Source organism: Argentina anserina, chromosome 6 (genome assembly GCF_933775445.1).
Source record: "Argentina anserina chromosome 6, drPotAnse1.1, whole genome shotgun sequence".
Lineage (NCBI taxonomy): Eukaryota > Viridiplantae > Streptophyta > Magnoliopsida > Rosales > Rosaceae > Argentina > Argentina anserina.
Window position 1 is genome coordinate 34804408 of NC_065877.1, and position 61977 is coordinate 34866384.

General features: G+C 37.6%; 5 protein-coding genes and 1 long non-coding RNA gene across 8 annotated transcripts; 4 read left to right on the plus strand and 2 right to left on the minus strand.

Moving 5' to 3' along the window:
• Nucleotides 1–16604: 16604 nt before the first annotated feature.
• LOC126798578 (mini zinc finger protein 2-like) lies at nucleotides 16605–17226 on the minus strand. The gene has a single exon (XM_050525586.1). It carries the CDS (start codon nucleotides 17055–17057, stop codon nucleotides 16797–16799), a length of 261 nt encoding a protein of 86 aa, XP_050381543.1. The 5' UTR covers nucleotides 17058–17226; the 3' UTR covers nucleotides 16605–16796.
• Nucleotides 17227–20313: 3087 nt separating this feature from the next.
• On the plus strand, nucleotides 20314–22795 carry LOC126798580 (uncharacterized). 2 transcript variants are annotated; one of them, XR_007672540.1, is made up of 5 exons: nucleotides 20314–20592; nucleotides 21129–21252; nucleotides 21879–21962; nucleotides 22043–22273; nucleotides 22387–22795. It is a non-coding gene; the product is annotated as an uncharacterized LOC126798580 (long non-coding RNA). The 2 variants fall into 2 exon arrangements; XR_007672539.1 differs by having other exon boundaries at nucleotides 22043–22795.
• A 10619-nt stretch (nucleotides 22796–33414) lies between these two features.
• Nucleotides 33415–35199, minus strand: LOC126798560 (myb-related protein 306-like). Its single transcript, XM_050525567.1, has 3 exons — nucleotides 34955–35199; nucleotides 34627–34756; nucleotides 33415–34476 (listed from the first exon to the last, which is right to left on the minus strand). Exons 1-3 carry the CDS (start codon nucleotides 35085–35087, stop codon nucleotides 33645–33647), a joined length of 1095 nt encoding a protein of 364 aa, XP_050381524.1. The 5' UTR covers nucleotides 35088–35199; the 3' UTR covers nucleotides 33415–33644.
• Nucleotides 35200–43790: 8591 nt separating this feature from the next.
• Nucleotides 43791–47885, plus strand: LOC126798562 (uncharacterized). Of its 2 annotated transcripts, none has more exons than XM_050525569.1 (5): nucleotides 43791–44319; nucleotides 44404–45767; nucleotides 46537–46953; nucleotides 47049–47284; nucleotides 47404–47885. In XM_050525569.1, exons 1-2 carry the CDS (start codon nucleotides 44198–44200, stop codon nucleotides 45344–45346), a joined length of 1065 nt encoding a protein of 354 aa, XP_050381526.1. In that variant the 5' UTR covers nucleotides 43791–44197; the 3' UTR covers nucleotides 45347–45767; nucleotides 46537–46953; nucleotides 47049–47284; nucleotides 47404–47885. The 2 variants fall into 2 exon arrangements, with proteins under 2 accessions (XP_050381526.1, XP_050381527.1); XM_050525570.1 differs by having other exon boundaries at nucleotides 43797–44319; nucleotides 46548–46953.
• LOC126797402 (uncharacterized) lies at nucleotides 45560–47661 on the plus strand. The gene is made up of 4 exons (XM_050524038.1): nucleotides 45560–45767; nucleotides 46537–46953; nucleotides 47049–47284; nucleotides 47404–47661. The coding sequence occupies exons 1-4, from the start codon at nucleotides 45560–45562 to the stop codon at nucleotides 47659–47661; spliced, it is 1119 nt and encodes a 372-aa protein (XP_050379995.1).
• An 8679-nt stretch (nucleotides 47886–56564) lies between the features above and the next one.
• Nucleotides 56565–59748, plus strand: LOC126798579 (uncharacterized). Its single transcript, XM_050525588.1, is given in 10 exon segments — nucleotides 56565–57055; nucleotides 57281–57470; nucleotides 57588–57721; nucleotides 57913–58025; nucleotides 58100–58223; nucleotides 58321–58488; nucleotides 58816–58971; nucleotides 59099–59178; nucleotides 59319–59368; nucleotides 59475–59748. Coding segments are annotated over 10 exon segments (1557 nt in total). The 5' UTR covers nucleotides 56565–56653; the 3' UTR covers nucleotides 59615–59748.
• The last annotated feature ends 2229 nt before the right edge of the window (nucleotides 59749–61977 follow it).

A 61977-nucleotide genomic window follows, 5' to 3' on the forward strand; every position in this document is an offset into this window, starting at 1 on the left:
TTGCAAAACCATCCAAGGTGTGACTATGACACTATGCTATCGGTTTTGCCCAGATTAGTATGAAACTACATCATGCTAGCTCCCATGTGTTGGAATTGAAAGTTGAAGTACGTACTTAGAGTCTTAGATGCTTAAGCACATTTCCAATGTGAATAATATGGGAAGGATGTGAAGAGAGACAACAGCAGAGGGAACTGGGGAACACATAGAACCTCAGACCGATTCACATGGTGGATTTTCATGGTGTTAGTCTCAACTTGTAAACATGGAAATTAGGCATGCCAATTCAAAGAGCCATAATCTTGGCTTCTTGGTGTAGTCATAGTCCATTTTCCCTTGGATTCTGTTAGAGTACCTTTCAGTGTTATTATGTTTTTTTTGTGTCACTATATAGCCTTTTGTCCATATACTCTCTAAAATGGTGGACACTGTTTTAAATCGAAACTAATCTAGAAAAGGATTATGACTCGTAATTTGCATGGACTTAATTAACTCAAATTAATAGTCTGCCAACATATACATTGTTATGAGCCCGTCCGAATGTTGATCCGGATGCCTGGTCAAACAATGTTCACACGCCATAATCTTTTACTTCGTCCGGACCTGCAAGACAAAACCGGGTTAGATGTCAAGACCGGTGTGGTGCCGGTCTATGACTCTCTGATGTTTAAGTTAGTAAGTATTAAATTCTTAAGCAGGAAATTGAGGACTTGATTGTGATTCATTACCTATTTTGGAAGGTTATGTCCCTTTTTATAGGCTTTGGGAAGTGCGTCTTTCTCCCAAATGTCGATGTGGGAAATTGAGCTATTGTGAACAGTGGTTCCCTTACAGTGGGAGGTCCACTTTATGGCGTTGGGCTAGCGTTGGCGTCAGACCTGAGGGTCACCGGCCAGTTTTTGGAGGCGGCAGTGGTGGGACCAAGTTCCGCTCTTTGTTTTCCCTGGAGGATGACCGGAGGGTCAAGGAAACTCGCCCGGAAAGTCTCTCGACGAGGAGGAGTTAACATACATTTTGCTTTTACAATCAGATTAAGAGATCGAATCAAACTTAAGCACACACACTGTACAAGTTTGTAGTATGATATACATAAGCCTACGTAATAATTAAGAGGAGAATTTATTTGAGATCGACCGGATAGAAAGACGCGAGTTTGCATGAGATCGATCCTTAACGTGAGGAATATTCTAAAAGTTGTGGTGTTGCACAGTTGTTACCAATTAAGCTTATACATAATGTTCTATTGCCATTGGATGATGGTGATTGGCGGCTAAGATATCCTCAACTAAACACAAATAATTAAACTTTTTCAGGGTTATAATATATGAACGATTAGAGACCGAATTGAGATCAAAGATCATGAAAACTTATTCTTAATAAAAGGGTTATAAGTGAGGCTATAAGTAAGCAACGTTAATTAATCAAGCTTTGATCACATCTATTCCAACAAAATCAAAGCGGCACTCTTCACTCCTTTTTTTTTTGGTCAATGGCACTCTTCACTCCAGTTGCTTGATATCAACACAATCAGCTTACCTAGCAAATATATTCGCTAGCTCCATTATGATGTGATTTTTAGTTTTGTTTTCCATTAACTTTTCTACGTTTTAGCTAATTAATCCTTATCACACTTGGTTTATAATTATATAATGAAGTTTACGTCGACATAAAGCTAGGTGGAAGAAGAAGAAGAAGCATTGTAAAACAGATGTAATCTGAAAAAGATTTCAATCACTTATTGCAGGTCAATGAAGGACCACGCAATAATTTTTTTTGCAGTATAAAGATTTATGCATTAGTGACTTGGTGGTCCTCGTATGAAGCTATCTCTATCTTTCATATTCCTTATTTATCGCTTTATTAGTGCTAATGTCTAATGCACTGATAACTAATTGCAAACCCTAGTTGGGTTTGTTTTAGCTCTTTCTATTGTGAACACTGAAACCTTATCTCGATCAGAAACTGAAAAGAGCCACTGCTGGCTTTTGCTTAGGGTTGTATTATATTGTTTTGCAGAACTCGGAAATGAAAACAGAGATCAGTCTCATCTCAATTGACCGATATATACTTCCAAAGTGGGACAGACAAACATAATATGAGATCAAAACCATGGCATAAATTGTCATCACGATAGAACTGCGTGAATCTAGCTACTTGATCGATCTAAACTTGCTGGTATTACAAATACAAATGTACAAATGATGGTAACAACTGTCTACGATTGTTGGATAATCAACAAGTGAAATGTGATCATTGTTAGCGTGAGTAATGGAGGGACAGATGAAGAGACAGCTTTGTGAGCTGTGTGAACTATGTTACTCATGGTGGTAGAACAGCTAGGATGCATCATTAGACATAGTGTTACAACAATGCAATTATGCAAGCTCATTTCCTATAAATAGCTTTGTATCAAATACTCAAAGATCAATACAATCAATACAAGTTTATACCGTTTAATTTGGTATCAGAGCTCTACCGAGTCTCTGCCTTTTTTCTGGGTTTTTTGGGTTACCACCGTCTGTCTTGCCGCCGACGACGAGGATCTTCGGCGCTGCCGTCTCCTCTGCGCTCCGGTCGACGCCTACCGCTGACGACGTCGCGCTCTCTGCCCCGGTGCTCGCATCTCCGCTCCGACCCGGTGTCCTCTGCCCGTTGTCCTCTGCCCACCGCTCCGGTGCCCGCATTCACCCCGACCCGCTGGTCTCTCTCCGGTTCCCGCGTTCACCCCGACCCGCTGGTCTTTCTCTACGGTGCCCGCATCTTCGGTGGTCTTCCTCAGTGGTTCCTCCTCTCCGTTCGGTGGTTCATCCTTCAAAAAGCAGATATATAACTTCATTTTCAAGAAAAAAAATCGGCAAATCGTTCGACCCGAGGCCCACGTTCGACCTCGGGCCGACCCGAGTTTGACCCGACCCGGACCGAATTTGACCCGACCCGGTCCAAGTCCGACCCGAATTCTGTGGTCTTGGTTGTCAGTGTAGGTGCACCCAAGACAGGTTCAAAACCTTTTGTGTTTCCGTTGCATCAATCCTGATTTTTTCGTTTTTCAATGGGTTTTGGAGACGACACAGAAAGTTCTCAGATCAATAATGTTCCACAATTTGAAGTATCTGTCAAAAATTCTGAAAGTGGTTTTTTTTTAGGGGGGGGGAACTCAACGGAACTAATTTCCGTAAATGGAATAGAATTATGGCCGCTTATCTTCGAGGCATGCACAAGATGGGGCATGTAACCAGAGTAAGTACGGCTCCTAGTAAAGATGATATTGTTGCCTACACCAAGTGGGATGACGATGATGGTCTTGTAATGTCAGTCTTGTGAAAAGCTATGAATGACGAAATCGTTGATCTGGTCGAGGCATGTACCACTGCGCAGGCAATATGGCAAACACTGGAAGGCTTATATACTAATGATTCTGATTTCATACAGGTTAATGTTCACAACTTTGGCAATGCAACAGGATGGGCAACCAGTGGCGCAATATTTCACCAAATTGAAAAATATTTGGGCTGAGATTGATATGAAACGTCCTTGTATGATCAAGCATCAGGAGGATATTGTTTGGTACCAAAAAGAGAAGGAGCTTGAGCGAGTTCACCATTTCCTAAGAGGTCTTGATGCCAAGCATAACAATGCGAAATGAGAATTGCTCAGAAAGATCGAACCCCCTCGCCTAATTACCACATTCACATATATCCGTAAGGATGAGTCTCAGCAGGAGAGTCTTCATCAGGCACAAGTTGTAGTTTCCAGCCTTACTGTTCATGCTCGATCTCCAGCATCATCCATTCCGCTAGGCACTTTGGCTCCACTTCATCAGCAATGCCCACCACCAGGCTTCGGGAATCAACCACGCCCTCCTTGCTCTTATTGTCATGATACAAACCATGCTCGTGCAACCTGTTGAAAGCTATATCCACACCTTAGGCCTAGAAGGCCTAATTATCGTCCCAAGGCCTAATTATCGTCCTAAGGCGAAATCAGCTATTCAATTTATCCAGGAACCAGATATCTATGGTGTAGTTGGACATGATCATCATACAACAGGAGGAGAAACACCTACCGCATCCATAGTTGGTCGTGGTAAAATTGGTATGGTTTTACATATTTCTAACTTTGTTGGTGTTGGTACATGAATTATTGATTATGGTGCGTCTGATCATATAACTTATGACAAATCTTATTTTACCATATTGTCTCCTCCACTAGTACCCTATGTTACTAATGTTAATGGTGAGGCATTTCCCGTATTAGGGACAGGGTCAGTTCGTATTACTCCCACTATAGAGCTTCACAATGTGCTATATGTACATGCTTTATCTCATCATTTGATATATGTCCCACAATTGAACGCTGACGCCAAGTGTTCTCTGACATTTTTTCCTATGTATGTGATATTTCAGAATCTTCTCACTGGGGAGTTCATTGGTCGGGGGTATCTGAGGGGCAGGTTGTTTCATCTGGATCAGACATATGTGGGGGAGAAACCAGGGGCACAGTCTCAGCCCACTTTAATCTCTACTTCTGACAAGCTAAGTGAAGTTTGGTTATGGCATCATCGCTTAGGGCATCCATCTTTTAGTATTATGAAAACATTTGTGCCTACTTTGTTTTGTAGTGTGGATGAGTCTTCTTTACGTTATGAGACAGGTGTTTTGAGTAAGAGTCATCGGTCTACTTATTCCCCTAGTACTTCTAATAAAAGTACTATTCCTTTTGAATTAATTCATTCTGATGTTTGGAGACTCTCCAAAGAGTCTACTGTGTCCGGAATGCGGTATTATGTGTCCTTTATTGATGATTGCACACGCCTTTCATGGATTGTTCTTCTTAAAACTAAAGATGAGGTTTTTTTTCAGCTTTTCAAGCCTTCTATACCACTGTCTAAACCCAATATCATGCCACAATTAGAGTTATTCGTTCTGATAATGGGGGGGGGAATATGTGAATAATGTCTTTCAAGCGTTCTTTATCACACACGAAATTGTTCATCAAACAACATGTCCTTATACACTTAAGCAAAATGACGTTTCTAAAAGGAAAAATCGTCATTTACTTGATATGGCTCGTTGTCTTCTTTTTAGTGCCCATATGCCTAAATACCTTTAGGGTGATGCTGTCATCACTTCCGCCCACCTCATTAATCGTCTTTCATCTAGTGTCCTTCAGGGAAAAGTTTCATATGAGGTTCTTGCATCTCATGTCTTATTACCCTCTTTTCTTACTATTCCTGCCCGTGTTTTCGGTTGTGTTGCTTTTGTCCATCTTCCACAACATCAGAGATCTAAGTTGGATGTCCGGACAGTTAAATGTGTGTTTGTTGGATATGGAGGACATCAGAAAGGGTATCAGTGTTATCATCCACCTACCAGGAAGTATTATGTCACTATGGTTGTTACCTTTTTTTAGGACATGAGTTATTTTACCTCTTCTGATACTGCTCTTCAGGGGGAGAATTCATATTTTGAAGAGTTGTATCATGGAGAGAGGGAGACAAGTGAGCCAGTACATATGGTGACAGGTTCCATTGAGATTCCCAATGTGTCAGCTACACAGGCACCACCGGATGATTCCGATATATGCCTCCGAAAAATCAGGAGCCAGAAGATGACAACACATCTGCCCCTCATGTCTCCCGTACTATTGTTTATCCACCTAACCAATGCTCTCCTGGTACATAAGATCACTCATCTGAGGTTAGTCATTCTATTGAGACTAATACTAGTGAGACTCATAGTTGACAATATGTCTTACCAAATAGGTCTACTCGGGGTCAGCCAACAAAGAAATATGAACATACCCTTCATACTAAAGCAAAGTATCATGTGGTAAATTTTATATCTACCAAAAGATTGTCTAAGTCATATGAGTCATTTGTGAATCAAATATCTACTGTATCAGTACCTAACAAAGTGCATGATGCATTGGGAGATCCGAAATGGAGGAAAGCAATGGAGGAAAAGATAGAAGCATTACAAAAGAACGATACTTGGGAGCTTGTATCTCCACCACATGGCAAGAAGCATGTGGCATGTCGTTAGGTGTTTACAGTGAAACATAATCCAGATAAGTCAGTGAGCCGGTATAAAGCACGCCTAGTAGCAAAGGGGTTTACCCAGACATATGGCATAGAATATGATGAGACATTTGCACCTGTTGCAAAGATAAACATTATTCTGGTATTGCTCTCTTTTGCTGCTAACTTAAACTGGCCACTTAGACAGTTTGATGTTAAGAATGCATTCCTTCATGGAGAACTAACAGAGGAAGTGTACATGGATCTTCCGCCTGGATATGTGTCTGCTTCTCCAAATAACTTTGTATGAAGATTGAGAAAGTCTTTGTATGGTCTCAAACAGTCACCTCGTGCTTGGTTTGGAAGATTCTCACAGTTTATGAGAAATTCAGACCACACGTTATTTCTCAAACATCAACAAGGGAAGGTAACAACCCTAATTATATATGTGGATGATATAATAGTTACTGGGAATGATACTGTTTAGGTGGATAGATTACAGAAACAGCTAGCCACTGAGTTTGAGATGAAAGACCTAGGTACACTTAAGTACTTTTGGGCATTGAGGTAGCCCGTGGAAGTGATGGTATCTATCTGTGTCAGAGGAAGTACATCATTGATCTACTAATAGAGACAGGTATGTTGGATTGCACTCCTATTTATACTCTTATTGAGCAGAACCATCGATTAGCAGAGTATCCAAATCAAGTGCCTACTGAAAAAACTCGTTATCAGAGGCTAGTTGGACGCCTAATTTATTTATCACATACCAGACGAGATGTTGCGTATGTAGTAAGTGTAGTGAGTCAGTTCATGCATAATCCCAGTGTGGACCACATGGATGATGTTGTAAGAATTTTGAGGTACTTGAAGTCAGCTCCATGGAGAGGAGTAATGTTCTCTAATCACAATAATATCCTTGAGGTTTGTGGCTTCACAGATGCAGACTGGGCTAGAAATATTACAAATCGGAGATCCACATCAGGATACTTTACCTTTGTTGGGGGTAATCTTGTTACATGGAAGAGTAAGAAACAAAAAGTGGTAGCTCGATCTAGTGTTGAAGCAGAATACAGAGGTATGGCTCAGGGAGTGCGAATTGTTATGGCTTAGAAATTTGCTACAAGACTTGGGTATTAAGTCTAAGTGTGCTATGAAGCTGTACTGTGACAACAAGGCAGCTATTGATATCTCACATAACCATGTGCAACATGATCGAACAAAACATGTGGAGGTTGATCGTCACTTTTTAAAGGAGAAGCTAGACGCCAAAATCATTAGTTTTCCTTTTGTTCCTACAGAAGAGAAACTTGCCGATATGCTCACAAAATGAGTGTCTAAGAAGGCATTTTATGACTCACTTAGCAAGTTTGGCATGGTTGATATGTATGCGCCAACTTGAGGGAAAGTGGTAGCGTGAGTAATGGAGGGACAGATGGAGAGACAACTTTGTGAGCTGTGTGAACCATGTTACTCATGGTGGTAGAACAACTAGGATGCATCATTAGACATAGTGTTACAGCCATGCAATTATGCAAGCTCATTTCCTATAAATAGCTTTGTATCAAATACTCAAAGATCAATACAATCAATACAAGTTCATACCGTTTAATTATCATATACACAAGTTGCTTGGGTTTTCCTTTTGAGTTTTTTTCACCAACAGTCCCTCAACTCTGGTGTACCTACCAATGTGATACCTCAACTCTTAATCGTACCAATGTGATACCCAGACTCTAGTATTGCTATCATTGAAGTACTTCCGTTAGTTTTTTTCAACTTTTCCGTTATCTTGGTGACGTGGCAAGTACGTGAGGCCCACAAAGAGGGTTAAAAGACAAAATTAACCTCATCTGAGAGGAGCAATGTTTTTTCCGCCCTTTACCTTGAGAAAGACACCCAACAATTCCAATTTTGGCGCCAATTTTCCCTCCCTACTCCTTAATTTGTGTCTCTTATCTAAACTAAAGAACTACCGCCAACCAGTCGACCACAATCTGATAAAACCTAGATCAATCTCATTTTCTATTTTTACCCTAGCACTTGTTAAACTAACAGAATAAATATAGAAATTTATATGGAACATCTCCTTTCCACAATCTCATAAGAATATAAAAACACATAACTTAACGAAATTCAAATACATATTTAAGTACCATTAGTTGCCACCTTTTATGTTGATCTGCCATGATTTTTGCTTGTAAGAACTAATGGTACATGTAGTTAAATTTCGTTAAGTTATGTGTTTCTATATTCTTATGAGATTGTGGAAATGAGATGTTCCATATAAATTTCTATATTTATTCTGTTAGTTTAACAAGTGCTAGGGTAAAAATAGAAAATGAGATCGATCTAGGTTTTATCAGATTGTGGTCGACTGGTTGGCGGTAGTTCTTTAGTTTAGATAAGAGACACAAATTAAGGAGTAGGGAGGGAAAATTGGCGCCAAAATTGGAATTGTTGGGTGTCTTTCTCAAGGTAAAGGGCGGAAAAAACATTGCTCCTCTCAGATGAGGTTAATTTTGTCTTTTAACCCTCTTTGTGGGCCTCACGTACTTGCCACGTCACCAAGATAACGGAAAAGTTGAAAAAAACTAACGGAAGTACTTCAATGATAGCAATACTAGAGTCTGGGTATCACATTGGTACGATTAAGAGTTGAGGTATCACATTGGTAGGTACACCAGAATTGAGGGACTGTTGGTGAAAAAAACTCTTTCCTTTTTGATCAGAAAGCTGCTCTGTTCTATGAAGGTCATGTCTTTTCCTAGCTAATTGGCCAATTTCCTTTGTTTACCGGCCATGCAATCCAACTATCTATATGTATATATAGATGGTTGAATGATACATTGTGTTTCATCAACTCAATTATCTACTACATGCGCTATGTCAGATTCGACTATGAAAGATTAAATTAAAAAAAAACCGTTAAACATTATAAGATTTTATACGCATAGAGGTCGAGAAACCATAAATCGTGTAAATCTTAGCAAAAGGGGCATGATTGCCAGCTAGCCCATCCTTGAGTGAATTCACGGTAAAAAAAAGGTTATAAAAGCCCAAACCCGAAGTTAGTTTGCGAGCTCTAGCTACCTAGCTCGTGTGGTCGTGTATGATGGAATAGACTTTGAATCGCTTGTGTGAAAAAGCACAGAAGAAAAGGGTCCACTGTCTAACCCAAAATAGGAAACTTTATCGTGGCCCATTTGATCAGTTTACCTCACGCGCATGCTTGCACTGGAGAATTCCAACACCTGACAACTTTGTTTTTTAAGTCTCGTAAATCATCTATAGGGTTAACAATTTCATATTGACATAGTTTAAGATCCACTGATGCAGGAAATAATTTTAACGTGAACAACTGTGGTAATTAATAGTTCTATCAGTTTTACATGTGTCCCTGTTAGATAGCGAAGTGGACTCTCCTAATTATAAGCAGTTGAAACAAATATTAAATCAGAGTTTCTTATAACTTAATTGAAGAGAAGATTAGACTAGCTATATAATTTTATAAGGTTTATAGAAATGATTTGGGTTTGTAAATATATAAAACAATGCTCTGGAGATCGATCACAAGCGTGTCCTCTGTGCTCAAATCTGGGTTTGTTTCAACTGCCATATGACATATTTGTTTTTAAGCAGTCTACCTTCTTAACATTTTCTCTTTAACATTTGATTAGTAGGATCTTAGTACAGTCTAGGGTTTGTATTTCTGCACGGTTTTGATCCGAAACTGATAAGGGTTCGGAATCCCCTGTGCCAAATTGAACATAACTTTTCTTGACCCTGTTGGTTGTTGCTTGGTTTTTGAATGGTCTAGTCCACTTAGTTATCCTTGTACCGGAAGAAAGTTCAGATACCCCTGTCAAGGCCGGCCCAAATTCATTCTCAAAAGTGAAAATTTTAAGAATCATACCCGACAAATGGCTCACTCTAAATTAAGTGTAATTTAGTTTCATTAACTTTAAAACGGTACACAACATATAGATTTTGACCCAATATTTGTACCTGTCGTTAGCCCCTCCGTTTGTTTCATAATTTTCCGTCTATTTTGCAAGGGTAATTGTGTTCACCATCCTTTTCACCTCTATTGAGTCCGCTTCCGCAACTCCATGTCTCCATCCACTACAACTAAACCCTCAACCGTCGTATCACCATCCGAGCCCCCGACCTCCCAACCAACGTCACCACACATGACACCTCCATGTGCGCCACCCCCTTCACTAACACCTTTGCTTTCCAACAACCCCTCCCAACACCCTCCTGACTTCATCGTCATCGACATCTTCCAGTTGGGCTTCTGACGTCATCGACTACATCAGAATCTCAAGAATTGACTTTAAAAGGAATAGGTTATTCTCCCACTGTGTTATGCAGTTACGTCAATCGATTTGGGTCGTATTAGAAAGTGAGTTCCGATTTGAAGTTATCCGTGTTCCCAAGTCTTCCCGATCGGGTCAAAATGACGAGGTCTCAATTCCCCATTTTCGCCATAAACAATAGTACATTGGAAGACAAGAGCTTTAGGGTTGTGGTGAACAACTTCTATGAGTTGGAGTCGAGGTATATTGATTAACTCGAGAATGATTTGAGGATCGGGATTGATTTGGTTTCTCTATGCAATAGAGCAAACTGGTTAAGTCTGAAAGAGGCCGAGATGGTTCAATTGACAAGGAGATATCAGAGTGGTGCTTGAATTGGTTGGATTAGATTATTCAAAGAAACCCAACTTGGTTGGGGTTGAGAGGGAATTTGAGATAGATAAATGGTCTCTACCATGTTCTCTAGTATACGAGGGATTTTGATATACTTGCGCAGTGCATACGATGAATTGGTCAAAGAAGGGGAAAGATACTATTACCCTTGCAAATATTGGATAGAGTTATAGACGTCGTGTACCGTTTTAAAATTAACAAAACTAAATTACCTTTAATTTAGAGTGAGGCATTTGTGAGGTATGGTTCTTAAAATTTTCACTTCCCAAAAATAAAGAGCTAGTTCACTTTGAGGGAGAATTATCATCATTTGGTAACAGTCATAATGAAATTGTAGTAATGTACTTATGTACGTGCAAGATAAGAGAGAACATTTCAGCAAGTTCAAATGAAAGAGAGTGTTTTGGTGCTAATGAAAATCCATATGAGTCTATGAGAGTACGTCATGACAAAACCAATCACCAATATCTCATAGAACATATTTCTAATGAAGGTCTCCGGCGAGGCAGCGATGCTGATTGCCTCGGAAATTCGGCTAATTTGCATCGGATGTAAGAATAGTGCAGTCTTATTATCCTCACCACCTATAAACGGCCGATCCAAAGATTTATTTACTATATATTTAGAGCTTGAATGCTTCTTATTGTTTCGAACTTTCATATACACAAATATATCTCCAATGCCTTTCTCAAAAAAAAATATATATATATATATATCCGACTCTCTCGTACAAATAGAAAGAAAAAATTTGCTGAAAAATTTCTGATTTCAGTCAAAAAAATCATAGCTACTAAAAATTTAATATAACCAAGGTTCGAAAAAACGTTAGGCAATATGTGCAGGCAGACAACTACCTCCTAGTGCCAAGACGGCTAGGCGGCCTCCTAAACGGATTCAAATTATTAAATATTTATTTATTTTTATACATGTATTTAAACTATTTATATGATTAAAAATATATAATGATGTTCGATATTAATTTTCAAAATAGTCTAAACTCAAAATAACTTAAGCTCAAAATCCATACAAAAATATTAGAACAAAAAGTTAGTAAATAGTAAAATAAATGCAAGACTAAATCTCAAGTTCTTATTCTCCAAATCATTCTCTAACTCTTTCGGTATCGTACTTAAACTTAATATATATTTATCCATCCTCACCTTCTGTATCATCATCCGAAATAAAATCTTCGTCATGAAGTATTTTTACTTCCACTATGTTTTAATTGTTTTTTTAAATCCACCCATTTTAACAGCCACATACCATCGAAAAATGCCATGGACCGCCTAAGCAGTCGCGAAATCCCTCGAGCGCTACAGATAACCAAATAGGTAAAAAGTGTGGCGGTGACCCGCCTCCTAACACCTAGGCGACCAATTTTTACTTTTTTAGAACATTGAATATAACTAGAAGATGCATTCTGACTTGTAGGATGTAATAACCCTATTTTTCAAAACAATATTTGGTTTGATTTGAATTCTATAAAGTTGTGAAATTCAATTAAAATGAATTTGAGTGTTTGCGACTTTACAAAACGGAAAAGTTCTCGGAACGTTTAATTAGAAAAAACGTTACGTTTCCGAACAAATATATCGACTTTTATTCCGTCGCTCGGTTGTGAAAACTTCCTTCACGAAAATTGTAAAGCTCGTCGATACGAGTTCGTGGATGCTTTACGCGTTCGAATCGGAGGTCGTACGTGAAAGTTATTAGTGTCGGAAGTTAGTTTCCGATTTTGGAAACGAGTATAAAAAGGGCATTTTTGTGATTATGGTTTCCATTTCTGGAAACCACACTCTCTCACCTCTCACCGCCTCCCTCACCTCTCTCTCTCTCTCCGATTCTACTTCTCTCTCCCTCCGAAAATTCCTCTCGTCGATCTACCACCCTCCGGGCCGCCGTGACGTGCACCGCTCAGCTCAACGTCGTCGCAAGGACTCCCACATCCACCCTCCAGCTCGCCAGCTTGTGCCCCGCTGTCGCGAAGTCGCTAGGACTTCGTCAAGTTTCTGCAGATTTCCTCCGCCGCTGCCTAGCCTCTCTGGTGCTCCCCACGGTTCAAACAAGGTAAGGGTTGATTGAATCGAGTTGTTGTGATGTTGTTGTTGTGTTTTTGGATGGATTTGTGGAAGATTGGAGTAGATCTAGGAGGAGGGGTTACCGCCGCCTTAGGCGGCGCGTGTGCGTGCGTGGAGGGAGTAGGAGGCGGCTGAGGCCGTGGAAGAGAAGAGGGAGGAGAAAGGAAGAGAAATGGGGCGGCGGTGGCGTGATACGTGCCGTTGCTAGTTTCGGCGCGTGGACCCCATGCGCGGGCTGCCGGAGGTGGCGCGTGTACCCCACGCACCGCCACGTGCGGCGGCGCGTGAACAGTGTTTTCGAATGGTAAATTTGTAATTTATTTTTACGTACGGTAAATGTAAAAGTGATTTACGTACGGTAAATGTAAATTTTATTTACATACGGTAAATGTAAATATAAATTACTTTTAGTAAATATAAAAAGTAATTTCAAAAGGGTAATTAAGTAATTATTATTTACTGAGACAGTACGTACATTTGAATAGTATTTATACGTACAAAAATATGTAAACAATATGTACTCGTACAGAAATACGTATTGGATGTGTATTTGTACATTAATACATGAATATTAAATATGTGAATAGTATATAGTGAATAGTACTCAGTGAACAGTAAATTCGTAAAACCGATTATTACTATTTCGGCATTTAAAGGTTTACGAAACGTTTCTAAATTCTTTCTTATCTTTTCAAGGTGATCGATAAATCAAGGGAATGAATTATCTTCGGAAATTGTGGAATTACGCTCGAGTCGATAAGGTGAGTAAAATCTCACATAATTACGAATCTACCCATGCGGTGATTTCAAGATTTTTGCAAGAGTTTTAAATATTGAAAAAACGACATGTATATGATATAGTGGAATATATATATATTTGTATAAATGGTAAATAAGTATATATATATATATATATATAGTTTACTATATTATATACTGTTATGAATTCTTTATGAATATGTCATGTCGATGACGAGAATTAAGTATTGATAATGTGATTAAATTGGTACAATATGAGGAGAGATTATTGTACGTGGTTTATTCATGGTGTTTGTTAAACGTTTTGTCTTCGGACGTATTTATGAAATATGACATGTATATGATATAACGGATTAGATATATATTGTATAAATGGTAAATATGTACATATATATATATATATATATATTTTGCTATATGATATACTGTTAAGATTTTATAGTGACAATGTCATTTTGATGACGAAATTTATATATAGAACCTGTGATTTTGATTGTACAATATGAGGTGTGATTATTGTACGTGATTTTAACATGGAGATTGTTAAAATGTTGATTGTCTTCGGACTTGATTTTTGGTACAATATGATGTGAGATTATTGTACGTCTTTGGCAAGTCGGAACTTAGCCTTTGGCCGGGCGAAAGTTACGATACAGTTAAAGCTCTAGTCTGTCTGCCGGAGTACTGCATGTGAGGTAACGGGTGGTTATCGGCTCATGAGTACTCATATTGTTTTGGATGTTGGGTAGCGGGTGGTTACCCAATATCGGCGGTGTACTACGTGAGGGGTAACAGATGTGTACCAGCGTTCATTAGTACCCGTATTATAAATGTATTTGGGTAACCAGAAGGGTTGCCCTATTTCTCATGAGCACTTTCATTTCATATATTTTTGGGACAACCAGATAGGCCGTCCATTAACTCATGAGTACATTTATATTTGTTGATTTGTGATTTTTCATATATGTTGATATGCGAATTCTATTTTCATTTTACTCATACGAGCTATAAGCTTACCGGGTTTGTGTTTACAATCCCGGTGCACCAATTCAATGGTGTAGGGGATAATTCCGCAGGTGTTGACTAGTGGAGATTGAGAGACGACTCCGGAGTCTTGAAGTATTTCATTATCCTGCTTGTGGTGTGGTTTTCATTTCAGAATTGTGTGTGAGAATTTGTGAGGATTTATTGGTGAGTTTTGTGAGAGATTGTGAGGATTATTACATTTCCATTTTATGTAATGCTGAATTATAAATTTGGTTTGTAATAATTGGTTTTCTGAGTTGTATTGAGAACTCAGTGATGATCCGCTGTGCATTTAAAATGATTTCAATTCGTTGAGATTGTTTTGGTGTTTCACGACTTTAAAATTTTGAGTTTTTAAGCTCAAAATTTTAGGGTCGTTACATAGGAGACTAGGAGGGGCATTGATGCTGTGACTCAGTTAAGTGGGATATGTCTTTTTGAAAGGAATTGAGTTGTCTTTTAACTAAAATTAAGAGTGATCAACATTGTGCAAAGTAACTCCAACAGTAACATACAACAGAAAGAAAGGAAGCAAATATTCATCATCTTCTCCACGCATATAATATTAGTTAAAAGGGTTTAAACATGCATGCATGGGCATATTGAATTATGTTCTTCTTATCGTCTCACATCAGAAGAATACCGCCCGTACGTATATCTGGCGGGGCTTAATTATGGTTTTGTTTCCAAAGATTGATCTTTTGTTGAAGACGGCAACGGCAGCAGATGCGCGCTATGAGTTGGCATAACAGTATCGACATAGCACCAAGAGGGGAAAAAGAAACTAGTAATGCATGTACGTGTATCATATATCATATATGTACAAAGCGCAGATTGCACTGAGTTTCGTAGTTTTCTTGATAGAGGGCAGGGTCAGCTGGATCTTAGCCTCTTACATTGCTAGCTAGAAGCAAGAACATGCATATATAGGTAATGATGAACACACTATTCTTTTTTCTCATGGTTATATATGCACATACTACTTTGATATTCAACAGAATGGACATATTCCCGACTCAAACACATCGAATGTATATGTTTACCTGAACGTTTGTTCCCTCCATGCCATTGCCTAACTTGATTATAACAACTCACATGAAGAATATATATCTAAATTAACCCTTGCTGCTATGAACCATCCAAAAGAAAGAAAGATTCCTCTTGTTCTGCACTTGCCATTTTCAGATATACCACACAAACGCACATGGTTTAATAATTGTACGTTTATGTTCTGTAATGTGTTTAAGCTCAGTTTTTAAAGATTAATTCTTGGGATTATTAATAACTTGACCAACCAAAAGAGAGGTAGTTTTAGCTCAACCAATAAATTAGTGAGGGGCCGGGTTTGATTAGACTAAGCGCGCCTTAATCACCTTTTCCGGTAGTTGATAGAGATCGAAAACCCTCCAATATAACAACCAACATGATTAGATAGATGTGGGCCGTAAGTCTTAATTAACTACAAAGTAATCTCAGCATTAATATTGCTGATAAGTATAGGACGAATAATTCCAGAACTGCTGTTTATATCAGTCGGCAATATTCATGAATTGATATGCTTTATGCCAATTATATACAGTAATCAGGCCCGGAAGTAAAGAGACTTCCATCAACTTAGAGTACTAGAACTATGTTTTATTAAATGAACTAGACAATCAAATATATATAGAGATTGATTATGCTGCTATGATAAAGTTTCAGAATCAATTAGTTATATAGCTAGGGTACCTATTGATCCAAGCTAGGGCTCAGAATTTTTAACATGTACATGAAGCTGGCTTGTGCAAGTATATATGTGGTTCTTTGTAGACACACTACATGATAATACCACCAGCTACAAAAATGGTTTTGACAGAGAGACTCAGAATTAGGTATGATAATACAGCATAGGTACGCTGATTTATGTTTCTGGTAGGACCTCAATGCTCTTGTTTTGTGGTGCTGCACACTTCAAATCAATTTATAAATTAAATCTCATGACCATAATTGAAATTTCTCTAAATCTCCATCTAAACATACATCTATATAATAGATGGTCTACTCGATCATTTTCATTTCAAACCAGGAAACCAACACTCAACACTCTCAAAGTCACACAAAAGCACATCAAGCAGTGAACACCAGTAGTACTACATCATGCATGAATTAACTCCACCTCTTAATTAGACAAGGAAATAAAGTGGTATTACTTATTTTGGATGGTCAGGCCTCAGTTGAAGTAGGTGAAGAGCACTCGCAAACAGTCTCGACTTCTCTTCGGTGGAAGTTCCGGTGGCAGCCACAGGCGGCGCAGGTGAGTGCAGCTGTGCCCTCCTCTCCACTCGCCATGAACTCCCTGCACCCATCAACAGCATACCCTCCAACTCCGGCGGCATGATTCTTCTGGCACTCTACGTATCTCACGTGCCTGATGGTATAAGATGAAGGTTCTTCTTTCCTCACGACAACCTGGCGCTTCCTCATGATTCCAATCGGACAATATCAGATCCCAAGTCCCTGAACAGGGATTGGGTTTCATCAAAGGAAGGTAATAGCTAGATTGAAAGGGGTCGAGAGCAAGTGACAGAAATACAGAGAGGACGTTAATAGGCGAGTTTGCTATGCTTTATGGATGGTATAAAGCCCTAACCCTAGATATATATTTATAGCATATTAGCACGAAACCTTTCTCTTAATTCTTGCTTTAGTCTTAGTGCTACAGATAGGCACGTTCCTAATTATTATTATCCTTTTTTCTTTTCCTGTTGTTTTTGTTGTGTATAGACAGGAGGTGGGGTACGGTTGATGACACCAACTTTTTACTAGTGGTAAGAAAACCCTAACATTTTTGGTCGTGAATTGATGGTCCAGCAACTTCACTACAACTCACCTGCGCAAAAAAATAGAGATACAAATCGATCTGTGTCGTAACTAATTAAGATGGCTGAGGAACCTAAACGCTGAATATGACGGATCGATAAATATGGAATGACCAGCTAATTAAGGAGAAAACTAATTATGTAACTTAGATATGGTGTTTGATCTGTCATCTGTGTGTACCTAGCTAGCTGATAAAAATGTGCTGTGAGTTCTAGTTGTATTAGTAGTACATGGCCCTTAAACGTTATCGCAAATCTAAAAGGGAGGAGTGGTTTTTGTGTGGGGTGCAATGAAAGATGGCAACCGCAAATTGTCGACCTTCATCGACAGGGCCGGCCCTGAGGGGGGGGGGGGGGGGCAGCCAGTGTTACCGCACTGGGCCAAGGCCAAATTTTTTTTTTTTCTGTTTGTTTGTTTTTTTTTTCAGTATAAGGGCCAATTTTTTTTCTGTTTGTTTTTTTGTGTGGGGAAGGACCCATTTTTTTTTCTTTAGACTGTGCCTCAAATTTTTCAGGGCCGGCCCTGTTCATCGATCACCTAAAAACTCAAAAATGAAAGCTAAGCTTGGCCAAACCCTGTACGGAAATTCCACTATTTACCATCTTTGTTTGCTTGCTTAGATTGGCCGAAGACACTTATATCGTAAATGGGGGTTGCTCGTGATAACTTGCAACATATAACAGTGTCCCCTTGAATACCCGTGAGGGCAGTATTTATGCTTTCCACTTAAATGTCATGTGTACGGGACTACGGGTTCATCCAATCAACCCAAATTGTAGTAGTAGCTAGTAGTAGTGATTACGACTTGAATGCGATAATACTTGATCATACCTAATGGTGGTGGCACAATTTAATCAGAGGTCAAATTAAAGATTGATATTAAGAATTTTCTCGCGTTAAATGTTACATGGTAATTAACGAAAACTTAATGCTCTGGATCACTATCAGAAAATAATTAGTAACGATTGTTAATATGGCTATTGGATAATACGGGAGTGAAACAAAATTTGCAAGGATCGAATCACACACAGACACACATCAGAAGTGCACGAGTCTAGTCAATAGCCAAAAAACATATATATGAGATCAGTCATATTTCAATCGATATAACTCTGGTCGATCACCACTTCATCTGCTTTATATACATATATATATATATATATATATATATATATATATATATATATGTGTGTGTGTGTGTGTGTGTGTGTGCATGACTTCCAACCACAAATTTTTTAATTTATTTTTGCGCCAACTTTGAACCTGACAAAATGAATATTCATGTGCTTCTAGCTAAGAGCTATAATTTGCACATGAACAAGTATGAAAGACGGATATTGGTTCGAAAATTAGAATGAGAAATGACAAGCATGTCAACAAGTGATAAGCACATGCACGTAATTAGGTAACATTTTGTGGCATATAACACTGATCAATCTCAATGGAAGAGTATGCATTAACTTTTTGCCATTTTTATTCATTCGGTCGTGCTTAATTTCTGATCCACAATTGCACGCATGCACCTGATAATGTGATTTTCTACCAAAACCATTCATGTTATCATGTAGAGATATTGGTGTCCACAATGATCGTGATCAGGATATTAAGACGTACACCAAGGATCGGAGCAGATTGTCGCTGAATATTTGGAGTGTAACTCTCGAATTGAATAATTATGGTTATTTGAAGGTGCAAGTAATTTGATGGACTAATCTATTTTTAACCTAATATAAATGTTGCATGCATGCTATAATTGACAATATAATGTACATACAAGTTGGTGACTCATTACCAAAGGAACTAATTAATTAAGTAATTACCTTTAGAGAAAGCTAGCTGCACCGCTCTAACTGCATGTGTGTACGTTGGTTGGTAGTCCAGTTGATATTGAAATTTGGCCAATTGGTACTTCAAGAAGTGAAATTTGAGTGCAACTAAATGCACGTATACGTGTAAGCGCTTAATTAATTTCGATCAGATGATCGATTGTACGTTTTAGTGGAATGGAAGCCCAAATTTAAAGATAGATTAAGCCATTAAGGAATGATGAGGTCTTTTAATTAGTATGATTATGTTATGAGAAGATGGCCGAAAGAATGAAAGGAGCAATTTGCCTCTCAACAACCGAACCCAATTTTGTGATGGCCATTCTCGATCAGAGGCAGAGTGATCGATTGGTGCTGTGCCTTTAGAGTATTGGGATTAAAGCAGCTTTGCTGAGCTTAACCACGTACTTACCGTTCTATAATTTAAACTTGTAATGCTATTCAATGATGTGCGTATAGTTTAAGTAATGCTCACTAGTCAAGTTGATCGATCAATAATACAAAGTGAAATGGAAATGTTACACTCATCTCGAAGTTATTACAAACTAAAATGGGAAGTTTGATAACAACGTTATAATCAAGTTGATCAATTGAAAATGGAAACTTGGGTTTGATTGATGCCACTCGACCTAGATGATCTAGATCCTTTCAAGTTAAGTTAATTGACTTAGTTCACAGGTGCTATCGTAGAAAGTCCGACTTGTCAATTGCCAAAGAAAACTTACTGTCTGTGGAATGAGCAAAAGATGATGCCTCGTGATCATTTGTTTGGACCACAAATTAGTATAAACGTCTCTATTGAGTCGGAAATTGTGGGATTGTCTTTGGAAAAAACTAGTGGCGGATCAAAAGTCGTCTCTAATACTATTAGAGACAGAGCGTAGCTCCTCTAAATCTTTTTGGCGCTACCTCAAAATTTTGAGCCTCAATTTTAAAGATCAGCATGTTTTAGAACGAAAAATTGGATTAGTTTTTGAGAAAAATTAAAGAATTCTCTCTCTCTCTCTCTCTCTCTCTCTCTCTCTCTCTCTCTCTCTCTCTCTCTCTCTCTCTCATGAGAATCCCTCAAGGACCCAACTCAGATCTGACCAAAACTGCCATCCTGTTTTATCTCTACTCATTAGATTGATGGAAAGAGCAACCATCACGTCTACATCAAATTCCTAAACTTGGAATGGGGAAACCACAACGCTTTTCAATCCTACACATGCCAATAATCTCAAGTGTTTGGTTTCAATTCGAGGCAAAGGACGATCAGATGAAGGCTTCAAGGACCTAATCATATTCGCCCATTCACCATCAAGGACGACAAGGTTTGTATTCTAACCCTAGGCTTTAGCTTGTTGTGGAATATTACAATCTCACCACACAGTGGTTTCATAGGAATCTAAATAAACTTTGGGCTATGCCTATTAGGTGTTTGCATAAATGCCTGAGTAAAAACAGTTGAAATTTGCCGAATAAAAGTCATAGACTTGCTCCTATTTAGAGATATGGTTACTCATTGTAATTTTTAATTCTCTTTTGATGCATGAATGTATTTAGGTTGGAGTTGGACTCATGTTGTTGCAAAATTTGGGGTGCATGCTAATGTAGTAGCACATTATGCAACAACAAATAGAGAAAGATGGCTTTTGCATCCTTCTACTACAAGTGGATTATATATGGGGTGTTGTTACTATTGTGTTCTTCATATTCTGCAACTTTTTTATATAAATTCTGGTCGCATCCATTGTGTACTAATATGAGTGACTGCATAGTTCTCTATTAACATATGATTTTAGTTCAAGTTTTTTGTTTTTGTAGTTACTGATTGATTTCTTTGCCTTGCTTTAATTTTGGAATATAGGGTTGTCACTCTTCAAGCCAAAGTCTCCACTTTCTTATGTCAATTCAATGGAGATGTTTGATTGCAAAATATAATGAAGGCTATGAAAGGTTGTGCTTCTGTTCCGAAATCTATACTTCACTCGGTAAGAAATTCTAATAGTCGATGCTATTTTGAATTAGTATCAGTTCATGTTTCTCTATTTTTTCTATTTGGTAGTATTATGAACTTGTTTTTATCAAATCACATGTTTGAACTCATTAGCTCAATATTTGCAGATACAGGTTTAAACCAAAAGCACTCTGATTTTGTATTATAATCTAGTAATTCTCTAGTAATGCACAAAATATATGATAACTATTTTCCTTGGGGTTTCTCAAGTAGCATTGCACATATATCATTGTCTCTGATTGAGGTGGGGTAATTATATAAGTTTCACAACTGCAAATAGATAATGAGTTGTGTTTGATGAACATCTTATCTAGAAACTAATATTTGGAAATTTTCTCACAGATTCTTGGTCTAGAATCGAGTGCGTTCTTAACATACATAGTTGGAAAATAATTACTTCTAATGGTAGAAGGGGGAAGATTATCCTAACTATATGGTATTGAATATAGATAAGTTCACTGTGATTAGATCAAATGTTTGTAGGTTTCTACCGGCGGATTGTGCTTGAGTGTGTTTTTGGTTAGTTTGCCATTCTTATCTCCGGTTTTATTTCACACTAACCTTGGCACTCTTATGTTTTCCTTGTTGTTTTCTTTATAGATAATTGAGCTTACTCTGAGCTTAGCAATACATCTAGTTGTAGAAGGCGCTCATGCTTTTCTACCTTGAACCAATTTTGAAGTGGTAACATTTCACAACTTCAAGCATATCAACTTGTCTGAAGCTTACCAATTGCATCTATAATAGAATGCATTCTTTCTCAGGGTCAAAGTCATACACAACATGTGGAGCATGATTACCCTGGTTATTATGTCAGGGGTGAGCTTTATGTACTATAAGTCTATAATTAATGTCTTCTGGAAATTTCTAACAGAGTTGGAATTGTATTAGATTTTCTCAAAAACAATGAAGGTTCGGCTGGTATTCATGGTAATTGGTCATGTGGTTGAATAGTATCATACATGTTCAATTTCATGATGGAATGGACTGATAAGGTATGTCAATTTCGTCTTTACCATTCTCTTTTTCTTTCACATAAGACTGTTAATATCCATTGTCAACAGCATGCCCATTCAGTAACATTGTTATGGTTGTTAACCATTTCCAGCTTAACGATTATGTTGGTAGAAGACCTACAGTGCTAGAGACCAAGGGGCGAACTTAGATTATGACTTTTTTGGTATTGTTTCATACAGTTCCACGCTATATAATCTAACAAACTAATTATAACTTAAGTGTTTTTCTTTTAGGTTGAGAGGCCAGAGAAATTGAAAATAACGACCGCAGAAGGTAAAAATATTTTGAACATTTCGAATGCATGGACTACGTGATTGCTTATAAGGGATATGTAGGTGTTATGGAAGCTTAGTTTAAAACTTTTCTATTTGTATCCAAACTTAGTGTGTATACTTGATCAATTTGAAGTATCAATGTATATGTACATTGTATATTTAAATGTTAAGGCCAATTCTTATTGAGTTGTTGCTGCTATACATTCTTTAATTTATTGAAATGTGTTATTGTTCTAAATTTGACCCAACAGAAGAAAAATAAAATAAAATTATGGGCTCATTCAAATGGGTTCATTGGATTGTAATTGGCTGTGTTCATAACGTTTCAAATAGTCTTTTTTTTTTAAAACCAAAAGCCCAAGCTACAAACCAAAAAATCCCTCACGTCTCTCAAACAGTCAAACCTCACACTTGGTGAACATTTTATTTATTTTTGAGGTAATTTTTGCTATTTTGGAACATTAAAATGCTTTTAAGTCTATTATATATTCATTTGTTATTACAAATAATAAAAAAAATATAAAAACCGCCTAGGTGTCTGATTAATCGTCTGGGCACTTTGCGCTGACTGTCCACCTAGGGAGCGCCCGAAGTTTGTTAGAACCTTGTTTGTCACTAATATAGCTTTAGAGACATTTTGTGGTTATCTCTAGAACCCATAATTGGTGTAGTGTGTTCTTCATTTGATGTGATTAAACGATAAGTTCTATATGTGCGGACTTTGATTAATTTGAAATTACTAGCTAGTTATTAGGGGCTTAAAAAAATAGAAAATAGAAGACCTATCTAGTGACGAGGTTATCGAACTCCTTTTCTTTTTCTTTGTATTATCATGATGAAAAGTTTGATTGATATTTTTTATCGATCGGAATCTTCTTTCACTATAGAAAGGTTTACTAGCCAGAGATTCTCCACGACCATGCATGTATATATCTAGATGTATGTGATCATGACTGTATATATACTTAGAGTGCACTGTGCATATGGCAAGCAGTGCATAGAAGTCACTCAAACAGAGAGAATCGAAATGCACAGTATATATACTTAGGGTTTATATTATTACGAAAGAGTTCATGTTTTTAGCATTAGTATCTCTTGCTACTCAATTAGACTTAGAGATACACAAATTATTCGACCTTCAACTACAGCCCACAACTGTTACAGATTACCAATCCAGTCTTGCCTCGAATTCTAGCACAGGCTGATCCACTATCATTCTTGTAACCAAACCCAATTTTGATTCGTGGTCCCTCTTTGATCATTTATTTTTGGGTGTCGTTATTGACACACCTCAAATATCTAATAACACACCCCTATCAATTTTTTATTTATTTATTTTAATCTCATTTACAAATCACCTAAACTACCATTTGCATTTGTTTTCTTTTCCTTCCCTTTCCATTCTCCTGTCATCCTCAAATCCCAAACTACCTCTTTAAGTTTTATTCGCACACCATCATTAATTCATACATATGTATACATCAATAATATAGGTTGATGAAAATTAATGTAATTGTATTCTTCGATTCTTTATGTCCCTTCGAATCAGAAACATGGTAAAACTTTCTTTTTCTTTCTGAAGCCACAACGTACGCTTCCATTTCCCTATTTTGTTTCATCTTCTTCGGTCAACATACAAAGCCAATGGTAGCTGCTGCAATTGCTGGTTTATATATGGTCACGACGATGTCTAATCGAAAACGGAACCGTCTTCGAAAATTTAAATTGGAATAACGTTACGTTTCCGCGAAGCGAGAGTCGACTTTTACTCCGTCGCTCATTTCCAAAAACGTCTTTCACGAAGGTTGTAGAGCTCGTCGATACAATTTCGTAGACACATCACGAGTTCTAATCGGACGTCGTATGTGAAAGTTATTAGTGACGGAATTAGTTTCCGATTTTGGAAAAGCTATAAAAGGGAATTTTTGGAAACTAGGGTTTCCAAAAATAGAAACCCTCTCTCACCCCGCAGCCATCTCTCTCTCTCTCTCTCTCTCCCCCCGACCCTTTCTCCCTCTCAAATCGCCTCCGGCAATCTCCAAGACTCCGGCCTCCGTGGCTTTCACCGCCTGCCTCAAAGGCATCACGCGGTCCTCAGCAGCAGCCCTTGACCTCAACACGCATCCCTTCGCCGTCGTGAAGCTCGCGCGACAACCCAAGGTTCCTGCGATTCCGCCGCCGTCGAAGCTTCGTCGCCGGCGAGACCAGAGCACGGGGACTAGCTCACCATCGCCGATCCTCATCGCTGAAGGCTTCTGCAACCAAATTGGAGTCGAATAGCACCGCCGGCCTCACCTCTCATGAATTCGACCACCGTCGGTATTCTAGCTTTCCTGGTGACTTTCCGGCAATCCTAGGTCCAATCTAGGTATGGAAATGCTTTAATTCGACTGTTGCACATGTTGCGTGTGGATTTTTTTGTTGATTTTGTGAAGTTTTGGAGGAGGAGGAGGGAGTGTTTGTGCCGCCGTCTGTGGCGGTGATTGAGGGAGTGTGAGGGGGGCAGGAGACGGCCTTAGGCCGTGGAAGGGTGGATGAGGTGAAAAGGGAGAGTTTTGGGCGATGGTGGGCGAGCTACGCGTTGGTTTTGAATTGGCGTGTGAGCCTCACGCGCTGTCGGAAGTGGCGCGTGAACCCCACGCGCCGCCATGTGCGGCGTCGCGTGAACAGTAATTCCCGAACAGTTATTTTGTAAAAAGTGATTTATGTACAGTAAATATAAAAAGTAATTCTGTACAGTTAAAATGTAAAAGTAAGTTACAAACAATAATTGTAAAAGTAATTTACATACATTAATTGTAAAAGTAATTTTCTGAATGGTAAATCAGTGATTAGTATTTACTATAACAGTACATTTGTGTACAAGAATACGTAAACAATATGTACATGTACATTAATACGTGAACAATATTTACGTGAACAATAATTATGTAAAAACCATAAATTACTTAACAGTAAAACAGTAGTACTGATTCGGCATTTGAGGTTTTACGTAACGTTTCTAATTATTTTTTTATACAACTAGGTGATCGACAAAAGAAGTGAAGAATTTGCTTTCGGTATTGTGAAAATTACGCTCAGGAAAATAAGGTGAGTAAATCTCATATGGCGAGTCTACCCTTGGTGGTGATTCATAGTTACGCTTTATTTTAAAAGATCGAACTATGATATGTATATGATATAGTGGGTTGTGTATGTATATAAATGGTAAAATCGATACATATATATGAGTTGCTATATTATATACTGTCATATTTTATATTTCCAAATGAGTTTATTTATATCACTGATATTTATCTCATTTAAGCATGAGTCGCTTCGTTTTTGTATAATAACATGTGAGGATTGTATTGTACGTGGTTTTAACTTTGAGTCATGTTAAAACGTTTTTCTGTCTTCGGACGTGTTGGCAGTATCAGAACCAAACCTTGGCCGGGTGACAGTTACGATTCAGTTATAGCTCTAGTCTGTCTGCCGATGTACTACATGAGGGGTGACAGATGGGTAACCTGGGTCTCATGAGTATCCATATTTTTGTAATATTGGGTAACATATGGGTTGCCCAGTATCAGACGGCGTACTGCATGAGAGGTAACAGATGAGTATCTGGGTCTCATGAGTACCCGTATTATAAATGTAATTTGGGTAAGCAGATGGGTTACCCGATGTCTTATATTTTCATATATTATTGGACAACCAGATGGGCCGTCCTATGACTCATGAGTACATTTATAATTAAATGTTTTCAGAATTTTTCTCTTGTATTACTATGCGTGTTCTATTGTTGCTTTACTCATACGAGCTGCAAAGCTTACCGAGTTTTTGTTTATGATCCCGGTGCACCTATTCGATGGTGTAAGGGATAGTTCTGCATGTGTAGATTAGCATAATTGGAGGATTACTCTGAAGATTTCAAAGTTTCTTTATTTTATTTTGTGGTGAGGATTGAAAGAATTTTACATCTCCATTTGATAAAATACTTGAATTATAAATTGGTTTTGTAATAATCAATTCGACTGAGATGTACTATGAACTCGGTAACAATACGCTGAGACTATAAGAAGATTTTAATTTATTTGAGATTGTTTTAGAGTTTTTCATGGCTTCGATTTTGAGTTTAACACGTGAAATTTCGGGGTCGTGACATTCCAAGCCTTATCTAATCAAATTGCAACACCAACCATCACTTTCTATTAGTTTCTAAGGTGTGAATCACCATAATTAATGAACAAAAAAATGTTTTGAACTATTGATTGTGCAAAGTTTCCAGTTTTGATAATTCAAAGTTGTACCCTTGGAACTGTAGTGTTTTATATAAGCTAGGTTCTTAATTAGTCTATTATGTTGGTCTTTTGTAATAATAATAAGAAGAAGAAATTTAAAAAAAGTAAAAGGGTAATTTTGTTTGTTTGTAAATGAGATCAAAATAAAGTAATAAAAGATTAATAAGGGTGTGATATTAATAATTTGAGGCGTGTTAATAACATCACTCTTTTTTTTTTCCTGACAGACATACTTTTCTGCCCATTTTGGAGATCTGACAGTGTGCAATTTAATTTCTGCCAGAATTAATTACTTTATTTTTTCCTTAATTAACGTGATGACTGATGAGGAGCAATTTCTTAGAGCATGTGAATGTCACATTAGAATTTATGACACAGTCATGTGGTAGCATTTAAAGTGACAGCAAAGTATTTCCCTGTTGTGATATCGATCTGCCGTAGCTAACTCATCGATCTGCAGCATCTTAATTCCTAATGCTAGTCGGTCTTAATTTCCAATCACTCTTCTAGAAATGTTAGTTAATTTCTTCCCGCATGTTTTTGCAAGAAGGCAAATTACGGTGCTGCATGTTAATCTTGTCCGGAAACTAAGGCTCCCATGCATGAACTTCTCTCGCATATTAGTACTGCTGATTTGACATGTCATCTCAGACAATAAATATAGCAGCAACTTAAGCTCACTCAGGAGTCAGGAGACTTTTGCTGCGATCATTAATAATAAGATGAGTTTTTTGGTTGAGATCCATACATCTACCAGAGTTTTTCCCTATACAAGTCTCACTGTTACTCCTTATACACGCGTACTGCAGTCTCGGAAAAATGATTAGAAAATGAGTACAGTAGAACCAAATTTTGGAAGTTTTTTTTTTTTTGATTCAAAGATAACTTCACTGATGATGAAGGATTATAAAAGAGTATGATCTCAAACACAAAACCCAGTAGGAGAATAGGGAGAGAGACCAAACGAGATTTCGGACAAGAAATCTGAACCAAGACTTAACACTAGAAAACGTAACATAAAAGGATAGTCCAGCGAGAGTGAAGCATATAACCTATATATACTTGGAGAAATAGTACAAGAATCCTCATAGAAAGCATGCATCCTGGATATATAATTACAGGTTTCTCATCATGTAATAACCCTAAATTTCAAACATTTTAGTTTGATTTGGAATTCTATAAAATTTCGAATTTTATTAGAATGAACGTAATTGGTTGCGACGTTAGTAAACGAGAAAAGAAAACGTTCTCGGAACGTTTAAATTGAAAAACGTTACATTTCCGTAACGTTTATATCGACTTTTATTCCGTCGATTGGTTGCGAAAACTTCCTTCACGAAAGTTGTAGAGCTCGTCGATACGAGTGCGTGGACATGTGACACGTTCAAATCGGACGACGGATGTAAAAGTTATTAACGTCGGAAGTTAGTTTCCGATTTGGAAACCCTCAGTTTCTCTCCGCCTCCCTCTCACTTTCTCCCTCTCGCTCTCCCGAGTCTCCCTCTCTCTCTCCCTCACTGCCCACCGGCGATCTAGCCTCACCGGTTGCCGTGAGACTCACCACCCACCCCAAAGACGTCGCTCGACCGCCCTCAGTCACCCCTGGACACGACGAGCCGCGACTCGCCACCTTGAAGCTCGGGGGATCTCATCGCCGTGCTTCCACATCGACGACGTGCTCGAGGCAAGCTCGCCACCGCTCCTCCTCATCCCTGGAACCACGCGTCAAAGATTAAGCCTCGAATCGCCGCCTACCTCCACTACTGCTCGATCTCCTCCGCCGGCACCTCAAGCTTCACCATCGTCGATTCAAGGGCTCCGCCGTGCAATCAAGGTAAGGAATGATGATATTGATGTTGTGTGATGATTTTGGATGATTTTGGGATGGATGTGTGGAGATCGGAGGGGGATTGGAGAAGGTTTGAAAGAGAAGGCTTACCGCCGCAGTGGGCGGCGCGTGTTAGTGCGTGGAGTAGCCTAGGGGCGGCGTGAGGCCGAGGGAAGGGCGGAGGAAGGGAGGGGAGAGTTTTGGGGCGGCGGTGGCGTGCTACGCGCCGTCTCTGGGCTCGGCGCGTGTGCCCCACGCGCGGCCTGCCGGCGGGTGGCGCGTGCACCCCACGCGCCGCCACGTGCGGCGGTGCGACAGTGTTTCCGATAGGGGTATTTTGGTAATTTACTTAAATGTAAATGTAAATTTTATTTACTACGGTAAATGTAATTAAGTTTTACCTTCGGTAAATGTAAATATAAATTACTTTCAGTAAATGTAAAAAGTAATTTGTAAAAGGGTAATTTAGTAAATTTTATTTACTGAATTTGTATTTACATTTAAATCGTACGTATACGTACAGAAATACGTATTAATATTTATACGTACAGAAATACGTATTAATATTTATACGTACAGAAATACGTATATTATATTTATACGTACAGAAATACGTATTAATATTTATACGTACAGAAATATGTATTAATATTTATACGTACAGAAATACGTACATAATATTTATACGTACAGAAATACGTACATAATATTTATGCGTACAGAAATACGTACATAATATTTATACGTACAGAAATACGTATTAATTGCATATTTGTACAGTATCTGGAAATAGTAACAGTGAATAGTACCACTGAACAGTAACTTCGTAAAACCGAAAATTGCTGAACAGTAACCGATTATTACTGTTTCGGCATTTAAAGGTTACGAAACGATTCTAAATTCTTTTCTTATCTTTTCAAGGTGATCGCTAAATCGAGGAAAGGAAATATCATCGGGAATTGTGAATTACGCTCGAGTCGATAAGGTGAGTAAAATCTCACTGAATTTACGAATCTACCCTCGTGGTGATTCAACATTTTGCAAGTGTGTTTATCAAATGAATTATAACATGTATATAATTTAGTGGACTACATATATATAGTATAATGGTAATAGGTACATAATATATATATAGTTCATTAAATTACGTACTGTTATTAATGCATTATAAATAGTCATTTCGGTGACGGAAAATTGAGCATGAGTATGTGAGAATATTGTACGTAATTCTTCAGGTGTTTATGAAATATGACATGTATAGGATATAGTGAACTATGTATATATTGTATAAATGGTAATAAATACGAATATATATAGTTTGCTATATAATATACTGTTATGATTTTTATTGTGGTGATATCGTGAAAGTTTTAAAACGTACAATATGATGAGTGATTATTGTACATGATTTTATCACGGAGAATGTTAAAAATTGTGATTTGTCTTCGGACGTGATGTGTGGTACAATATGATGTGTGATTATTGTACGTGATTTTTAACATTGTGATTGTTAAAATGTGAATTGTCTTCGGACCTGATTTTGGTACAATATGATGTGAGATTATTGTACGTGTTTGGCAAGTCGAAACCTAGCCTTTGGCCAGGCGAAAGTTACGATACAGTTAGAGCTCTAGTCTGTCTGCCTTAGTACTGCATGCGAGGTAACGGGTGGTTATCTGCTCATGGGTACTCGGTGTATTTTGGATGTTGGGTAGCGGGTGGCTATCCAATATCAACGGTGTATTACGAGAGGGGTAACAGATGTGTACCAGCGTTCTTGGTACCCGTATTATAAATGCATTGGGTAACCAGAAGGGTTACCTAATTTCCTCATGAACGTTTTATTTCATATTTCTTTGGGTCAACCAGATGGGCTGACGAGTGACTCATGAGGGCATTTATATTTGTTGTTTTGTGATCTTTCGTATATTTTGATATGCGAATTATATTTTGATTTTACTCATACGAGCTGTAAAGCTTACCGGGTTTGTGTTTACAATCCCGGTGCACCAATTCGATGGTGTAGTGGATGACTCCGCAGGTGTAGATTAGCGGGAATTGACGGACCGCTCAGAGAACATGAAGTGATTTACCTCCAGCTTGTGTGAGGATTTTGTGTGTCTATTTTGTGAGAGATTGTGAGGATTATTACATTCCAACTTACGTAATGTAAATTATAAATTTGGGTTGTAATAATTGGTTTTCTGAGTTGTATTGATAACTCAGTGATGATCCGCTGTGCACTTAAATGATTTCGATTTGCTTGAGATTATTTTGTGTTTAACGACTTTAGAATTTTGAGTTTTTAAGCTCGAAATTTTGGGGTCGTTACACATCAAACCACCAACTATCTAAATATTAGCAAGATGGTCGAGCCAAATCAGCCAAGCATGCATGGGTGTATTGTATAAAAGTATAAATTATAAAATTTAGATGACCAAAGAGTTCTGATGACCTATTTGTTTAATTTCTCAGCCATAGCTAGCTAGCTAATCCTTGCATCGACATTCAGATTGAAATTTATCGATCATAAAGCACATACCACGTACATTTACAAATGAAACCTTCTGCATATATAAATGGATCTTTAGAATATTGCACATGAATCTGTTTCATAACAGCTAGCTAGGTTAATTTCTCACATACGCATGGCTGGAGGGACTTGCTAACAATCGAGCCAGAATCTACCTGTAAACCCTAAAAAGAACTACTTTAGGCGTGGGGTCGAACTGAATGTGAGCATAGAAAATTATTACGTAGGGTTTGGATGTTTGAAAATTGAGACATAACGTCAATGCAGAGAATTAAACTTGCTGTACTTCGCTGAAGCTTTGATATAATGTTTGATGGAAATTAAGGATATATTGGAAGATCAATTGGTGTCTTGGCAAGTCAATATACAAGAGTAACTAGCTTCACATCACATCCATCACTCCAAAGCGGTCATTAGTCTCATTACTGTGTAGGCTGTCTGCATTAACCTAAATTTGTTTCATATCTAATATGCTTGACTTATCTCTTTAATTTTAATTTGGTTAGTTATGTAGCTTGGAATTCATGCACACTAGCTAGCTAGCACGAAGATCACGAGCATTAAAGACAAATAGTTCTCGGAATCTCACAAAAATGTAGTTACATATATGTTCTTTCTGGAAGCAAATGTACTTGCAACAAATTTATGATCGAGTACTATTTGGTTTGAAGGGTAATGCCATAATGGCACGGAGGTACGCATACCAATATTGCCCCTAACGCCACTGAGCACGGCACTTATATATCCACTAGTAATCTTGGTTAGAAATGGCATAAATGTACAGACAGGCAAAAACGTACGTAGAAGGCTATAGGACTGCGCGCGTACGTTCGTATATTCAATGTACGTTCAAGAACATCGCAGCTTTAATTAAGGATGAATAAGCAGATTATAGAACCACCTTGACATGGCTAACAAATGCGAGGCAACGATATTGCATTATTGCATGTACATAGCTAGCTAATAGAACCGAGCGAATTTTACAAATTACTAAGCAAAACAGAAAATTTGATAACATTCTACAGAACGGGAGGGTCGTCAACATCTTATAATTGTTAAGAGGAATCATTATCAACAGTCTGTGAAGCTTGCAAATTTTGATTCAGTGTCCAACTTGGACACTATGTATGTGTAATTGTATTAACACATTGATTGGGAGGCTTCATGCTTCCTTGCATATTAGCATGATCGATGAACCATGATATTTCCCATGTACGTCCAGCTTCTTTCTTGTGGGGTTCTATTCATGGCTTTACAGACTGTATTACTTGCCTGGATAAGTTTAAAGTGCCCCAACATCAACTTGGTAAGCACAAGTCATGAACATCGAAACGCTTCACATGTTCTACTTCATTTTTCCTGGCCGGCCATCAGACGCTTCACATGTTCGTTTTTAAGGTCAATTTGCAAATTTTTCTCTTCCCATTCAATTTAGTTTGTGTTGTTATTGCTACATAACATGGAGAGTTGGAAAGTTTCCAGGAATGTGCTTGATCTTAAATGTAACTTAATTTAACTGGTAAAGACTGGTTTTACAAGCAAAACAATTCATATATATGTGAAAGCTTTAAAAAATTTCAAAGGGTGTAGATAGATACTTAACTCTCATGAATGCTTCTGCACCTACTTGATTTCACTTTTAGTTTATGCAGGGCTGCATGGCATGTTGACTTATTAGTGTATCATCATTCAGTTGTGTTATCTGCGTAGTTGACTTGGCTTCCATTTGCCAATCGGAACGCTGTACGTAATCTCCCTGATCATTTCGTTTTCATTCTACCCAATAAGGTGAAGCTCGATCAACTTCGTCTCGCTTGGTTCATCGATTATCAGTGTCTAACTCTAGAATAAGAAGAACCCCCTTGAATCTCATGTTTGAAGTTCTCTTAGCTTTGAAATAAGCTTGCCTCTTTTGTTTGTTTGTTTGTTTTTAAGTTTCGTCGGATATTGAACCGTTTACATCCCTCAAACCAAATATGGCTGTGTGTGGAACTGGAACTATTGCTTTGGAACCTCAGTACGTTAACAGTGAAAAGATTGTCTATACTGATTCTAACACTTCAACACGAACACAAGAAAATAATAGCACTTGCCAATAAGCAAGTGATCAGGAAATTCAATTCATCACAGCAGCATCCTGATAGATTTTACAGAATGAAATCTACAGCTCAAAATGAGAAATTGAATTACTGATCTCCGCTAAGACGTACGTAGACTTGACATAATAGCTTAAATAATTTTTTATTTTATTTTTACATTTCCGTGTTCTAGCAAAGAAGATTTCTAAGAATTTCCCTCTGCTACTTAAATCCCCGTGAAATTAATCAGTAGTTCTTCAACAGATCTACAAGACTACAACCAAAAGTGAGCGAACTAAAGAAGAAGATGCTCCAATGTGCCCAGAATGAAACAAGCAAGTAGTGATACTCTTCAGCAAAAGTCAGCATTTTCACCATCTAAAGCCATAAAATCACTATAGTGTACTTCTTTCCCTTGGATAACGGCAGCTTCATCGAAAAGCCACTTCTCCAGCAATGACAGTGGCAATTGATCTTGGCCGACATCCGGTTTGCTTTCGGCTTGGAATAGGTTGCCCTGATCAGGTGACATAGTTGGGGAGAGATCCGAATTGGAAGCTTCTATCGAGCACTCAAAACCAAACAGAGACTCAAGTGCATCAGACAATTCTGCATTTCCATGGCCAACAGTACTAGTAGTGGTAGTAGTGTTTGCTGCAGATAGTGCCGCCTCCTCATTACTTGATGTAGAATTAATAACCCCAGCAGCTGCGGTGGTCTTAGTCTTGGCAGACTTTGGAGGATTTTTCATCCAACTTTTGAGCAACCTTGAAATGTTCTCAGTGCTAGAAGCGTAAGTAACAGCACTCATAGCGGTTGAAGGTGATTGATCTGCTTGGCCTGCAGGTACAATATCCATCAAGGGTTTCAAGTCTGTACTGGTACTAGTGCTAGTACTACCCAAACTCACAGTGCCTGCAAATCCATCGGGCTTGTAGTTCTCAGCAGGAGAAAGCGCTTCACGAAGAGCTTGTCGAGCCGTGTGGATATCAGTTTGAAGCCTTCTCTCCCATTGACCTCTTGCTATTGTTGCCTGCTGAGAACAAGTACTACTGAATCCCTCATCTTTTGAGTGGCCACCAATTTGGTTGAGCTTATTCAGCTTCTTCTTCAAGTGAGTGTTCCAGTAATTCTTGATGTCATTATCAGTTCTCTGAGGTAGATATGAAGCTATTGCAGCCCATCTGCATCACCAATAAAATAATTGTAGAGCCATAAATTAGATTTAGACAAAGCAAACCTAACCTGGCCTCCCAAATTTAATATCGATATTATTGGAATAAATCACCGAAAACACACTCAATTATGCAAAAAGGGTACTTCAGTCTAATTACCTATTGCCCAGCAGAGCTTGAAGATGGATGATCATCTTCTCCTCATGGTCAGTGAAGTTCCCGCGTTTGATCCCAGGCCTCAGGTAGTTGGTCCATCTAAGCCTGCAACTCTTGCTACATCTCAGCAGACCTGAAATACAAGAATTAGTAATTAGATGAAATACATATGAGTTTGAATAACCAGATCATAGATCACCACATGCAAATATACCCAGATGTGCCTTTATATGGAATTGAAAACCAAAAGAACAGAAAGCTATGAACTTGTATCACAAACATGTTCAATCAAATACAGTAAAAGACTGAAAGAAGGGAAATCTGAGTTTACCAGTATTGGTAGGAACAGCCCTCCAGTTTCCAGGTCCATGTTCTTGTATGTAAGAGACTAAAACGATGTCTTCTTCAGGAGTCCAAGGTCCTTTCTTGACACCTTCTTTGTCACAGCAAGGAGGTCTGCCCATTTTGCCTTGTTTTCTTCTTCAATTCTTTCTCAAAAACAAAGAGAGGAGCGGTCTTCCTGGGTAGCCACAAGAGAGACTGAAGAGAGTGTTGAAAACTAAGACAATGTTTTTTTCTTTCTTTTTCTTCTTCCTTGGAAACTTTTGAGACAAGCCTCGTCTGCATAAATAGGAAAACAAAGAGGAGAGAGAAGGAGAGAGAAGGAGAGAGAGAGAGAGAGACGCTGACCTAAAAACGAAGGGATAGAGAGAGATGCGAAGGAAGGGTTGGCGAAAGAGTCAAAAGGTGACAGCAAGGGCATTTACTCCATGGGCAAGCCAAAGTCAGCACCACAGCAAAGCACAGGTTTCTTCTTCTTCTTCTTCTTCTTCCTCCTCCTCTCTGTTTTTTTTTTAATCGCAAAAACGCGTGGCATTGAATGAGCTAAGAGATCAACTGGACAAAACTTACCCCTTTGAATTTCAGTCTTTAATGTCTTCCTGCTCTCTAAACCTAATGAGGGCTCTGCATGTCATCAGTGCTTTCCAGCTGACTATAGTCTCGATCTTTTAGTAACTAGTAAAAAACCAGCAACACTACCTATATATGCCGCTGCCCACTGGTAACTTCTCCCAAAGCCGCTCACTTTAACTCTCTGTCAAAACGCGTTGACTCGAAATAATTCAGTTCAATTGTATTGCTTTTTTATATGGATTCTGTCTAGGCTTTAGAGAAATGAGCCAATGAGGGATTGAGGTCTGAAATTGTCTAACCTGCGTTTTTTTTCTTCTTATTTTTTTTATTAATTTTATTCGAATAGTGTTAGTATAACATTAGAGGAATGAAGAAACATATCATAGTGTAGGCATTATACAATGTAGCTAAGTTTCTAATCTGGTAGATCAAGGTACGTAACTGGCTTTGTTGAGCGCAAAGTACGTTCTACTAAGTGGCATGCTTTTGAGCGTATGAAGTCTTTGCGTACCTTTCTAATATGTCAAGAAAATTCGTTAAACTAGTAACAATTGCTTGCCCATTTGAAGTTGAGCGCCTGAACCATAACGTACTTTAATCTGAGCTTATATTCGACCAAAAGATGGCTAGTGTGTTAGCAAGCAAATTAAGAGGAAAACCACATCTCTTGAGAGTGCGTGGATGGTGCATATATGTCGATCACTGCTTTTTTCTCATCCTTCAACATGATTGAATTGTTTTTTTTTTCTGAAATCAGAAAATTGTAAAGTTTACAGAGCCTCTTTTTTTTTTGTGAGAAAGGTAAATCTATGTAAATAAAGTCTAAAATCAAAGGAGATCGGCGGTGAACATAATTCGTAGACTACTCTTCTTGACCGCACCAGGGACAAATCTCCATCATTGGTGACACCTCAACCAACCCAACAGGGTAAGACCACTGCTTGGCTACGTACCCGGCCTCCTGTCTAACGACAGCGCCAACTGACGCACCGCCAGACACAAACCAGTAGACCAAGTTTCAAAACCCTAGAGTTTTCACTCCGATAAACCCGGTTCTAATTAAAGGGTAAAGTTAACAAAGCCTCAATACAGCTAGTTAAATGAAGTGTCTGACGTAGAAAATAGAGTTTAATTAGGTCGGGGCAGCAAACATAATGAGCACATGATATACGGTATCATATACTAATTAGTATAGACATCTACCAAAGAATCATGTGTTATATATTGTTTTTAGCTATAATTTTAGAAAAATCTCTGGTACGGGGATGTTGGATTTGTCCCCTAGATTTCTGCTGATTCAATATATTGGTCTTTGACTTCGTCAAGGAATGATAATGTATAATCCATCGTCATGATTTCAAATGGAAGCTGCTGAACTTAACTTGTAAGTCAACGGATTCATATCCAAGTAGATAATAACCATATATACAAAAAAATATGTACAACTGTACAAGTATACAGACACACTAGCTTTTGAACATATCATGATCATTAATGTCTTCACAATTTTGAAATCGACTGAAGTTTACAAAAACAAATCATTTACGATCTATTAGAAACTAAACAAGCAATGAGATTGTAATAGAAAATGTATGTACTTCCAAATTAATTCGAAGATATACACATACCGAATATAGATGAATTGATAAACACAATATTGACGAGGGTCGTCTTATCGTGCACCATGCATGTCGTGGTGGGGCAATGCATGGATCGATGGACGATGGCTATAGTGGTAAGAAAGTCAACTACATATCATGATCATTAATGTCTTCACAATTTTGAAATCGACTGAAGTTTACAAAAACAAATCATTTACATAGATCTAGAAACTAAACAAGCAATGAGATTGTAATAGAAAATGTATGTACTTCCAAATTAATTCGAAGATATACACATACCGAATATAGATGAATTGATAAACACAATATTGACGAGGGTCGTCTTATCGTGCACCATGCATGTCGTGGTGGGGCAATGCATGGATCGATGGACGATGGCTATAGTGGTAAGAAAGTCAACTACACTCATCACCATCAATCGAAACACTTGGCGGATGCTACACGTACTGCGCTTATCATCATCTTATATTCTTATCCTTAATGGCTTGATCGAGCATTGACTGATGAATCGTCCTTAACCAGCTACGCTAGAGCCATTACGTACTCGATCACTAGTGTATCCGTAATGTTCATTCCACCTATTATTATCCTTCGACATACATATATATACTTGTTTACGTGTAATAATAATTTCAACCTTAAAAACAAAGTTTAGAAACTAAAAAAAAAAAAAAAATTCTACGCACCGATATATACTAATTGAACTGACAATCAGTATGCAATCTCAGTCACTCGTTTAATCATCAACTATTCACGTGACACTAATGTTGATACATTATTAAGGGGTGTGTAAGGACAAAGTTTTAAAATACTATAAATGAAGAGAAAATTATCATATTGGAGAGAGGAGCCACAATTTTCATAATCCACAATAATAAAATTCACAAATTCATAAGGCCAAAAAAAGCGGTGTCCAGATGACCCAACTGATCGATGAAGGTTCAAGTTGAAAATCTGAATCCGCTAGGCGACTTGCACACTATTGAAGGCTGCTTAGAACCAACTCTTTATAAAACTGTAGAGCACCAAAACTAACTTCCACTACAAAAGAGACAGTTCACGATCGAATACGTGTGGAAATTCCGACCAAACAATTGAATTAGAACTCCATGAGGGATTGTACGTTATGTATTTTCAATATACGTTCAAATAAACTGCATGCGTGATTGTTGTCACAAATTAGACAGAAAACTTCTAGCTTAATATAGAAGAATACAAGAGTCCTGAAAATTGAAAGTTAACGGGGTGGTCTAGCTAGCTGTCTTCGGTGATTCAAGAGTTTGGACCATCATTTACTCGTAACTCGTAAGACATCAAACAACGAAAATGATGGTTTACTCCGAGACTGATGCTATTACAAACCTCATTATAGCGCAAAGCGCTAATTCAAACCGGCTAATTAATACGGCCCTATTGGTTCCCATACCTTGAATTGAATATTAATTTTCTACCAAAGATGGTGTCACATTAAGTTTGTCGGCTTATGGAAAATGTACAAGCAAATTATCAGTTTCCATTGTATGCTTCTTCTGAATCAAGAATTGTCGACCACTCTCAATCTACCTTGCTTCCAATGAAGAATGTACTTGCTATTCCAAAGGCTCCAATGTACTCCGATTCCTTGCTAATCAATCATCTTATCCAATGTAAATACCGAACAAATCTGCCCTATACTAGTAGTCTTGCATAATCCCCAAGGATCACGAACATTTTAGATCTCAGAAGCTCATGCACATTGTATTGCAAACGTATATTATCAAAATTGTATAATTTGTTCATACTTCATAGTATTCTCAATGTCATCGAGTGGACCTGCCGGCTTCAAGCTTGGCGAAGATGCAGGAATGGCAGATCAATGTACCTATCTCCGTTATATGTGCATGTTTAGTAATTTGGTGTAACTAAGATCCATTATTGTGACTCGATCATTCTGCAGTGTACTGCAAATTCCCATGTGCTCTTTAATGATGCTTCTGAATATCATCAATTCCTTCGTCTTCCTATTTTTCTGATCAAACACTATGTGCTATTTCTGTGTGATTCTGCGGGTGGTAAAGTAAATTAGTATATCATGTTGTTTTCTGTAATTCTGTTTCATATATTGTATTACATCGGTACAGAGTTTCTACATGCACTGCTTGTTTTTTCTAAGCCAGCAGCCATCTGCACTTTTTACCACAATATATCTGATCATATTGTAAGACGTACAGTATCCCATTTCATTATTACATATCTACAATTTTATATAGCCGTTTATATATCTACCTAAATAGCTTATGCAAATTCAGTTGTGAAGTATTTTACAGATACAAACTGATCAACATATACTTCTTTCTTGAGGGGGTTCAACATGTACTTGTAAGTTATGACTTAAGCACTAAAAATGAAAAATTGCATGTTACCTTCTTATACGCGTGACTGGTAACTATTGTTTTATTTTTAATTCAAGCGAGACGACGACGGATCTATATGCTTGTCTATTACATATATATTGTTACATGTGTGTTTTACACGAGACGACGGCCGACATGATCTACATTTCATTTCCCTAACTCATAACCCATATATCTAGTCGTATTCAATTTTTGTATTTCGTGGACTTGGGTAGATTGTGTAAGTATAAATGTCCATACTGATCATAAGTAGAGAAGTGACTAAGGGCATTCCTCCATGTATGAGCCATAAGTTTCATTGTATGAACATAAGAAAACCAGTTGTAACCTCACACGTATGTCAGAAACAATAAATTGAAGGGTAGAGGTGGCCGGCTTAGGATTTTTGAAGTCGGGGGATGCTTTCAACTAGTAAATACATTGAACTTGATAAGCAACTACTAGATATATAGATTGAACCGAATGAACTCGATCGATCTCCAATCAACAAAACAAGCTTGTAGCTTTATTATAGGTATGGGACACTGAAATCTCATAGTTTGGAGGAGGGTTCGAGAAGGCTGATGGAAGAAGAAGAAGAAGAAGAAGAAGAAGAAGAAGAAAGAAAGAAAGAAAGAAAGAAAGAAAGAAGTGTTTTGAGTGTTAGTGTTTGACTTGTGAGACAAGTCACAACGTTGCTGGCATCAGCCCATTTCGGTAATTTTGTGAGCCCAATATGAAAGCTAGAAAAAAAAAGGGCAATGATATGGGTCTTGGTATGCGGCAAAACTACTTTGGGCTGCACGAGTTCAATCCATATTAGTCAATTTTTTCTCGTCGTGAATAATATGAAGAAGAAAAAATGTCCTAGGGTTTACTAATGGGTGCTTCTAAATGCACCTAACAAATCTCTATATAGACCCGACAATTAGTTATTTTCTAACTTTACCCTTGATTCCAATGACAAACCCAGCAACTCCAAAACAAATGCGTTACCTTATCGAATAATAGCCCACGAAAAAATCAAAAGGGATCCCATTCATTGGTGCAAATACATACACAAGAGATTAATGAACCATATGTGAGAAGTTCCATCCATTGATCACACACAGAGAGATAGGCAAAAAATGGGCATAAATTAGAGAGAAGGATCATTGCCCATAAATCATGCAAAATGAAATCGAATATCCATACTAGTGTTCTAGCTTTCTCCTTCATCAAAATCTTTGCTTTTGTGATTATGGAGATGACAATTAAGTTTATGTCGAGCAAAACTTGCGTCAGTTGAATTGTTGGGGGGTTTGGATTTGCTTGCTGGGTTTAGCAAAATAAAAGATAAAATTGGAATATTTGTACAGACAATATTGTTGTTGCCTTGTTGAGTATATTTAGAAATTTGCTGAGTACATTTAGCGACACTCTTTTATAATCTAATAAACTACCCTCCACTACATAGATACATAATTGCATGGTAGATAATTCGATCCCCGTATCAGCCAAACGATTAAGGCATGCTCCTAAAGCATATAGTTTTTTCCACGTACTATTCAAAATATCATATAGTTATTTCTTCCATATTGTAACGTACGTACTGAGCAGTTCATGTCTCCATTGGAAGCGAGATGAGGGTGATTGTTATACATCATATTCAAGATAGTACAAAGAAAGCAAGACTTGATAGAGAAAATGAGTGAATTCAAGAGGTTTGAGACTTTACGAGCAGGAAGGAGTACGTATATACTACAAAAATGTTGCACTCATATTAGGCTTACCACTCGCGACTAGGACTACGAAACTAAGCCATTGAGATAACGTGTTAATTAATATACTAATATATACACGCCGTGTGTATAGATTTAGAGTCCGATCTAGAAGGAATGAAGGATGCATGAGCATTATTGTTTTGACTAGGTTTGGGTGGCTTCTCCTTCGTATAGTTTTCTTTTCCTCTCTTCTAGAAATATTAAGCATTTGGACAGTGTCGGGTTCATCTTCTCTCTTCTGGCCTAATATTCTCCTGCGTCTCCATCTCATGTTGACAGTGGAGAATATATATAACGAATTTTCTGCCATGTGAAGGTAAGAAAACACGACCCCTTAAGAAACCTCCATATCCTTGCCTCCTTTTCTGGCTAAGTTAATCGAAGCTGTAATAGCTGTGGCATGAGTGTGACACCTTAGACATATATATGCGCCGCATAGCCCACACGTTATTGAAACTTGATAGTGTGAGTGTGGCTATACCCATTAATTTTGCAATACCGGCCGTCGTGTTTCATATTTGATAGCTTTGATACGATTCCATTTAGCTTGTAACTCAAGTCTGCTTAGAAATGTTGGTTATGTTAAGGTGCATATTCTTGAAGATTTGCAGAATATTTTGTTGGAACACTACTAGCCTACTACAAAGTTGCGTATTAGTGTTTCTTGCGTGTTTACATATATGTATGCAATTCGCCAATGCTTGGTTCACATCGTAAGTGTAAGCTTTCATCGACGAATAAGAGTCGAGTTACATGTATATATAGGCTATCTATTCCTCCTGCTTTGTGCATGATATCTAATTCACACTTGTATGTTCTAGACTTTTAGCTACTTGTTAATTAGTACGTACACCAAGGAAACCGAGGCATAGTTCATCAAATGCATTGTGTTCTCATATTCTCACTTTCTCAACTAACATGCTTAAGAGTCAAGACTTTGATCGAGCAAATATTTTCTTAACTTTTTTTTTTCTTGAAAGTATTTGGGCTAATTTTGTAAGAAGTTTCCTAGTACATGTGTAGTTCAAGGAAAGTTATTCAGGACATCAAGTAAACTAACAAATATTGTGCAATCTCAGCGGTTCATTCAATTTACATTTTTTATTGCACTAATACCGTTAAAAACTTGGAATAACTGAGAAAAAAAATAACAGAGCACGTGGCTTGCACTAATTTCAAATGTATATAAGGTGCATGCACATGATCAAAGGGTATGTAGAATTAACTCTAAAAGTCTAAACGACGATTTTCTTCATTTACTATAAGGAATTACTCAAGAGTCCAGGCAAATAATTTTGCAGGTATAAACGTCCAATACATAAGACTAGCCACGTGGCTGAAATGCAGAAATATGCGATGTATCCTTGCCTCCTTCCCAGTTCCCAGTCCAAACTAGAACCATACAGACTACATACGTATTCATGAATTTTGTAGTTTGATTTTGTAAAAATACTAATTACAAGAAATTTAGCATTCGATGTAGCTAAAGAACATGTCTTCTCAAAAAAGAAAAAGAAAAAGAAAAAGAAAAAGAACATACAGTTGATTATGAACCTTCGATTTATGCATCTAGATATGGTCAAATATGGTGGTACATGTAAGTAATCAGGTTGTTTGTTTGTTTGCTAGCTTGTTAGTTTGTCAAATGATTAGAGTAGCGAGGTTAAGGTTTAGATACATGAATACCCTTGTACTTTTGTTACTGATTCTATAACCATGACCAAATTCGATTCTACTTTGCATATAATATTTAGATCGATATGATACTTAATCTTGTGTAAACCACCTAATAGAGCCAAAGCAGAGCACGCCTTTGGCTTCTCTTATTGTACGTTTTTGGTTTGTTTTGATTGATGGTAGTCCATTACCAACACAACAAGCTATGTAGGGATAATGATCGAGCTTCGCTAGCTAGCAACACATAGAGGCAATAGCTCATTTAATTTAACTTAATTACATCAGCACGGTTTTGATCTTTCTCGAGGAAGAAGAAGTGTCCAAAGTACGTGCTTATTTTCATTTCTTTCCCATTTCCAATTCACATAGCAAAGCACGGTGAAGTTGGATTCAAGGTAATTGATATGATGAATGCTAAGGTTGTTGCAAGTTCGTAGTAGCTGGAAAAATTTATGGTGCAACGCTACATACCATACATACCTTTAATCCACAATTCATACATTCTACGGACTCCACGTGCATTTTAAGACACATTATATCTACCGTCCGTTTCAGTATGTATAGTATGCAGCGCTGCACCATAGACGAATCTCGTAGTAGCTAAAGGGTTTCAAGAAAACAGTTCTTTTTTTAATATTTTGGTCTTGGTAAAAACACAACACGATTGTCAAAATTGGAAAGGTGAATATCTCGGTCATCATCAACATCAAGTTTTGAGCTCGAGGTCAAGGGGCAAGACCGACCAGAATAGCTGAAAGGCGTAAGCTTTAAATTTCACCCAATTCTCTGTGAAAAAACTTTGGATCAGACCTTTCAACCAAAATGTGAAAATCCTGGCTCCATTGTCAAATTGTCAATCACTCACAAACACTACATAACGTTCCTCAGAATTCCACGCCTCTAAGCAAGTAAAGCAACCCATACGATTAGTGTAAATCCCCACCCAAGTCGCTCCCACGTTCTTTTCTTCCCTAGTTTCTCGGTCTTTCGCTAACAATTTCCCTCATTAGGTTGGATTTCAACCTCCCTCGATCGCATTCCAGGCAACCATTTTGGGATTCAGCTTGATTTTACGGGTGGTAAGTCCATCTCGTGGATGAAATTTTCAACGTGGGAATCACAGTGTGCATGAACTCCCTCTGTTTTTGCTTCAGACTGAAATAAAGTGATTCATGGATTTGAGTCAAGTCTGCCCTGAATTAATACCCACTCTGGTTCGGTGAACATGGGTGGTTCATCTAATTTGGTTTTCAAGAGAAAGATGTCTCCCTTTTCTGGGTCTTTCTCAGTTTTTGTCGCCTCCATTTTGCATACTCTGTTCAGGTTTTTCAGCTCAATCTTTGTCAGGTATGTAAATTCAGGGATTTTGTGTTTCTTTATTCATATATTGAAAGCGAATAACTTCTTTTATTGTTTTCGTTTGTCTTGCAGGTTTGACGAAGAACAGAGTTCTTTGGTGAATGAGTCGTATTCTTTTATTGAGCGAGCAGCTATGCCCCAACAAGTTGAGTCTGAGGTTCCAAAAAGTGATGATGATTCAGAGTACTATGATGTTGAAGATGAAAAGGAGACGCCGGAGCCAAGCTTTGTGTTCAAATTTGAGTATCAGACTAAAGCTATATTAGAAGCAATGGAGAAAGTGAATGCTTATGGTCATTCTTCTATTGTCAACAAAGAGAATGAGTTGCTGCCTGAGAAACTTAGCAGCAGAAGGTACGCTTTTCAAGCTGAGAAGCATGTTAGTTTCTTTGAGGAAGAACCAAAAGTTGCAAGCTTTGTTGTCAGAGAAGCATCTGCTGATAACTCAAACTGTGGTTCCATGGTAATTGAAAACGACTGTGTGAAGCAATTGGTTACAGAGGCATGTGTTCATGAGGAAGAAGAACAATCAAAAGTTGCAAGCTTTGTTGTTAAAGAAGAATCCGCTGATAACTCAAATTTTGCTTCAATTGTAGCTGAAGATGAGGGTGTTCAGAATTTGATTACTGAAGAATGTGTTCGTGGAAAAATTCATATTCCTCAGGATCCAGAGAAGAAACTAGTTGGGGAAGAGTTTCATTTGGATACAGAAGAAAAGTCTCCTGAACATGATTCTGTGGATGAGAAAGTGGCTTCTCACGAAGATAAGTTTCTGCACAGAAAAGAATATGTTGTAGTAGAATCTTCTTCTGATTATTCGAGTTCTCTTTGTTCAAGCCCCGAGCTTTCGATATTGGGTCGATTTAGTGGTGATGGATTTTTGTCAGAAACAGAGTTTGGGGAAAGGGTTGAATTTGGTGCTTTGGAAGATATTGATTTGCAGAGTTTGGATGTTGGGTATGAGCCTGATGGATTTGATGAAGAAGATGAAGATATAATGGAGCAACTCGAATAGCTAGAAGAGTCAACTAGGAATGAGGAACATCATAAGCTTCGTAACCCAAAAGTGGCCAAACCTGAAGGGTTTACTGCCACAGATGAAAAGCCTAATGAGGATTTACAAAATTCTGAAAAGGTCAGAAGTCAAGTTTCGGCAGCTAATGATTCTGAGGATCCAAACACATTGGAGACATTGTGGGAACATCAAGAATTGATAGAACAGTTGAAAATGGAGCTTAAGAAAGTCAGAGGTTCTGGTCTGCCTACTATCTTTGAAGAATCCGAGTCTCCGAGTATGGATGATTTGAAACCATGGAAGATTGATGAAAAATACCATCATGGAGATCGAATGAGTGTTCTTCACAAGTTCTACAAGAGTTACAGAGAACGAATGCGAAAATTCGACATTTTGAGTTACCAGAAGTTATATGCAATAGGTCAGTCATCACTTCTCATCAAACTTCTTAATTTCCTTGATGTATTATTTCTCTTAGGTCCCAAAATGATAGTCCTTGTGTTTTTCACCGCAGTTTTTTCATTTCTAGTTTGTTGGAAAAAAAAAACCCAGAATAGTTCAAGAGATATATAGTATATATGATATATCTAGCTGTTCTAATGCATTGAGCTTATTAACCCAACCTACCTTAGGTTAATTTATTAAGTTATGACCCACCAAATCTGGTTGGTTGATCACAGAATAAGCATGAGCCTGGTTAGGATCCAAGCATCAAGTGTGATTATTACATTTAAAGTGCCTATACATGAACTAATTAGGATATTACCTTTCATAGTTCTCAATTGTCAGCACTTCATGAAATTAGGCTCCTTTGCATGTGTCACTGTATATATATTGTGTAAAGCACCACTCACATTCTAGTGGGATATGCACACAGTACCTAAAGCCTCACCATTGCCTTAATTTATGATAAGACTCTAAAAAGTTAAAGATTCATATCCATTACTTGTAGTATATAAAACTATTTAAGCATGCTGATCTTAGCTTCACCAAATCATGAAATTGCTTTAGTGCTCCACCAGTTTGATGAGATTAGCATGACATTGGTTTCTTTTACAAAGACAAGTTTCAGAAATTCATGTGCATGAGAAGTTACTGTCTACTCAGTGAAAGTTACTATCAGCTTATCACAATCATCACATAGTTCCTCTGCATTTGTGGTCTTATTTTATCTTTTTAATCATGGATAGGATTTTTGCAGTCCAAGGACACACTAGAAACCTTTTCGAGCTGCAAGTCCTCAACTCCAGCAATCAAATCATTTCTTTTGCAGAACTTTGGGCTATGCAGACCGAAGAAAAATTCTGATTCTGACCCACTGGTTAAGTTCGTTAGAGAATTGCATAGTGAATTGGAAGTAGTATATGTTGGACAGTTGTGCCTTTCTTGGGAATTCCTTCAATGGCAATATGAGAAGGTATTGGAGCTTTGGGAATTTGATGAATATGGTTTACGTTCGTATAATGAAGTTGCAGAGGAATTTCAACAGTTTCAAGTGCTCATGCAAAGATTTGTTGAGAACGAACGGTTTCAAGGGCCAAGGGTTGAAAATTATGTAAGAAATAGATGTGTTATGCGAAATCTTATGCAAATTCCAGTGATCAGAGGTACGTGAGAAATCTGAATTCAATGTTATGTGTTTCTTTAGTGATATTACAGATGAACTTGGACTGATAAACACAAAATCTGTGTTTCAATGCAGAAGACAGTTTGAAGGAAAAAAAGAAAGCCAAGAGAGAAGGTAAAGACATTGATGATGCAATTGGATGTGATATTCTAGTAGAGATTTTGCAGGAATCCATAAGGACTTTGTGGCGATTCATAAGAGCTGATAAATCTGCCAATACAACGGATGCTTGTCGAAAAAGATCAAAGTTGGAACTTGAAGATTCCTTGGATCCAAAGCTATTACAGGAAGTTCAAGCAGATCTTCAAAAGGTTAGTAGTGATTAGTGATACTACCATGGCTCTGATGTGTTACTGTTGTCATTGTACTATTTCCATCAATATCAACTGTATTAAGCATGAGAATAACTTGCATTTATTGTGAAATGCAGAAAGAGAGGAAGCTTAAAGAGCTGTTGAAGAGTGAGAACTGCATACTGAAGAGATTTAAAAAGCACCAGGAGGAAGAAGAGAGCGCAGAACACCTTTACTTTTTTTGTCAAGTTGACATCAGATTAGTGTCCAGGGTTCTAAACATGTCGAGCATAACAACTGATCAACTAGTCTGGTGTCACAATAAGCTAAGCAGGATACAGGTTGTGAACCGAAGAATTCGTGTAGATCCTTCTTTCTTACTATTTCCAAGTTAGTGAAATTAGTCTTTTTTGTCTCGGCAGAAAGTCACTTTAGCATTTCCAAAGCACATAATCATCTTATTGAGTCCTCAAACATCATCATGGTTCACAGAAAAGAAGACTATAGGATCAGATAATCATAGACATATCCTTCCAAAGGAAAATAACTTAAGAAACTGGAAATAGTGTACTCTGAAGACTAGAGGATGTCCATTAGTTGGATCATGCATTATTCCAAGACCGTTGCAGACTTGCAGCAGCAGCAGTCCTTGAGTAACAAGGAATAGGGTATGTATCGACTGAGTAGCCCAATGAGAGAGAGAGGCGCCCGCCTAGCCTAATGTCCGGTTAGAATCTCAACTAAACAGTTTAGGCGATCGCCTAGAACTCAATTAAACCGCCTAGGTGCCTACCTAGAATCCGCTCAGCCAGTCTAGACTCAAATAAATGTTTTGCTTTCATTTTGTTATACAATTATTAAGAGGGTAGTTAAGTTGTAGGCTTTCTAGACATAAGCCTCAATAGATCAGGACATTGGGCTTGGGCTTTCATGCATATAAATCCATCCGCCTAAACCTCTGTTCATACATCTTAAACCCTGCTTTTTCCTGCACCTTTTGTTCACATCTACACAGATACACAAGAACCTAAACAAAGATCGCTACTTTTCCTGTAACAATCCATCAATGCCGTCCATGGTAGCGACCCAATTCACACTTGCTCAAACCCCTTCTCCTCCACGTCTCACATTCAAACCCTCCAATCTTCCCAACCCATCATTCCTCAAAACCTCTCCTCCTCCCCAAACTCTAGGCTTCTCCTTGAAGCTCGGAGCTCCTAGGGTTCTGCCGGTTTCTCCTCGATTGAGTATCGGTGGAGACAAGGCTCCGTAATATCCGACGGAATTCGCGGAAATTTGGTGGGAGAAATGCGAATGCAAGGACCCAAAATAGCGACATGAAAAAAAGAGATGGAAGCTGATCAAGGATCGCATAATCTCTAAAGGCGGCGTAGTTGCCGCCAAAGATCTCGCCCCATTTCTTGATTCTCTAGAAGATTCCGGACAACATGAAGAAGCATACATGTTTCCTGTTCTTATTCGTTTTCTTGATAGGTTGCTTAAGGATTGGCATACTGATGTTCAAGAACAAGAGCAACGATCGAGAGAGGTTCACTTCCGGAGGCTCTCAACAATCATCTCTCTAGTGACAAAGGTCCTCAGCTGGATTCGTAGGTGCCTTGATAGCTTCATCGACTTTATTTGCAGCTGTAACGGAGGGTCACCGTGGTTTGAAATTCTATTGCTGCTCTGTATCGTCGGTGTGCTTGTATATATTTTCCCTATTTTGTTCTTCCCTGTCCTTATTTGGAGATGTTTTTAAGGAGAGACCAGATCCACCCCCTTCGCCACCGCCCTTCAATCCCACCGTAGTGAAAAAAATGTTTCCATTCATCAACCCTGGTATAGTGAAAAACTTTCTGCCGATCGATCCCAATGTAGCGGACAATTTGTTGCAGTTCAGTAGCGTCAGAGTAGCGATGCTAGCGACCTAACCAAAGCTTTTTATTCCAGTGATGCTCATGGTAGCTGCAGTAAGCTCAGCGCCGGAATTAGGAAGGGAGAATGAGTAGGGCTGGTTTAAGGCATAAATTTTTTTTGATAAAAAATTAAATATCTAAATTTTTTGTGAAGAATATGTTGTAACTAAAGAAAAATAGTGAGAAAATTGAGGAGATAATATAAATAAATATAGATTTATTAATAGAAAATAGTAAACAAAACTGTAGAGTAAAATAATAGAGAAAAAAAGTGACAAAGGAAAGAATTGGGAAGGAGGAGAAAAAAGAAGGGATGAAAAAAGAGGAGATAATAGAAATAAATATAGATTTACTAATAAAAAATAGTAGACATAAATGTAAAGTAAAAAAATAGAGAAAAAAATGAAAATGAAAGAATTGGGAAGGAGAAGAAAAAATTAGGGATGAAAAAAGAGAAAAACAAAAAAAAATATTGAAAAATGAAAGAATCGGGAAGGACGAGAAAAAATTAGAGATGAAAAAAGAGAAAAACAAAAAGAGGAATGTGGGAATCGAACCCACAACCAACTCTATCAAAAAATAATTAAACTTACCATTTAGCCAACTCCACCAACTCAAACTTTAGTAAGACTAGTACATATACTTGGTAATATTTCAGCACAATTTTCGATTGAACTATAACCCTACCAATCCGCCAAGTGGTTCTGCCCATGAGTAAGCTCGATCGGGTATCAACGTCTAAGGGCAGAGTAAAGATGAGCACGTACAAAAAGAAATGTAGAAAGCCTCTGCGGTTCCTAATGGAAATATGTAGAAGAGATCGATCAACTTTGGCAGTTGTTAGTTGTTACTACTTTGTTGGTTTTGGTTATTACATGTTTGCTAATTAAATTTGATTTACCAAACTTCCTTCCAACACAACTGTACTAGCCCTTCTACTGCTGACTTTAACAATTTGCCCACTTCTCAAACTATGTTTGATTGCAAATGGTACTTGTGGTATCGTATATTTAGTGAATCTGTAATGATTCCTATTTTTTTTTCTTCATTGAGTAGAAGGTTATATTTTTCAATTAAGCCATGCCAGAACGGCAGAACCAGCTTGCATAGGAATGTCTGCTCCGCCTATAATTTATGGAGCAAGTAGAAACCTCGCTTCCTCTCATTGTAACAGTGGAGCTAGCTAGGTTATTCCAGCACAAAATTGAACATGGGTAATAGGTGAGATCTCTTTTCGTTGGTGCACGGTGTGCACTCAATTGGTGCTTCAAAATACTCGTTAATCCGCTTAAGCGTAAAGACACATCACATCGATCATCGATCATAATAAGAATGTGAAAAAAAGTTTAGCAAAATGAATATGTCCATACCATTCACTGGTTGAAGAAACAACTCTCTTTGTTCATTATTGAGAGCCAAAGCAGGCTCACTTGGATAACTCGAGGTTGCTAGCTCGTCCCCTTTTCAATAGTATCTCTTTTCAATCAAAATAATAACGAAATAACGCAAATAACCTTTATATTTGTAAATATGTACAGTAAAACCAAATTTAACTTGCAAGGACTAATCTACCCCAAGATTGTGTATAGAGTGCATATAACATACACCGTGTATGGATCTCAACCCTAAAACCCTACACCAATATATAAAAGAAAGTTTTGGAACAATTCAATCTATGGCGTCCGCGGTCACCACGACCTGCTTGAGTCTTCCGCCAACACCTCGTGTTGAGATGGGCTCAAATTAATGCCATGTTGATTACAACACCAATAATGTTTGAATGGAAGAGATTAGCTGCAATATACACAAGATAAATGCATGTGAAATAACTCATTTAGTGTGATGTAGAGCTAGAAATAGCTAGGGTGGTGCAGCTATATTTGAATTACGTATGAGAACAAGTCTACAATCATGCAATGTTATTGTAGGAATGCATGGAGAATGAGTAGAGAGCATGCATGCATGAAACAATAGTTGAGAACTATTGGGAATAGTTTGATACTATTTTAGTGTAGAACATTGAACGGGGAAAGAAGGTTAATTAAGACTTTGGTTTTGCTCTATGAATGTGTTCTCTATGTTAGCTTGACAAGAGTTGGCTATAAATAGCCATGAAGGTTGTCATTGAAGAGTGGTAGATGAGCATCCGAGTTTTGTGTACTCTGTTGTTTAGGGAGAATTTCAGTGTATTGGGAAAAAAATTGAGAGTGTGCGTTAAGAGGAGTGTACAAGGGTTCAAGGGCTTTGAGTTTGGGTATAAATTTTGAGTGAAACACCTTATATTTTTTTCACACTATTCTTGATAGTAAAGAAAAATCGGATCACGCCTCGTGGATGTACCTCAAGTAGTGAGGAAACCACACTAAATTTTTTGTTGTTGAGTGCGTTTGTTTTTCCCTATTATAGTTGCTTCTCAATATCGTATCTTGTTGACTAATCCGTTGCGTGAAATCCAACACTTTGATCTCGTTTTACTTTCAAAAGCTCATCACCTAATCTTCCTAGGGCTGCTCCTCCCAAAATATTTTTTTCTGTCCAAACACGGCCTAGAAGCTTTTCTCCTAGGGTTTTAGTTCCGGTTGCGAGAAGCCTTGGCGGCGGCGTTTTGAAGAAGAATGAATGTAGCTCAGATTTGACAAAGCGTGGAGGAAAATCGTTGTTGTACAAGTATTGGAGGCAACAAGCAATGCAAGGCGAGAAGGAAAATGAGGGTCAAATTTTTCACGAGGAGTTGTACAAGGTCATGAAATCCACGTCTCCATACTGTCATTTATATCTGTGGATGGTGATCCAAATAAAGGAATTTTAGAAGAAAGATGCGAGTCAATTTTGCACTATATACTCTATAATTTTGGTGATCATCATTCTCCTGAAGAGTATTTGACCCTTATCTTGCAAAGCTTATCATGAAATACTCTGACATTCGAGAAAGGCAGCAACGTGTTCGAAAGCTTGAATTTCAGGAATTCTGTTTAAGAGGAAAGCTCCTTAGCTTGGTTAGGCCGTGCTGGTGTTGCCTTAAATGGGTAGCTGCTTTCTTGGCCGGGGGGCTTTTCTACCTTCTGCTCTTTTTTGCCTTCGTGACTTATCGCTGTGCTGCAACACCAAAGCCCTCGGCGCCCGAACTTTATTTTAATTATCTGGATGTTCAAACAGATCTACAAAATCTGCACGAGATTACAAGGACCTGACGATCTCTCATTAATCAGTGTAATTTGCTTTTCTACAAGTATAATTTCTTAGACGGTAGCATGCATGGTTTTGGCTTATAATCTCCATGTTTTTTTAGACTCATATATTCAAGTGCTCTTTACCAGATTTACGTATCTCTGCAATCATCGATTCTAACTCTCATCACCGGATGATCTTTGTAGGGAGATCCCATGTTAGTGAGAATTTATGTAGTGTATGGAGCAGGGCATGGTATTTTAATAGGATGAAATCTAAACTCGTCATCAGTATGGTAGCAAAACTCACTTCGACTAAAATATTGTTCCTCCATGATTTCGAATGGGAGACATTGAAACATTGTGTAATAACCCTAAATTTCAAACAACATTTGAGTGGATTTGAATTCTTTAAAAATTGTGAAATTTAATTAGAATGGATGTGATTGATTACGACGATAGGAAACGAGTAACGGATACGTTATCGGAACGTTTAATTCGAAAAACGTTACGTTTCCGAACGTTTATATCGACTTTTAATCCGTTGCTCGGTTTCGAAAACTTTCTTCACGGAAGTTGTAGAGCTCGTTGATACGAGTTCGTGGATATGTGACGCGTTCGAAACGGACATCGTACGTAAAAGTTATTCACGTCGGAAGTTAGTTTCCGATTTAGAAACTAGTATAAAAAGGAAATTTTTGTAACTAGGGTTTCCATAACAGGAAACCCTTTCTTTTCCGCCGCATTCTCTCTCTCTCTCTCTCTCTCTCTCTCTCTCTCTTCCTCTCTCCTTCTCCTCGATCCCTCTCCCTCTCACTCTCGGCCTCACCTCCGATCTCCCTTCACAGGGAGACGTGATCGTCACCGCCTAGCCGGGAAGCACCGCGCCGCTCCCCTCTCCAACCCCTGAGCTTGCGGCGCTCAACCTCACCGCCGAGAGCATCACTCATTCCCCGAGCTCCATCGTCGACACCGTCCTCCTCTTGCCTCCGGAGCCTCCACGATAAGAGTTGAACCCCGATTCGCCACACGGCCTCACCTCCACTCGCATCGACTGCGCCGGCCTCCCTAACGTCACCACCGACGAATCGAAATCTCCACGTTTGAGCTAGGTATGATCGTTGATTTGATGTTGTGTGTGCTTGTATGGTGATTTGGGGGTGATTGGGAGAATTTGGATTCGAATTGGGGAAGAATCGGCAGTGAAGGAGGGTGGGAGATACCGCCGCCTCTAGGCGGCGCGTGAGGGTGCTAGGGGTAGATTAGGGGTCGTCGGAGGCTGTAGGAAGGAAGAGGGGGAGGAGGGGGAGAGTTTGGGCACGGTGGTGACATCACACGCGCCGGTTTTGGGCTCGGCGCGTGGGCCCCACGCGCTGCCGGCCGGAGGTGGTGCGTGTAACCCACGCGCCGCCACGTGCGGCGGTGTGAAAATGTTTTCCGATAGGGGTATTTTGGTAATTTACTTAAATGTAAATGTAATTTTTATTTACTACGGTAAATGTAATTAAATTTTACCTTCGGTAAATGTAATTATAAATTACTTTCAGTAAAAAGTAATTTTGTAAAAAGGGTAATTTAGTAAATTTTATTTACTGAATTTGTATTTACATTTAAATAGTACGTATATGTACAAAAATACGTATTAATATTTATACGTACAGAAATACGTATTAATATTTATACGTACAGAAATACGTATTAATATTTATACGTACAGAAATACGTATATAATATTTATACGTACAGAAATACGTATTAATATTTATACGTACATAAATACGTATTAATATTTATACGTACAGAAATACGTATATAATATTTATACGTACAGAAATACGTATATAATATTTATACGTGCAGAAATACGTATTAATATTTATACGTACAGAAAATACGTATATAATATTTATACGTACAGAAATACGTGCTTAATATTTATACGTACAGAAATACGTATTAATTGAGTATTGTACAGTAACCGTGAATAGTGAACAGTGAACAGTAACTTCGTATAAACCAAAATTGCTGAACAGTAACTGTTTATTACTGTTTTGGCATTTAAAGGTTTACGAAACGATTCTAAATTCCTTTCTTATTCTTTTAAGGTGATCGTTAAATCGAGGAAAGGAATTAGCATCGGGAATTGTGGAATTACGCTCAAGTCAATAAGGTGAGTAAAATCTCACTGAATTACGAATCTACCCTCGTGGTGATTCAACATTTTTGCAAGTGTGTTTATCAAATGAATTACAACATGTATATAATTTAGTGGACTACATATATACAGTATAATGGTAATAAGTACATATTATATATATAGTTCATTAAATTACGTACTGTTTTTAATTCATTAAAAATAGTCATTTTGATGACGGAAGTGAGAAATGAGCATGTGTAGTGAAATATGACATGTATAAGATATAGTGGATTATATATATATATTGTATAAATGGTAAATAAGTACGAATATATATAGTTTGCTATATAATATACTGTTATGATTTTATTGTGATTATATTGAGCATGTGATTTGAATTGTACAATATGATGTGAGATTATTGTACGTGATTTTTAACATTGAGATTGTTAAAATGTGAATTGTCTTTGGACCTGATTTTTGGTACAATATGATGTGAGATTATTGTACGTGTTTGGCAAGTCGAAACCTAGCCTTTGGCCGGGCGAAAGTTACGATACAGTTAGAGCTCTAGTCTGTCTGCCTTAGTACTGCATGCGAGGTAACGGGTGGTTATCTGCTCATGGGTACTCGGTGTATTTTGGATGTTGGGTAGCGGGTGGCTATCCAATATCAACGGTGTATTACGAGAGGGGTAACAGATGTGTACCAGCGTTCTTGGTACCCGTATTATAAATGCTTTGGGTAACCAGAAGGGTTACTTAATTTCCTCATGAGCATTTTATTTCATATTTCTTTGAGTCGACCAGATGGGCTGACTATTGACTCATGAGGGCATTTATATTTGTTGTTTTGTGATCTTTCGTATATATTGATATGCGAACTGTATTGTGATTTTACTCATACGAGCTATAAGCTTACCGGGTTTGTGTTTACAATCCCGGTGCACCAATTCAATGGTGTAGGGGATAATTCCGCAGGTACTGATTAGCGGAGGTTGAGTGACGACTACAGAGGCTCGAAGTCGTTCGGATCCTACTTGTGGTGAGATTTTAGCATGGATTCGTGTGTGAGGATTTGTGTATTTTCATTTGTGAGATTTGTGAGTGATTTGTGAGGATTATTACATTTCCATTTTGTGTATGGATTATAATTTGGGTTGTAATAATTGGTTGTCTGAGTTGTATTGAGAACTCAGAATTGATCCGCTGTTACACTTTAATGATTTCGATTTATTTGAGATTATTTGTGTTTAACGACTTTAGAATTTTGAGTTTTTAGGCTCGAAATTTTGGGGTCGTTACACATTGAACCCAGATCCAAATAACCCTCCAAATTTCTTTGGACACCCTACTCAGTTTGGGTATTCACCAATTACTTTAGACACCCGAGTCCTTAAGGACTAACCCACTATCACCGGTTCGAATTTAGCTTCTCTGCATATATTTACTTGCATTAGGATTATTTTATAACGATTGAGTAACGTTGATGCAAGCAACTTATATCCATTGTCATACTTATTCAATTCAATGATTTTAAAGATCCAAGCAAATCTGAACAAGAAAAAAAATCAAAGCAGAGAAGCCGAATTTCACAAGCTCACAGTTTTGTCACCGGTCGGCCGTCTAGCCCGTCTTGAATCTTGACACAATCGATTAATAATTTTCCGATAGTATTCATATAACCTTTTTACATCGACAATCACATAGCTCATACCATCATTTCTAACACAAATGAGTGTGTCAATTTCACCCAATATACTTTTCAATAAAAGGGCTCCAACAGCCCCAACCCCCCACCTCAATAAACCCTAAACCAATTCAATGACTAATTAATCAGAGCAGGTAAGTTCAACTCACTAATTTATACGTGCATTACATGCTTGCCCAGTTGCCCACCACTCTGGTTTTTCTTTTCTACTTAGGCTGGGGGCGTAGGGGGATCACCTTCTTTGGGTTAATAAATGGAAATTTGTATCTTCATCGAATCATCTACTCTTATTTCCAGCACAAGTCCATAATAGTCAAATTAGTCCATCCATGATAACAGACTTTTTATCCGAGACTTCGGAAATATCCCAGATTCTCTTTCTCTCGGATTTACCAAGGCTTCTCCCATCTCCACACCTCAAACTCTCTCTGCAATACCAGAAAAACCCCAAAACATGAACAAGATGACAGAATCCGGGTCCTCATTTCTTTTCTGGTTCTCCTTCCTCTGTTTGCTTCATTATCTTCCTGTCAACTCTGCCAAATCCCTACCTCCTAGATTCCCATCTTCATTGATAACCCCAGAAGAGAAGGTATCACTTTCTGCTCGTCATAACCAACTTTACAGAACCAAATACTTCACCCAAATCCTCGATCATTTCAATTACTATCCCAAAAGCTACGAGTCTTTCCAGCAGAGGTATTTGATAAATGATACGTTCTGGGGAGGCGCCAAGAGCAATGCTCCGATCTTTGTCTACACTGGGAATGAAGGAAACATAGAATGGTTTGCGCAGAACACTGGTTTTCTATACGAGACAGCTCCTCATTTCAAAGCCCTCATCATTTTCATTGAGGTTAGTTGACTCTGTTCGATTCCTGAATTGTTAGCTAGTTTTATATTATCAACACTGTTTGAGTGTTTTCCTTGATTATATCTTCAGATATACACTCATATATGATATATGTTACGTTCTTAGATCAGATTGCAAATTAGTATCAACTAACAAGAACAAATTAATCACCCATCTGATAAAGTAATATAATTCATATGTAACACTGAACCACTGATCATATTGCAGCATAGGTTTTATGGGAAGTCTATACCTTTTGGGGGCAAGAAAGATGTGGCTTACAGCAATTCAACTACACTTGGATATCTAAGCTCCACACAGGCCTTGGCGGATTATGCTTCCTTAATTATTGACTTGAAGAAAAACTTGACAGCAACGGACTCACCTGTAGTGGTCTTTGGAGGTTCCTATGGAGGAAGTATGACATATGTTTTGATTTGTAATTATCAATAGTAGTCTTGATCTTTTATGTATATATATGTAATTGAGCATACACGTTGTTTTTGGGAATTACAAATTTTGATATGTTATGCAGTGCTAGCAGCATGGTTTAGGTTGAAGTATCCCCATGTTACGATCGGAGCTTTGGCATCATCTTCTCCAATCCTAAATTTTGAGAACATTACATCTCCATATAGCTTCAACAATATAGTCACTGGAGACTTTAGGGTACTCTCTCTCTCTCCAAAAGACATTTAAATCATGACATACACTCATACTTGAGGGTCCAATAATGTGATAATGCATGCATGTGTCACACACATGCAAATACTATTCATGAATTATGGTTATTAAGTGCTTATGGATCAAAAGTAGATAATTAATTACGTTTTAATTGTTGAACATAATGACTGAATTAGAGCGAGAGTGAGAGTTGTTACAAAGTGATCAAAGGATCGTGGCAACAGATCGAAGACACCGGAAACCAACCTGGAGGGCTTGAGTTACTCCGAAAATCGTTCAAAATATGCAAGTACGTTCGATCAAAATAATAATAATAATAATTTCCAAACTATATATAACTTTCAATTTGAATTATTATTACAGGAATGATTTTAGATCAGGTGATCTTGAAGGTTGGCTTGGAACCGCGTATATTTACACAGCAATGACAGATTATCCTACTCCCTCAAATTTCTTAAGTCCCATGCCAGCATATCCAGTGAAACAGGTTAATTAGAGAAAACGTATAGACAATAAAATTATCTCTCTTCTTTTAAAGACATATAAACATATAATGGTATTTATTTCAGTATATATGATAAAAGAAAATGTAATTTTATTGGCGGGCAATAGATGATCCAACGACAGGAAATGATACATTTGCGAAGTTATATGGTGCAGTTACTGTTTACTATAATTACACTGGGACTGCTAAGTGTTTTGATCCTACTGATAACTCAGATCCTCACGACCTTGGAGGATGGCAATGGCAGGTAGGAACTTCTTCATTTTTTTTTCCTTCGTATTTTGGATTTTATTTTACTAAATCAAGCGAAGTATTTTCAGCTCATATGAGCTTAATTTACAATGATTGTTGATTTAGGGTAGTGTTTCCCTAGTCATTTTGATTACTTAATTCATAATCAGCTGCAACCCTACTGAAATTCAATGATGGAATTCTTCAACCACTATATTGTATCAAGAAATTGAATGATAAGTGACAATAGGTCAATAGTTGCAATGGCCTATATATATATATATATACTTTACGTGCTTGATCATCATTTGGACTTAATAAGTATTGGCACTAACTCATGCAGGCGTGTACGGAAATGATAATGCCAACAAGTGGTAACAATGAAGAGAGCATATTCCCACCTTCTGAGTGGCAATACAAATATCGAGTCTCTTCTTGCGAAAGGGCTTTTGGCATAGAACCCAGGCCTAATTGGATCACCACCGAGTTCGGCGGCCATGTGAGTAAACTTTCTCATCAAACTTTTATCATTCCCCCAACTTCGTCACTAATATTTCTACGGAAATTTTAGTGAACTCGCTTGGGTTTCAATTCCAAATCAAATGTTGGATGTACTGTATGAGCAGGATATCAAGAGGGTATTCAGAAAATACGGGAGCAACATCATCTTCTTTAATGGCTTAAGAGACCCTTGGAGTGGTGGAGGGTACGTAATTAACTAATTAATGATCAATATATTTGTTTCGTAGTTAATTAGTTTGAATCACCTAAAGCCCTAAACGTACTCTATTTCTTAACCATATATATGGCCATATTATTGATTTCTATTGGCGTTTATCTTTTCAGGGTGCTGAACAATATTTCCAAGAGCATAGTAGCAATTGTTGCAAAAGAAGGTTCATAGCTGGTTTTCCAAATCAAAATGTATATATGAAAGCAATTTGAGGAGAATGCAATACATATGTACTAACACATTTTGTGATGCTGGTTTGTAATGAACAGGTGCTCACCATGTTGACCTGAGGTTCAAAACAAGTGAAGATCCAGAATGGCTTAAAGATGTGAGGAAGAAAGAGATCAGGATCATCGCAAATTGGATGTCAGAATACTATCACGACCTTGCTGATGACCAACCATCGTAATCATTACTTTCCTTTGGTTCAGCACTGCCTTCCTGACTTAATTATCTTTAATATTTAACCAATTTTTTAACAATTGGCTTACATGTTAATCGAAATTCAAACAAGAATTGCTTAAGATCAATGACATGTTTATAGGATGAGTGCGGCTATTGACACCTCACCGTCTATTTTAATCACCTCATATCATATTATTTTAGTAAAATATTGTAATATCATAATGTAAAATTACTGAAATAGACAATAAATTGTGTAAATTTACAATATTTTTTGTTTATTTCATAAAATAGTGAAATACACATTACACATTTATTAATATATATATATATATATAATAGTTAAAATTGAAACTAATAAAAATATTGAAATTCTTATACTTGGGCAACAATTTAACAATAAAGAGCGTGTTTTTGTTGTTGTTGGGATTTTGACTTCAATGTGATCGAATTTGTTTTCCTACCTGATATTTTTAACTTAACTAAATTATACTATTGATATACGTATAAAGTATAAAACTACATTACGTGACCCCATTTTATATTTACAAATTCTAATTACATGTAGTAGTAATTACAAGCTTTTTTCTTAATAGAAATTGTCAAAATAAATTTGAAATAAAATCTGAACAAGATATGTTTATAATTGAAAAAAATGGTGTAATGTAAGAAGAGAATGTAGAGTGAACAAAACAAGCTTAAAATTGAAAAAATTATGTTGGATGAACAAAATATTATTGAAAAATAGACAATTTAGATATTATAATTGGGTGAACAAAGTAATTTAAAAATATAAAAAAATATACGTGTGATGAAAAAAAATATAGATGAACAAATAAATTGTGGAGTGGTAATAGCCGCACATCATACAAATTAAATATAGAATGGGCATATGGATATAGATTATAGAGCCAAAATTACTTGTATGCATAATCATTCAATAGATTATAGATTGTTGATCGAATTGATCCATGTACACCGGTACCGTACGTGTTCAGAGAGTTGTAGATAACTCATAGATTTACTCATTTTACATTGTTGCAAGTATTAATTCTAAGTATGTCTTCGACATTTTTGGGAACCAAACATTCAAGCTCGTAACTAGCTTAACCCATTTTAAAGAAATAATGTTAGGAGCATCTCCAACCACTCATCTTTAAATTATCTATTATAGATGATGAAAACACCAAATGTCTAAAACAAAAGGACCTCAACTCCAACATCTCATCTATTATATTGTATAAAATTAAATGCAAATAAGTATTTATACAAAATTAAATTGAATCTCATAATGTCATAATTTATACAAAGACTAGATAAAAGATGATAAATATTTTTTGTTATGTTTTAGGATGAAGAGTGATTTGTTTTTGTAAGAAATACCGTTTAGAGATTGGTTTTAAAATTATAGAGATCTTGTTTCTCTCTCTTCACACTTTCTCTCTTATAAAGAACGGTTTAGATGAATTGTTGAAGCTAAAATTTGACATTTTTCCTCTATAAAGAGATTATTTGAGTTTTAAAAGAACTATTTGAGATGCTCTTATACAACCATACTAAGTAGGTTTTGGCCCGGGAAATTGTAATGCAATGATTACAATAAAAAGTACAAAAGAGAAACGCACGATACATAGATGGGCATATGTAAATGAGATACTATTTCGAAATATATAGTATCCTAAGTTCCTAACCATAGAAACTTAGAAAATATCTGTAGCAATTATCATGGACGAAAGCTATATGGTTCATTGTCCTTCCCTAAGCATCAACCAAATCCATGCTAGTTGCTGTTGAAACTTGAAACTAGTCCCTCACTCTTCTTATTTTTCAGAAAGAGTCATCCTAAAAGTACCATTAACATTTTCATCAAAAAATAAGTACCATAACGTACATTTGCAGGCATGTCCTCCTTTCCCGCAGTCATGACTATAGTCAACCTTTTGGCCATGTCCCGAGCAGTTGTGAGCTTTCGTCTTAGTGCTAGATCCGGGGACTCAAAATCTCTAGCTAGCACATTGCTGTCTTGCTAGATTTCTTTTCTGAATATCAGCATTCCTCTTGAGGAAGATGACGCAAAACAAAACGAACCTCAAGCAAGGAATCGTGGTGATAGAAATAACAAAAGCCTGAAGTACTGGAAGCATGGCAGAGAAAAACTCTCTTAATTCCTTGGCTGTGGGTTGCAGAGACATAAATCTGTATAGAACATTTCCGTTGTTTTCATCAATCACAGGATGACCCTCATATCTCATCAGAACCGGTAACATGTATGATTCGTCGTTCATCGCATGGCTGTCATTGTTTTCTCTACTTTCTAAAGGGTTGAGATATGGAGCAAGCTCTTCAGCTGCAACAACACCGCACTTGGAT

What these genes read in the sequence shown, in the direction of transcription:
- LOC126798578 (XM_050525586.1), bottom strand. Translation starts at nt 17,057, where the DNA reads ATGAGGAAGCGCCAGGTTGTCGTGAGGAAAGAAGAACCTTCATCTTAT.
- LOC126798560 (XM_050525567.1), bottom strand. Translation starts at nt 35,087, where the DNA reads ATGGGCAGACCTCCTTGCTGTGACAAAGAAGGTGTCAAGAAAGGACCT. An exon ending in GGCTGTTCCTACCAATACTG is followed by an intron (nt 34,757 to 34,954) that starts GTAAACTCAGAT and finishes CTTGTATTTCAG; the next exon opens with GTCTGCTGAGATGTAGCAAG. An exon ending in CAAGCTCTGCTGGGCAATAG is followed by an intron (nt 34,477 to 34,626) that starts GTAATTAGACTG and finishes TTGGTGATGCAG; the next exon opens with ATGGGCTGCAATAGCTTCAT.
- LOC126798562 (XM_050525569.1), top strand. Translation starts at nt 44,198, where the DNA reads ATGGGTGGTTCATCTAATTTGGTTTTCAAGAGAAAGATGTCTCCCTTT. An exon ending in TTCAGCTCAATCTTTGTCAG is followed by an intron (nt 44,320 to 44,403) that starts GTATGTAAATTC and finishes TTTGTCTTGCAG; the next exon opens with GTTTGACGAAGAACAGAGTT.
- LOC126797402 (XM_050524038.1), top strand. Translation starts at nt 45,560, where the DNA reads ATGGAGCTTAAGAAAGTCAGAGGTTCTGGTCTGCCTACTATCTTTGAA. An exon ending in GCAAATTCCAGTGATCAGAG is followed by an intron (nt 46,954 to 47,048) that starts GTACGTGAGAAA and finishes GTTTCAATGCAG; the next exon opens with AAGACAGTTTGAAGGAAAAA. An exon ending in TTCAAGCAGATCTTCAAAAG is followed by an intron (nt 47,285 to 47,403) that starts GTTAGTAGTGAT and finishes TGTGAAATGCAG; the next exon opens with AAAGAGAGGAAGCTTAAAGA.